Source organism: Arachis ipaensis, chromosome B7 (assembly GCF_059453495.1).
Source record: "Arachis ipaensis isolate K30076 ecotype BB chromosome B7, ASM5945349v1, whole genome shotgun sequence".
NCBI classification, from domain to species: Eukaryota; Viridiplantae; Streptophyta; class Magnoliopsida; order Fabales; family Fabaceae; genus Arachis; species Arachis ipaensis.
In genome coordinates this window covers 46,810,611-46,882,699 of record NC_142442.1, presented here as the reverse complement: position 1 = coordinate 46,882,699, position 72,089 = coordinate 46,810,611, and the positions used below count along the sequence as shown (strand labels likewise).

Below are 72,089 nucleotides of genomic sequence, written 5' to 3'. Positions count from 1 at the left end.
GGGCTCCCGGGGTGACGAATGTCAGAATAGATTCCAGGATCCCAAACTTTGCTGTTGAATTCGCCTTTGTCTTGATCTATATTCTTCAATCCGGGTGGTTTAGAAATTGTATTCTCACCAAGATGACCAAACGTCTTCCGAGATCCATTCAATTGAACTTGGTACCAATCCTTGCACTTCGAATTGAAGCGTGGGACCTTATTGAACCTTACGCACCAGCTCTGAGTACGAGCCATTTCCCTCTTACTCTTAAAGCCGCAGAGAGCTCTAAGCTGGCCATCTGTTTCAAGCAAACCATATTCAAGTGAAAAAGTAAAGATAAAGGTTAAGGATTGTACCCACTTGAAGCTTGTATTAGGTGGTAATGGCCTTGGGATAGGTGTTTCCAGTGGTTCTGTAAGTTCTACTCCCTCGGATTCTTCTGTGGATTCCTCCACTTCTTTGCAAAACTCTTCAACTGTAACTGCGTCCTGATCAGAGTCTTCTATGTCTTCCTCATCACTTAAGTCATACGTTGGAGGTTGAGAGAAATCTACCTCGACGTCATCTTCGTATTCACTTGGATAAGGTTCTTCAGGTTCAAGGAATTCAGTTGCGAATGTGAGTTCGTAACTAGGAGAGCTTGATTCAAGATCATTACTGCCCATGGAATCAACTTCTTGGTCTGTTCCGTCCAATTTTTCACAAGGCATATGTTGTGGAGGTTATGCACTGTCCTCCTTGGCATCAATTTCGGACTTCTCAGCGAAATCCTTTACGGTTCTTGATTCCCATGGAGGTTCAGCATCTCCTAAATCTTCAATCAGTACTTCTTCTTCTTGGATAATTTGAGCTTCCTCCAATTGTTCCAGAACAAAGTTATGCTCATTACTGCCTACTGGGGTTTCTAGTGTCTCCTTCATGCTACGTTTATCCTTAGATTCTCCACATAAAGCTATTGGAGTTCCTTGAGTGTCTAAACGTCTGGAAGATAATTGATGTATTGCTTGCTCCAGCTAATGAAGGGTTGTATGAAGTTGATCTACTGTTTCCTTGAGGCGAGCCTGTGATTCTTGAGGTGATGGATATGGACATGGTACATGGGGAAGTGGTGGTGTTAGGGAGTAATTGGATTGGAATTGGGGTAAATAAGGACTATTCGGTGGTGAGTGGTGAAAAGGAACTTGTGAGTGTGGTGGTTCAAAGCTACGTTGAGAGGATGGTCTATAGGCACAGGGTGGGGCTTGTTGGTGATTACAAAGGGGTCCACCATATCTATCAGCTTGGTATGCATTATAGAGTGGTCCTTACCCATGATATCTTGGAGGGTGTTGTTGCCTAAAGGGTTGATCAGATTCTCTTGGCTCCATCCATCTTTGATTGCTCAGACCTTGATGCATATTCCTATTATAACTTCCGTTCCCTTCAACAATATTAGAACTAAACTCAAAGCGAGAGGGGTGAGAATTCATAGTAGCTAATAAAAATAAAAAGGGAAAAACAAAAACAAATAAACAAATAAGAGAAAAATATTTACAATAACCAATAATAAGGCACACGTTTGCAGTTCCTCGGCAACGGCGCCATTTTGAAGAACGGATGATTGACGGTTTAGAATTCAGAATAAATTCCCGTTGCAAGTATAGTTTCTAAACCAAGCAATCATCCTTTCTTACAAACTTTTTTGGTTGTCACAAGTAACAAACCCCTTTGAAATTGAAAACCGAAGTATTTAACCTCGAGTCGTCTTCTCAAGGAATTGCAGGGAAGTGTTCTTATTATTGGTTATGAGTTTTGTAAATTGGGGGTTTTGAAAGTAAGGGACAAGTAATTTAAATGACAAGTAAAATAAATAAATAACTATAAAATAAACTCTTGGCAAGGTAAGAAAATTCGGAAGTCCTATCCTAGTTACTCCTATGAGAATGGAAGTTAATCCCACTTAGTTAACCCTCATGAAAGCAAGGGAAAGTCAAGTGAACTAATTAGTTAGATTCCCAAGTCCTAGCCAACTCCTAAGGAAAGACTAGAGTTAGTGGAATACCAGTCAATTTAGCCGACATAACAACCAATCACGAATAGTTGATAACTCAAGAGCTTCCAGTTAATCAATTAAAGCCAATAATATAAAAAGCAAAATAAGAATCAATGATTTGAAATACCTCAATTGCATTATTAAGAGAAAATCAATCTAAACATAAAGAATTCATAAGCCAATCTGGCAACATAAGTAATTAAAGGATAGCATTAAAGTATCTAAAAGCAAAAGAAAAATATAAAGTAAAAGGAATACTGAACCTGATGAAGAGTTGAAATTCTAAATCCTTAAGAGGAATCCTAATCCTAAAACCTAGGAGAGAAGAGAGAACCTCTCCCTCTAAAAACTACATCTAAACTATGAAAAGTAAAATAATTGAAGACATGATAATGAATTGATGCATTCCCCCACTTTATAACCTCTAATCTGTGCCTTCTGGACTTGGATCTGGGCCAAAAGGGTTTTAGAAATAGCTGGGAGTGTTTTCTGTAATTTCTGGTGCGTGGCGTCTGTCACGCGTCCGCGTGGGTCACGCGGTCGCGTCATCTGAAGTTTTTCTTATCACGTGTTCGCTTCTGTCACGCGTACGCGTCATCTATGTTCTGCTCATGGCGCCTGTTCGCGTTAGTTACGCGTTCGTGTCGCTGCCTTTTTGCGCTGGGCATGTGACCGCGTCGTCCATGCGTTCACGTCGCTGCCAGTTTCTTCAAAAACTCCATTTTGTGCTTTCCTTCCATTTTTGTATGTTTCCTTTTCATCCTTTAAGTCATTCCTGCCTTAGAAGATCTGAAACTTCTCAACACACAAATCACAGCATCGAATGGTAATAAAGGGTAATTAAAAAAATAAATAATTTCAAAGCATAGGAAACATGTATTTCACATATATCACATAATAAGGAAGGGAAAGTGAAACCATGCAATTTACATGAATAAGTGGGTGAAGGGTTGAATAAATCACTTAAATTGAGCACAATATATATCATAAAATATGGGTTTATCACTTTCCAACATCAAACTTAGAGTTTGAATGTGGGGGTTTTGTTTGACTCTGTATTGAGAGAAGCTTTTCATGCTTCCTCTCCATGGTTACAGAAGGAGATCCTTGAGCCTTAAACACAAGGTAGTCCCCATTCAATTGAAGGACCAATTCTCCTCTGTCAACATCAATCACAGCTTTTGCTGTAGCTAGGAAGGGTCTTCCAAGTTTCTTAGTAACTTCCTCTTTAGTGACATCTTCATCCTCTTCAGAGGAGGAATATTCATCAGAGCTCATGAATGGTAATAGGAAGTTCAAAGGAATCTCTATGGTTAAGGTATGAGCCTCAGATTCCTTTGGTTCCTCAAAGGGGAACTCCTTACTGGTCAGTGAACGTTCCCTAAGGTCTTCCTCACTGGGAATCACTGCCTTTTCACTCTCTCCAAGTTCGGCCACACCAAGTAAGGTTATGGCCTTGCACTCTCTTTTGGGATTCTCTTCTATATTACTTGGGAGAGTGCTAGGAGGAGTTTCAGTAATCTTCTTACTCAGCTAACCCACTTGTGCCTCCAAATTTCTAATGGAGGACCTTGTTTCATTCATGAAACTTAGTGTGGTCTTAGATAGATCAGAGACTATGGTTGCCAGGCCAGAATGGCTCTGTTCAGAATTCTGTCTGTTGCTGAGAAGATGATGGAAAAGGCTTGCTATTGCTAAACCTATTTCTTCCACCATTATTGTTGAAGCCTTGTTGAGGCTTCTGTTAGTCCTTCCATGAGAGATTAGGATGATTTCTCCATGAAAGATTATAGGTGTTTCCACAGGGTTCTCCCATGTAATTCACCTTTGCCATTGCAGGATTCTCAGGATCATAAGCTTCTTCTTCAGAAGATGCTTCTTTAGTACTGTTGGATGCAGCTTGCAATCCATTCAGACTCTGAGAAATCATATTGACTTGCTGAGTCAATATTTTGTTTTGAGCCAATATGGCATTCAGAGTATCAATTTCAAGAACTCCCTTCTTCTGAGGCGTCCCATTGTTCACATGATTCCTCTCAGAGGTGTACATGAACTGGTTATTTGCAACCATTTCAATGAGTTCCTGAGCTTCTGCAGGGGTTTTCAGATGAAGAGATCCTCCTGCAGAATGGTCCAATGACATTTTTGACAACTCAGATAGACCATCATAGAATATACATATGATGCTCCATTCTGGAAGTATGTCAGCAGGACACCTTTTGATCAATTGCTTATATCTTTCCCAAGCTTCATAGAGGGACTCACCTTCCTTCTGTCTAAAGGTTTGGATTTCCACTCTAAGCCTGCTCATCTTTTGAGGTGGAAAGAATTTGGCCAGAAAAGCACTGACCAGCTTTTCCCAAGAGTTCAGGCTTTCCTTAGGTTGTGAATCCAACCATGTTCTAGCTCTGTCTCTCACAGCAAAAGGGAAAAGCATAAGCCTGTAGACCTCGGGATCAACTCCATTGGTCTTGACAGTATCATAGATTTGCAAGAATTCAGATAAGAACTGATGGGGATCTTCCAATGGAAGTCTATGAAACTTGCAATTCTGTTGCATTAGAGAAACTAATTGAGGCTTAAGCTCAAAGTTGTTTTCTCCAATGGCATGAATTGAGATGCTTCTTCCATAGAAATTGGAAGTTGGTGTAGTGAAATCACCAAGCACCTTCCTTGCATTGTTGTTGTTGGGTTCGGCCATAGTTGTTTTGTCTGTTTCGAAAATTTCAGTTAGGTCCTCTTCAGAGTATTGTGCTTTAGCTTCTCTTAGTTTCCTCTTAAGAGTCCTTTCAGGTTCAGGATCAGCTTCAACAAGAATGCCTTTGTCCTTGTTCCTGCTCATATGAAGGAGAAGAGAACAAGAAAGTATGGAATCCTCTATGTCACAGTATAGAGATTCCTTCATGTGAGTAGAAGAAGAGGAGAATAGAAGAAGGAGAAGAGAAAAATTCAAAAATTAATAAAAATATTTTTTTTAATATTAATTAGAATTCAAAAAAGAAAAATTAAATTAAATTAAAATTTAAAACAATTAGTTAATTAAAAAGAATTTTGAAAAAGGGGGAAGGAGTTTCCGAAAATTAGAGAGAGAAAATTAGTTAGGTGGTTTTGAAAAAGATATAATTGAAATAGAAAATTTTTAAAATCAAATAGAAAGTCAGGTAGTTAATTGCAAAAAAAGATTTGAAAATCAAATTTGAAAAGATAGGAAGTTAGAAAATATTTTGAAAATTGATTTTTGAAAAAGATATGATTGAAATGATTGAAATTATTTTGAAAAAGATTTGAAAAGGAAATTAAAAATATTTGATTTTGAAAATTAAAGTTGATTACGTGACTAATAAGAAACTAAAAGATATGATTTTAAAATTTAAAGGTTGAACCTTTCTTAATAGGCAAGTAAAAACATGAAAAATTTTTGAATCAAAACATTAAATGCTAGTAGTAATTTCGAAAATTATGAAGCAAAATAAGGAAAAGATTTTGAAAATTAAATTTTTTTTTTAAAATTTTCGAAAAGCATTAAAGGAAGAATGAAAAAGATTTTGAAAAATTTTAAGCAAGAATTCGAAAATATAAAAAGAAAATTGAAAAAGATTTGATTTTGAAAAAGATTTGAAAAGATAGAATTTTTAAATTGAAATTTATGAGTAAAATAAGGAAAGATATATTTTTTATTTTTGACTTTTTAATGAGGAGAGAGAAAAACAACTAAATGATACAAAACATAAAAATTTAAGATCAAAACTAATAATGCATGCAAGAACACTTAGTATGTCAAGATGAACACGAAGAACACTTTGAATGTCAAGATGAACACCGAGAACTTATTTTTGAAAATTTTTTGAGAAAAGAAAAACATGCAAGACACCAACTTAGAAATTTTCAATGTTTAGACTCTAATAAATCTAAAATGCATATGAAAAATAAGAAAAGACACCAAACAATAAAAATTAAAGATCAAACATATAAAATCAGCAAGAACAACTTGAAGATCATGAAGAACACATGCATGAATTTTCAAAATTTTTTAAGAAAAGTTAAAAAGATGCAATTGACACCAAACTTAAAAATTGACACAAGACTCAAACAGAAAACACAATATTTTTGGTTTTAAGATTTTATTGAATTTTTTTTTGAAATTTTTCGAAAATAAAAAGAAAGAAGCTTAAACATAAAATAAAATTACCTAATCTGAGCAACAAGATGAACCGTCAGTTGTCCAAACTTGAACAATCCCCGGCAACTGCACCAAAAACTTGGTGCATAAAATTGTGATCATCAATGGCGCCAACAACTTGGTACGCACAATTGTAATCTCAACTCTTTATCACAACTCCGCACAACTAACCAGCAAGTGCACTGGGTCGTCCAAGTAATAAACCTTACGTGAGTAAGGGTCGATCCCACGGAGATTGTCAGCTTGAAGCAAGCTATGGTCATCTTGTAAATCTCAGTCAGGCAGATTCAAATGGTTATGGAGAATTGATAATTAAAAGATGAATAAAATATAAAATAAAGATAGAGATACTTATGTAATTCATTGGTGAGAATTTTAGATAAGCGTATGAAGATGCTTTGTTCCTTCTGAACCTCAACTTTCCTATTGCCTTCTTCCAATCATTCATACTCCTTTCCATGGCAAGCTTATGTTGGGTTTCACCGTTGTCAATGGCTACCTCCCGTCCTCTCAGTGAAAATGGTACAAATGCGCTGTCACCGCACGGCTAATCAGCTGTTGGTTCTCGATCATGTTGGAATAGGATCCATTGATCCTTTTGCGTCTGTCACTACGCCCAACACTCGCGAGTTTGAAGCTCGTCACAGTCTTCCCTTCCCAGATCCTACTCGGAATACCACAGACAAGGTTTAGACTTTTCGGATCTCAGGAATGCTGCCAATTGATTCTAGCCTATACCACGAAGGTTCCAATCTTAGATTAGAAACCCAAGAGAATATACTCCAGCTGTCGTCCAATGACTGCGTTGAACATCATGTAGATCGCTTTGTGGTTGTCAGGCACGCGACCTTGGCTAAGCGAGTAACGAAGATTGGGTGATTGTCACGGGTCATCCCTTCATTCTGACTTAACTGAATTAAGAACGAGAGTATATCTTGGAGAAGAAGTAGGCGTGAATTGAATAGAAAACAGTAGTAATTGCATTAATTCATGAAGAACAGTAGAGCTCCACACCTTGATCTATGGTGTGTAGAAACTCCACCGTTGAAAATACATAAGAACAAAAGGTCTAGGCATGGCCGAATGGCCAGCCTCCCAAAGAGGGTTCAATCATCAAAACATGATTAAAAGATAGATTGAAAGATGAAAATACAATAGCAAAAGGTCCTATTTATAGAAAACTAGTAGCCTAGGGTTACAGAAATAAGTAATTAATGCAGAAATCTTCTTCTGGGCCCACTTGGTGTGTTCTTGGGCTGAGCATTGAAGCTTTCACATGTAAAGACTTTTCTTGGAGTTAAACGCCAGCTTTTGTGCCAGTTTGGGCGTTTAACTCCAGCTTTTATGCCAGTTTTGGCGTTTTGACGCCAGAATTTTTATGCTGAATTAGAACGCCGGTTTGGGCCATCAAATCTCGGGCAAAGTATGGACTATTATATATTGCTGGAAAGCCCAGGATATCTACTTTCCAACGCAATTGAGAGCGCACCAATGGGGTCTCTGTAGCTCCAGAAAATCCACTTTGAGTGCAGGGAGGTCAGAATCCAAGAGCATCTGCAGTCCTTTTTCAGCCTCTGAATCAGATTTTTGCTCAGGTCCCTCAATTTCAGCCAGAAAATACCTGAAATCACAGAAAAATACACAAACTTATAGTAAAGTCCAGAAATGTGATTTTTATTTAAAAACTAATAAAAATATAATAAAAACAAACTAAAACATACTAAAAACTACCTAAAAATAATGCCAAAAAGCGTATAAATTATCCGCTCATCACAACACCAAACTTAAATTGTTGCTTGTCCCCAAGCAACTAAAAATCAAATAGGATAAAAAGAAGAGAATATACAATGAATTCCAAAAACATCTATGAAGATCAGTCTTAATTAGATGAGCGGGGCTATTAGCTTTTTGCTTCTGAACAGTTTTGGCATCTCACTTTATCCTTTGAAGTTTAGAATGATTGGCATCTATAGGAACTCAAAATTTAGATATTGTTATTGATTATCCTAGTTCAGTATGTTGATTCTTGAACACAGCTACTTTATGAGTCTTGGCCGTGATCCTAAGCATGTTGTTTTGCAGTATTACCACCGGATACATAAATGCCACAGACACATAACTGGGTGAACCTTTTCAGATTGTGACTCAGCTTTGCTAGAGTCCCCAATTAGAGGTGTCCAGAGATCTTAAGCACACTCTTTTTGCTTTGGACCACGACTTTAACCGCTCAGTCTCAAGCTTTTCACTTGACACCTTCACGCCACAAGCACATGGTTAGGGACAGCTTGGTTTAGCCGCTTAGGCCAGGATTTTATTCCTGTGGGCCTTCCTATCCACTAATGCTCAAAGCCTTGGATCCTTTTTATTTTACCATTGCCTTTTGGTTTAAAGGGCTATTGGCTTTTTCTGCTTGCTTTTTCTTTTTTCTTTTTTCCTTTTATTTTTGCCCCCCCCTTTTTTTCGCATATATTTTTTCTGCAAGCTTTTCACTGCTTTTTCTTGCTTCAAGAATCAATTTTATGATTTTTTAGATTATCAATAGCATTTCTCCTTTTTCATCATTCTTTCAAGAGCCAACAATTTTAACATTCATGAGCAACAATTCAAAAATATGCAATGTTCAAGCATTCATTCAGAAAAACAAAAAGTATTGCCACCACATCTAAATAATTAAACTAATTTCAAGGATGAATTCGAAATCATGTACTTCTTGTTCTTTTATTTTTAGATCATTTTTCATTTAAGAAAGGTGATGGATTCATAGGACATTCATAGCTTTAAGGCCTAGACACTTAGACACTAATGATCATGTAGTAAAGACACAAACATAGATAGAACATAAAGCATAGGAAATGAAAAACAGAAAAATAAGGACAAGGAAATTAAAGAACGGGTCCACCTTAGTGATGGCGGCTTGTTCTTCCTCTTGAAGATCTTATGAAGTCCTTGAGCTCCTCTATATCTCTTCCTTGCCTTTGTTGCTCCTCCCTCATGGCTCTTTGGTCTTCTCTAATTTCATGGAGGAGGATGGAATACTCTTGGTGCTCCACCCTTAGTTGTCCCATATTGGAACTTAATTCTCCTAGGGAGGTGTTGATTTACTCCCAATAGTTTTGTGGAGGAAAATGCATCCCTTGAGGCATCTCAGGGATTTCATGATGAGGAATTTCCTCATGCTCTTGTCCATGAGTGGGATCTCTTGTTTGCTCCATCCTTTTCTTAGTGATGGGCTTGTCCTCATCAATGAGGATGTCTTCCTTTATGTCAATTCCAGCTGAATTGCAGAGGTGACAAATGAGATGAGGGAAGGCTAACCTTGCCAAAGTAGAGGACTTGTCCGCCACCTTGTAGAGTTCTAGGGATATAACCTCATGAACTTCTACTTCCTCTCTAATCATGATGCTATGGATCATGATAGCCCGGTCTATAGTAACTTCAGACCGGTTGCTAGTAGGAATGATCGAGCATTGGATAAACTCCAACCATCCCCTAGCCACGGGCTTGAGGTCATGCCTTCTTAGTTGTACCGGCTTCCCTCTTGAATCTCTCTTCCATTGAGCGCCCTCTTCACAAATGTCTATGAGGACTTGGTCCAACCTTTGATCAAAGTTGACCCTTCTAGTGTAGGGGCGTGCATCTCCTTGCATCATGGGCAAGTTGAATGCCAACCTTACATTTTCCAAACTGAAATCTAAGTATTTCCCCCAGACCATTGTAAGCCAATTCTTTGGGACCAGGTTCACACTTTGATCATGGTTCTTGGTTATCCATGCATTGGCATAAAACTCCTGAACCATTAAGATTCTGACTTGTTGAATGGGATTGGTGAGAACTTCCCAACCTCTTCTTCGAATCTCATGTCGGATCTCCAGATATTCACCCTTTTTGAGTTTGAAAGGGACCTCGGGGATCACCTTCTTCTTGGCCACAACTTCATAGAAGTGGTCTTGATGGATCTTTGAGATGAATCTCTCCATCTCCCATGACTCGGAGGCGGAAGCTTTTGCCTTCCCTTTCCTCTTTCTAGAGGTTTCTCCGGCCTTAGATGCCATAAATGGTTATGGAAAAACAAAAAGCAACACTTTTACCACACCAAACTTAGAAGGTTTGCTCGTCCTCGAGCAAAAAAAGAAAGAAAAGAGTAGAAGAAGAAAATGGAGGAGATGGAGGGGGTTTTGTGGTTCGGCCAAGGGGGAGGAGTAGTATGTATAATTTATGAAAACGAATGAGTTAAGATGGGTTTATATAGGAGTGGAGAGAGGGGTAGGGTTCGCCATGTATGGGTGGGTTTGGGAGGGAAAGTGGTTTGAATTTGAATGGTGAGGTAGGTGGGGTTTTATGATGGATGGATGTGGATTGGTGGAGAGATTATGGAGAAGAGGGTACGGTTTGATAGGTGAGGGGTTTTTGGGGAAGAGGTATTGAGGTGATTGGTGAATGGTATTTGAGGAAGGGTGTTATGGGAAGGTGTGAAGAAGAGAGAGAGAGATGAGGTAGGTGGGGATCCTGTGGGGTCCACAGATTTTGAGGTGTCAAGGATTTCTCATCCCTGCACCATGTTGGCACGTAAACGCCCCTTCCGGTGCCAATCCTGGCGTTAAACGCCAGGTTGCTGCCCATTTCTGGCGTTTAACGCCAGCTTTTCTCCCCTTTTTGGCGTTTAACGCCAGCTCTGTGCCCCTTTCTGGCGTTAAACGCCAATCTGGTGCCCTTACTGGCGTTTAAACGCCAGTAAGCTTCTCCTCTAGGGTGTGATGTTTTTAATACTATTTTTCATTCTGTTTTTGCTTTTTCAGTTGTTTTTGTGACTTCACATGATCATCAACCTACATAAAAACATAAAATAACAATAGAAAATAAATAGATATAATAAAATAAAATTGGGTTGCCTCCTAACAAGCGCTTCTTTAATGTCAATAGCTTGACAGTGGGCTCTCATGGAGCCTCACAGATACTCAGAGCATGATGTTGGCCTCCCAACACCAAACTTAGAGTTTGAATGTGGGGGCTCTATTTAACTCTGCATTGAGAGAAGCTTTTCATGCTTCCTCTCCATAGTTACAGAGGGAGATCCTTGAGCTTTAAACACAAGGGAGTCCTCTTTCACTTGAAGGACCAATTCTCCTCTGTCAACATCAATCACAGCTTTTGCTGTGGCTAGGAAGGGTCTGCCAAGGATGATGGATTCATCCATACACTTTCCAGTGTCTAGGATTATGAAATCAGCAGGGATGTAGTGGCCTTCAACCTTTACCAAGACATCCTCTATAAGTCCATAAGCCTGTTTCCTTGAATTGTCTGTCATTTCTAGTGAGATTCTTGCAGCTTGTACCTTAAGGATCCCTAGCTTCTCCATCACAGAGAGTGGCATGAGGTTTATACTTGACCCTAGGTCACACAGAGCCTTCTCAAAGGTCATGGTGCCTATGGTACAAGGTATTGAGAACTTTCCAGGATCATGTCTCTTCTGAGGTAATCTCTGCCTAGTCAAGTCATCAAGTTCTTTGGTGAGCAAAAGGAGTTCATCCTCCGAAGTCTCATTACCAAATAACTTGGCATTTAGCATCATGATTGCTCCAAGGTACTTAGTAACTTGCTCTTCAGTAACATCTTCATCCTCTTCAGAGGAAGAATACTCATCAGAGCTCATGAATGACAGAAGTAAATTTAATGGAATATCTATGGTTTCTGTATGAGCCTCAGATTCCCATGGTTCCTCATTAGGGAACTCCTTGGAGGCTAGTGGATGTCCATTGAGGTCTTCCTCAGTGGAAATCACTGCCTTTCCCTCCTCTATACATTCGGCCACGTGGGACATGTTTATGGCCTTGTATTCTCTCTTTGGGTTCTCTTCTGTATTGCTTGGAAGAGTACTAGGAGGGAGTTCAGTAACTTTCTTGCTCAGCTGACCCACTTGTGCCTCCAAATTTCTAATGGAGGACCTTGTTTCAGTCATGAAATTTTGAGTGGTTTTAATTAGATCAGAGACTATGGTTACTAAGTCAGAGTGGCTCTGCTTAGAATTCTCTGTCTGTTGTTGAAAAGATGATGGAAAAGGCTTGCTATTGCTAAACCTATTTCTTCCATCATTACTGTTGTTGAAGCCTTGTTGAGGCCTCTGTTGGTCCTTCCATGAGAGATTTGGATGATTTCTCCATGAAGGATTATAGGTGTTTCCATAGGGTTTTCCCATGTAATTTACCTCTTCCATTGCTGGGTTCTCAGGATCATAAGCTTCTCCTTCAGATGAAGCTTCTTTGGTACTGCCTGTTGCTGCTTGCATGCCAGACAGACTCTGAGAAATCATATTGACTTGCTGAGTCAATATTTTGTTCTGAGCCAATATGGCATTCAGAGTATCAATCTCAAGAACTCCTTTCTTCTGATTTGTCCCATTATTCACAGGGTTCCTTTCAGAAGTGTACATGAATTGGTTATTTGCAACCATCTCAATGAGTTCCTGAGCTTCTGCAGGCATCTTCTTCAGATGAAGAGATCCTCCAGCAGAGCTGTCCAATGACATCTTGGACAGTTCAGACAGACCATCATAGAAGATACCTATGATGCTCCATTCAGAAAGCATGTCAGAAGGACACCTTCTGATCAATTGCTTGTATCTTTCCCAAGCTTTATAGAGGGATTCACCTTCCTTCTGTCTGAAGGTTTGGACTTCCACTCTGAGCTTGCTCAATTTTTGAGGTGGAGAGAACTTTGCCAAGAAGGCCTTGACTAGCTTTTCCCAAGAGTTCAGGCTTTCTTTAGGTTGTGAATCCAACCATGTCCTAGCTCTGTCTCTTACAGCAAAGGGGAAAAGCATAAGTCTGAAGACCTCAGGATCAACCCCATTGGTCTTGACAGTGTCACAGATTTGCAAGAATTCAGCCAAGAACTAATGAGGATCTTCTAATGGAAGTCCATGAAACTTGCAATTCTGTTGCATCAGAGAAACTAATTGAGGCTTAAGCTCAAACTTGTTTGCTCCAATGGTAGGGATAGAGATGCTTCTCCCATAGAAGTCTGGAGTAGTTGCAATAAAGTCACCAAGCACCTTCCTTGCATTATCGGCATTGTTGTTGCTTTCGGCTGCCATGGCTTCTTTTTATTTGAAAATTTCTGTTAGGTCCTCTCCAGAGAGTTGTGCTTTAGCTTCTCTTAGCTTTCTCTTTAAGGTCCTTTCAGGTTCAGGATCAGCTTCAACAAGAATGCCTTTGTCCTTGCTCCTGCTCATATGAAAGAGAAGAGAACAAGAAAGTATGGAATCCTCTATGTCACAGTATAGAGATTCCTTGAGGTGTCAGAGGAAGAGAAGAATGGAAGGAGGAGGTAGAGAAGAGAGAATTCGAACTTATAGAGAGAGTCCGAATTGCTGATAGTGGAGGAGTGTTAGTCCTTAAATAGTAGGATGTGAGAAGAGGGGGAGAATTTTCGAAATTAAATTTGAAAAGATTTTGAAATAATTAAAAGAAATTTTGAAAAAAATTGATTGATGATTTTCGAAAATTAAAATTGAGAAAGTAGTTAAGTGATTTTGAAAAAAGATTTTGAAATCAGAAATAAAAAAGATATAATTGAAAATCAATTTTGAAAAAGATGTGATTGAGAAGATATGATTGAGAAAATATGGTTTTAAAAAGATATGATTGACAAACAATTAAAAAGATTTGATTTTTAAAATTATTGCCTTGGCTAACAAGTAATTTGAAAGATATGATTTTAACATTTAATTATTGAACCTTTCTTAATAAGGAAGAAATTTTTGAATCATATCTCTAATTGTTAGCAAGGATTTTTGAAAATAGTAAAAAAAATAAAAAAATGGAAAGAAATTGATTTTGAAAAGATATGATTGAAAAGATATGATTTGAAAAAGATTTGATTTTGAAAAAGTATGAAAATTTGAAAAAGATTTGAATTAAAAACAAAATCTTCCCTCTTATGCCATCCTGGCGTTAAACGCTCAGAATGGTATCCATTCTGGCATTTAACGCCCAAAATTCTACCCTTTTGGGCGTTTAACGCCCAGCCAGGTACCCTGGCTGGCATTTAAACGCCAGTTTTCCTTCCTCACTGGGCGTTTTGAACGCCCAGCTTTTTCTGTGTAATTCCTCTGCTGAATGTTCTGAATCTTCAATTCTCTGTATTATTGACTTGAAAAGACATAGTTTTGAAAAAAAAATTTTTGAATTTGAAGAGAATAATAACAAAATGAAACTAAATCATGAAGAACTAAGATCAAATAAACAATGCATGCAAGACACCAAACTTAGAAATTTTCATATTAGAGATACTAACAAATTTAGAATTCATATGAGAAACAACAAAACATACAAAACAAGAGAATTTAAAGATCAGAGCAAGGAAATCATCAAGAACAACTTGAAGATTAATGAAGAACATAATGCATACATTCGAAAAATGCAAGAAGAATAAAGACATGCAATTGACATCAAACTTAAAAATTGACACTAGACTCAAACAAGAAACGCAAAATATTTTTGGTTTTAAGATTTTATAATATGTTTTTGTATTTTTTTTCGAAAATTAATTTGGCAAAAGAAAATAAGGAATTCAAAATTGTTAATGAGAATTCCAGGAATCATGCAATGTTAGACTAAAACTCCGGTCCAGGAATTAGACATGGCTTACTAGCTAGCCAAGCTTTCAATGAAAGCTTCGGTCCAAAACACTAGACATGGCCAATGGCCAGCCAAGCTTTAGCAGTTCATTACATTCAACAGCAAAATTGATAGAAATCAACAAGCTCTTGTGATGATAAGTTGAAACCTCGGTCCAAAAGATTAGACATGGCTTTACAGCCAGCCAGACTTCAACAAATCATCATGAAACTCTAGAATTCATCCTTAAAAACTCTGAAGAACAACATAGAAAAAAAAATTTTTTGAAAATAAAAAGTAAATTCCTCATAAATTGTTAATTACTTAGATTTAACAGGATACGTGACATATAATCCTTTTTTATTTGGGTAATTAGGGTTTTTGTGGCCATAAACTAGAGTTGAACTTAAACCTCTAATCGAAATTAAGTGACCAAGACATTGGCAGTTAACTAGATTAGAGGAGACAAAATCACTAAGACATTAGGATTTAGTCACTGACAGTTTGCCATGAAATGAATCTTGCATGATTAAATTAGTTGGTAAGAAAACTTAATTTGGAATAATATACATCTCCGATACCTTAACTACCTTCTCACATTTATTTCACACAAATCCATTGTTTGCTTTCATATTCTCTAAAGTATTCTTTAATGCTTTTTGAACCCCAAAACATCACTTTCTGCTTGCCTAACTAAGTGAATCTTTCGACTATTGTTGCTCAGTGCATCAATCCTCATGGGATCGACCCTCACTCACCTGAGGTATTACTTGATACGACCCGGTGCACTTGCGGGTTAGATTGTGGATCTAGAAATTCTGCACCAATTATACTTTTTCTTTGTTTAATTTTTTTATTTGATTTTTACATTCTATTTTTCTTTTTCCTTTTTTAAATTTTTTGTTTTTTTATATTAAAAAAATTTATTTCCCTTCCATTCTTTCCTTTTTATCACATAGTACATTTAACTCTGTTTGGTGTTTTGTGCTAAGAAAAATAATGGAGAGAGATCACATGGGTTACTATTCACACCTAAGGAGTAATTCATATTATTATGGATGGAGGAACTACCCAGATTTTGGTTGGCAAAGTCAAGATCAAGAAAATTCCTGTGCTCCATATCCCATCTATCAAGAACCATCATCTTTTTTTTATTCATATCAAGAGCCACCATCTTCCTATTCATATCAAGCACCATCTTCTTTTTACTCTTATCAAGAACCATCATCTTCTTTTTATTCATATCAAGAGCCACCATCTTGCAATTCATATCAAGGACCATCATCAGAATCATAATCTCCTTATTCATATCAAGAACCATCAACTCTTGAGCTTGCCATGAAAGAATTAGAGAACACTGCTCAAAGTTGCATATGTGATGTAAAAATGAGTGTAAAAAATATAGAGAAATATGTGGAGTTGATTACCAAGAACCTTATAGAGAAACACGCAAATTCTCTTCCAAGAGATACAATGCAAGATCCTACAGAAGAAAGAGAAGAAAATAATCAAAGGAGTTCATAATCCAGTGAAATAGAGAACTCTCCACACTCACACATGGAAGAAGACGAAGATGCACAAAAAAAGGAGGAAGGTACACAAATAAAGGAGGAATCCATGCACACTCCATGCTTGCACATTCTAATAATTAGGAGAAAGCCATACAAGTCTGGTGCACGAAATTTTGATCATCAATGGCGCCAAAAACTTGGTACGCACAATTGTAATCTCAACTCTTTATCACAACTCCGCACAACTAACCAGCAAGTGCACTGGGTCGTCCAAGTAATAAACCTTACGTGAGTAAGGGTCGATCCCACGGAGATTGTCGGCTTGAAGCAAGCTATGGTCATCTTGTAAATCTCAGTCAGGCAGATTCAAAAGGTTATAGAGAATTGATAATTAAAAGATTAATAAAACAGAAAATAAGATAGAGATACTTATGTAGTTCATTGGTGAGAATTTCAGATAAGCGTATGAAGACGCTTTGTTCCTCCTGAACTTCGGCTTTCCTATTGTCTTCATCCAACCATTCATACTCCTTTCCATGGCAAGCTTTATGTTGGGCATCACCGTTGTCAATGGCTACTTCCCGTCCTCTCAGTGAAAATGGTTCAAATGTGCTGTCACCGCACGGCTAATCATCTGTCGGTTCTCGATCATGTTGGAATAGGATCCATTGATCCTTTTGCGTCTGTCACTACGCCCAACACTCGCGAGTTTGAAGCTCGTCATAGTCATCCCTTCCCAGATCCTACTCGGAATACCACAGACAAGGTTTAGACTTTTCGGATCTCAGGAATGGCTGCCAATAGTTCTAGCCTATACCACGAAGGTTCCAATCTTAGATTAGAAACCCAAGAGAATATACTCCAGCTGTCGTCCAATGACTACGTTGAACATCATGTAGATCGCTTTGTGATTGTCAGGCACGTGACCTTGGCTAAGCAAGTAACGAAGATTGGGTGATTGTCACGGGTCACCCCTTCATTCTGACTTAACTGAATTAAGAACGAGAGTATATCTTGGAGAAGAAGTAGGCATGAATTGAATAGAAAACAGTAGTAATTGCATTAATTCATGAAGAACAGCAGAGCTCCACACCTTGATTTATGGTGTATAAAAACTCCACCGTTGAAAATACATAAGAACAAAAGGTTTAGGCATGGCCGAATGGAAAGCCTCCCAAAGAGGGTTCAATCATCAAAACATGATTAAAAGATAGATTGAAAGATGAAAATACAATAGCAAAAGGTCCTATTTATAGAAAACTAGTAGCCTAGGGTTACAGAAATAAGTAATTAATGCAGAAATCTTCTTCCGGGCCCACTTGGTGTGTGCTTGGACTGAGCATTGAAGCTTTCACATGTAGAGACTTTTCTTGGAGTTAAACGCCAGCTTTTGTGCCAGTTTGGGCATTTAACTCCAACTTTTATGCCAGTTCTGGCATTTTGATGCCAGAATTTTTATGCTGACTTGGAACGCCGGTTTGGGCCATCAAATCTCGGGCAAAGTATGGACTATTATATATTGCTGAAAAGCCCAGGATGTCTACTATTGGGCTTCTGTATCTCCAGAAAATCCACTTCGAGTGTTGGGAGGTCAGAATCCAGCAGCATCTGCAGTCCTTTTTCAGCCTCTGAATCAGATTTTTGCTCAGGTCCCTCAATTTCAGCCAGAAAATACCTGAAATCATAGAAAAATACACAAACTCATAGTAAAGTCCAGAAATGTGATTTTTATTTAAAAACTAATAAAAATATAATAAAAACTAACTAAAACATACTAAAAACTACCTAAAAACAATGCCAAAAAGCGTATAAATTATCCGCTCATCAAAGTCCCTTTACAACTATGCATGCAAGCTTTCGGGAGGAAAAATCTAAATGCACAACCCACATTTGTATTGAAGTCTTCTCCCTCAACACTTGAATATACTTTCTCTAGTCCTAGTAAATCAGAGAGTTGTATGGGAGTTTCTTTTCGGTGGGTATCCTTTTTCTCCTCATGTCCGCTAAAGTAATTTCTCTTAATCGACTAGAAGAAGAGAAAGAAAATTTCAGAACCAACCGCCAAGCTAGTGACATTAAAGAAACGCTTGTTAGGAGGCAATCCAATGTTAGGACAAGCAATCATTCTAAGTTTGGTGTTGGAGGATATGCTCTACATAGCCTAAAAGAATGATGATAAGGAAGATGGTGTAGATGACGGCAATGAGAACTAAGGTTCTTGACTTCTAATTGCTTCCTTCTTTTTTTTAATTATATGCATATATTATCTCGTTCTGTCTTATATAATACATTTAGGAGTCTTGTTAGTCAAGTGCATATCATTACTTGTCCATCACAACCCACAATTATAATTGTGCTTACTCCTAAATGTGGGCAAAGATCATGTGCCAAGAAAGAACAAAAAGAAAAAGGGATTGATCATAAAGGGATTGAGTTTGGAAGGCCAAAATAACTAAGAATGTTCAACACAAACTGAGCCAAATTACTTAAGGCCTTAGTCTAGAGGACTATTAAGGGATCTTCACACTTGAAAGAGAACCACTGACTAAGGATCCAAGTCAAGTGCTTGTGGTGCTTTTGTATCAAGAAAAAGCTTAAAAGCAAAGTATTTAGAGTCACGGCTAGGCTCAAGGTACAAAGTACCCCCTCTAAAAGAGGAGAAAGGTAAAGGCTTTGAGCACCAATGATGGGGAATGTTAAAGGACATGGTAAGCTCAAATTGCTCCCCAATCACGTGCTTGTGGTGTTGACGTTAAGGATTTTTGCCAGTAAAGAAGTTCATAAAAACAGTCGCGTTGTAGATATAGTCCCTAAACCGACAGAAATCCCTTCGTACAAATGTTTTGGGTGTCACAAGTAACAAATCCCTTTAAAAATTGTTAACCGAGTATTTAAACCTCGGGTCGTCTTCTCAAGGAACTGCGATGAAGTATGTTCTTATTATTGGCTATAAAGGTTATAATCGGGGTTTAGAAGGTGAGAAGCTAGTGATTTAAATGACAAGTAAAGTAAACGGCAATTAAAATAAAACTGTAAAGCAAACTTTTGGCAAGGCAAGAGAAATTGGAAGTCCAACTTAATTATCTCTCTCAACAATAATGAAAGTTGAATCTAAATTCCACTTAGTTAACCTTTAAAGTGAAGGTAAATCAAGGGACTAATTAATTTGACCTTTGAATCCTATTTATTTCCTAAGAAAAAGTTGGGATTACTGAAGTTAAGTTCAATTAGCAAGATAACGATTATCAATTATGTTGAGTTTGATAACTGTTGAGCTACTGATTTCTTAACCAGGACCAAAAGGGGAAAAAGTAAATTGCTGGAATAAAAATATCCTTAGATGGAAGCCAATAGTAACATGAATTAAAAAGAACAATCATAAACTGAAAATACCTCAAATATCAATAATTCAAATAATAATGTGTAACATGGAATAATTCATAAATTCAATTATAAAAGTAAATAATCAACTCAAGTGATGGAATAAATAAAAGTGAAAGGGAAGCTAAAACAAAGAAACATAAAACCTGGATCGAGAGTCACTCTTACAAACTAAGAGAAGTCCTAAATCCTAAGAGAGAGAGGAGAGAACCTCTCTCAAGACTAAATCTAAATCATGGGAAGTAACAAAAATGCGAGCTCTCCCTTGAATGGATGCATTCCTACACTTTATAGCCTCTAATCTGTGTGTTCTGTACTTGGATTTGGGCCAAAAGGGCTTCAGAAATTGATGGGGGCGTATTCTGTGAATTCTGATACGTGGCCTCTGTCACGCGTCCGTGTGGGTCACGCGGTCGCGTCATTCGGAGCATTTCGTTGCCACGCGGTCGCGTCAGTCACGCGTCTGCGTCGTATGCGTTCTACTTAAGGCGCGCGGTCGCGTCAGTCATGCGGCCGCGTCGCTGCTTCTTCGCTTCTGGCACGCGATCGCGTCGTCCATGCGATCGCGTGGATACCAGTTTCTGCAAAACTCTGTTTCGCACTTTCCTTCCATTTTTGTACGTTTCCTTTTCCATCCTTTAAGTCATTCTGCCTTAGAAAATCTGAAACTACTCAACACACTAATCACGGCATCGAATGGAAATAAAGGTAATTAAAATAATTAATTTTAAAGCTTAGGAAACATGTTTTTCACATACATCACATAATAAGGAAGGGAAAGTAAAACCATGCAATTAATATGAATAAGTGGGTGAAGGATTGAATAAATCACTCAAACTAAGCACAAAATAACTCATGAAATATGGGTTTATCAACCTCCCCACACTTAAACAATAGCATGTCCTCATGCTAAATCCAACGTAAAGAATAAGGTAACGTTAAAGTGGTGGAATGTTATGCAATGCAACCTATTCTAAATGCATCTACCTAAATGAGTCATGCAATTCCAATTTATCCACTCATATATAAAGCTTACACATAGTCAAATTAATTCACATTCTCAAGGAGTCATATATATATATAGCCAACCCTTAAATAATAAAGCACTTCTGCAAATGAGATGGGAAAGAAAAATATTGTACAAACTTGCAAAACAATTAGTAATTTAAGCACAGATATATGTTGATGAGCTATTGAACCCTCACTGGAATTTGTGTTTACCCTCTAGTCACTCAGTGTTTATTGGGTTTATTCACTCTACTTTTCTTTTTATTCTTACTTTCTATAACTTTGTTCTTCATCTAACTAATCAACAATTATAGAGTACAGTCATACCAAAAGTCATGAGGTCTTTAATTAAGGTTGTAATGGGGCCAAGGTAAAGGTAAGGATATATGTATAAGGCTAAGTGAGCTAATAAGTGAATCCTTAATTAGACTAAGATCTCACCTAACATACATATTTAGTAGAACAAAACTTCTTTACCAATTTTCCCATATTATCCCACTTGTTGTTACATGCTCATGTTTCAATTTTATTTTTATCCCATGTGCATTGCTTTTATTTTGCATTGAGGAATTCTTTTGTATCCCCTTTTATTGAATGCTGAAAAATAACCTTTTTTTTTAATGCACATGGTAATTGAATCACTTTGATTTCTCATGAGCATGCTTCCCAAATTTTATTTTATTTCTTTTAACTTTTCTACCTTTTGTTTCTATCATCCATGTTCCCAATAGGTTTCCCACATTTTAATCTATTCATAATTTTCTATCTTAAGCTAACCAAGGATTCAACTTGGGATTTTATTTTGTTTTTCTGCTTAAGGCTAGTAGTGTGGCTAAATAGAATAAAAGGTATTTTAAAGGCTCAAGGGGGCTAACAAGGGTGATGTGAAAGGTAGGTTATTTTGGGGTAAGTGAGCTAAAATCAAATGATGGCCTCAATCATTCTTTTGGTATGTATCTATATTCTATATTCTATAATTGGACATATAGATTAAAGCAAAGTAAAGAACATCAGAATAAAAAGAAGCAAAACACACAGGAATGAAATTATGGTTTGAATGCAACCATACAATTAAGCTCAAGACTCACAGGCTATGTGTTCTCTAACTCAAGCATCATATATCATTCATATATGTTATGCAGGTTTAGTTAAAAATTCCCATTATTCTCATAAAAAAATTATTTAGGGTAGCCTTTAAAGTTTTAATGTTCCTCCTTGATGAAATGTTGTCAACTTAACTATATGATGTAATGCTATATATACAAGGTTTATGGATTTAAATCTGTTATGTTCAATTTCCTAGCTTACTTCCTTTTTATATTTTCCAATTTAACTATGCTATCTTATGCTAAAAAGGGTAAACTATACTAATTAATCCTCTAATAAGCCAGAATTGCAAACTAAACTAAATAACTAAAAATATGAACTAAAAATGAAAAATGCAGAAATAGAGTAAAAATACATAAAAGCAGCAATGTATAAGTACTCAGAAAATAACAGTAAAAAAATACAGAAAAATATCCAAAATAAAAGAAAAAAGAGATGTAGCGGTTCACCAAAATAAAATGCTAGAGATGGCGACCTCCCCATACTTAAAATGAAGCATCGTCCCTGATGCTCAGTCAAGCCGGGTGTGAAGGAGTGTCATCACTGGTAGGGATGGTAGTTGGAGGCTCTGTGGTGGTGGTGGGCTGGGCGTCTGGCTGTTGTAGAGGCGGTGCTGAATGGATCGGGATCTCCGGATCTGCAGCCTCGATCTGATGCGTAACCTCCTGATGTGGTGCAGCCTGCTCTGTGCCTGCCTGCTGATGGGTCTCCTCCTGGGGCTCATCCTCCTCCTCCTCTGAAGGCTCTGATAGTGTGCCAGGATCGGAGGGGATGTCACCACCCTGTCGGATCATCAGCTTCAGATGCGAATAGCGTCGCTGGCTGCGACACTCCAATCTCTCATACCGGTGTCGGTTACGGCGCTCTATCTGATCAAGCTGTCGGAATAGGCAGTGCACGAGGTGGTATACGGGCTCAGAGGCAGGTGGAGGTGCAGTGGTGGCAGCAGGGGCAGCCGTGGATGAAGAGGGTTCAGCAGACGGTGGGACTGTCTCATCAGTAGCAGTGAAGGGTGGTGGTCTATAGCCCAAAGCTAGGAAGTTCTTGCTGTGAGGAATGATCTTCCTGCAGTCCGCCGCTGGTGGTCTCTCATCGGCATCCTCCCATGGCACGTCAACTCGACGGCCTAGTTGTGTAACCAGATACGGAAAAGGGAGGGTGCCTCGGACGTGGACCCGGGCCATATAATGCCGGATAAAGCGTGGCAGATAAAGGTCCTTACCCTCCATCACACACCATAGGAGGGTGATCATAGCAGCTGGGATCTCCGTCTCATGAGTACTCGGCATCACACAGCTGCTCAAGATCTGGTGCCATAACCGAGCCTCATCATTTAAGTACGCCCTCTTGATCCCTCTAGGCATGGTGGTGTCCTGACCTATCTCCCAAGGAACCGTTGGGTCGAGAGCTATCCGTGCCTTCACAGCATCCCAATCAAACTGCATCAGGCGCATGTCCTCTTCAGCCTTTGTATAACCATCAGGCTGATCAGACTTTGCTGGGAGCCGGAGAATGTCCTCTATGGCCTCCTCAGTGACCAGAATCTGCTTTCCTCTCAGGTTCACTGCATCGAGGGTGGTGATGTAGTAGTTGCAGTAGAATTCCCTGACCCAAGATGCATTGACCTCTGTCAGTGCTCTCTCCAGAAAGAACCAGCCTCTTTGCTTGATTTGCTCAGTGGTGTACTGCTGGAGTGCTTCTGGAATCTTCAGAGTTCTCTCCAGGTATAGATTCCTGGAGTTTGCAAATGCCGGATACTTCAGCTCACAGTATCGGTTTGTAAATTTTATTGAATCATTTGCAGGGAGCAGCTGGTCAGCTTTTTCCTGCTGTGTAAAGTTCTTCTCCCGCCATGAGGAATCATGCATTAGGTCAATGATGGACTGGGAAGAATCTCCTCTCATGCGCTTGCCAGTAGCCTTGCCTTTTCCTTTCCTCTGTGAGGCAGACATCCTGAAAAATGGGAAACCAGAATATGGATAAAAATAGGGAAGCAAATAGGCAATTAAACAAAGAAAACTCAAAGCGGCAAAGGAGAATTAGAATGAGGTAAATGAGTCAAGTAAATGTGCATTAAGGATTGTTTAGTAGTTTAAAATTTGGAAAGGAAGAATTTACATTCCAAAATGTATCAGAATTCAAGTTAAATAGAAAAATTGTCATTATGCCATGGTTAGAAAGTTAGAGGAAAGTGAAAAAAAATCAGAAAAGAGATTTTTGAAAAGGTTAGTTTGGTTAGAATTTGAAAGAGGAGTTAGTAAATTAAAATTAGTGAAGCAGTAAAATGTGGGTTAAAGTAAGTGGCATAAAGAAAATATTCCACGTAACAAGGATTCACAATTATGACTAGAAATAACTCATTGCCGAACAAGGAAAACAGGGTGATGTTGATTCAAAGAGATATAAAGAAAGCAAGAATTGGAATCAGAATATCACAGATGCAGTTTATAAACCAGGAAATCAAAGAGGATAAGAAAGTTTGCCATAGCATTCATGAAACAGTTTGGTTAAAGCAGAGGACAACAGAGTTCAGATTGCCAAAGCAAAACATGAATGAAAACAATTCACAAAAAATTTGGGCAGCATTCCGGCTAAAATTGGATTGTCCCAGAAAATAAACAGCAAACAAGGCAGTTCATATGAATTAAAAAGTCAAGCTGCAGGTACATATATATAATATAAACATGAAAATTCAATGTAAAGAGTAGCAATATACAAGAAATACAGCATATGAACAAGATTACAGCAACAACAGATTTGCAAATATGATAAAATAGAAGCAAAAACAGTGCAAATAAACAGACCTAGAGCCACTAACCACAGCCTAATCTACCTAACAACCTAAAATCCACTACAACATGCAAGACTATCTATCCTAATTATGAACAGAAACGGAAAAAAATAAGAAGAACTACGAACGGATAAAAGGGTTTGCGTGTTGCGGAACCTGGAAGGCGGAAGAAGGAGAGTAGGCAGGAAGGTGGTTGGGTGGTGGTGATGGTGGCGTCCGGTGGTTGGCATGGCGGGCACGGCGGTTGCTGCTGTTAGGGGGTAGGGGCTTTGGGAAGGGTAATGGGTGAAATAGGGGAGGGGTTGGATAGGGGAGAGGGGGGGTGGCTGATAAACCACTATTTTATGGTTTATATTGTGTTTAATTATGTGGTTTTATCATGATCCTTACCCACTTATTCATTAAATTAGCATGCATATTAGATTTCTTTCCGGAATTTATTACATGTTTGAAAACTGCTTCCTAGAGACTTTAATTATTAAATTTTAATTCTCCTTTATTCCATTCGATGCCGTGATCTGTGTGTTAAGTGTTTCAGATTTTATAGGGCATGAATGAGTTGGAGTTGGGAAGGAAGCTAGCAAAAAATGGAAGAAACACAAGAATTTGAGGAGATAACCAGCAAGAAGTGACGCGGTCGCATGGCTCACGCGACCGCGCGAAGGAGAGCAAATCGCAGCGACGTGGCCGCATGGCTCACGCGGCCACGCGGATTGGAAAGCCCAAGCGACGCGGTAGCGTGGACGACGCGAATGCGTGGCGAGGAAAAGCGCAAGTGACGTGTCCGCATGGATGACGCGATCGCGTGACATGTGCGATCTGCATAATCTGCAGAATTCGCTGGGGGCAATTTTGGACCCTATTTCGACCCGGTTCTCAGCCCGGAACAGCAGACTAGAGTCAGAGAATATGCAGAAACAAAAAGACATTCATTCAGAAACAGTTTGAGATCTAGTTTTTACTCTCTTAGGTTTTTCTCTCTAGGTTTTAGAATTTTTAATTTCCAATTGATCTTAGCATTGAAACATTGAGAAGAGTTATTTCCTCATCAAGACTTCGTCATTCTAGTTCGTTTTCTCAACTTGGTTTTATTCTTCCATGTTTTTTGTTTTGTTCAATTTTGTCATTCAGATACTTTTATGATTATTTAATGCAAGGATTATTTCTTTTTAATTCAATTTCGATTCCAATAATCATGTCTTCTTTTAATTCCCTTTCATGTGCTATGGATTTATTATTTACAATGCGTGAGTAGTTTCTTTACTTGATGGGGAGTTGATTAAAAGGAACTCTTGAGTTGGAAGGATTGAAGGAAAAATTTGTAATTGGGTTAAATGTTGGATTGCTATCCTGTCACCAACACCAATCCCTTTGAACTAAGTGGGTTGCAACTTGTGAACAGATCTGGCATTTCAACTTGTTTGACTTTCCCTTACCTAGTAAAGGATAACCAAACAGAACAACCATTAATTATAAATTAATCTTACAATCACTCCATCAATAGTAGAAATTCTAACCAATCAACTCCCAGTCAAGGCTTTTACTCATATTAATTAAATTTCCTCAATTTAAATTCCAATTTACTTAACTCAACTTCTTTGAACATCTGATTAATAAGATAGCACACTTTTCTGCAACTCGTTGGGAGACGACCTGGGACTTAAAACTCCCAGTAATTTTTTAATTCAAACTCTCTGTGACATACTTCTAAATTGATAGGCAGATTTTCGGTGAGTTAAGAACTATACTTGCAACGTAACTATTTTAATAATTTTTAATTCACCAGCTTCTGCGTCTCATCAATTTTTGGCGCCGTTGCCGGGGAGTTGCAATAGAGTGCTAATTTTATTAATTAGAATTTATTTATTTGCATTTTATTTTATTTTGCTGCTATGAGCTGCATGTTTCTTCCGTCAAATGACGCGTTCACTTCCTGATCCACGCTTGCTAATATTCGATCCTGAAATTGAAAGGACAATTTCACGAATAAGGCGAGAACAGCGTCGGTTAGCCCGCTCTGAGGGCAGATCTGAAAGTGAATCTGAGGAAGAAACCAGCCCCCGTTCTACTGATTCGGTTGTTTTACGTGCAGAAAACATGGCAGCTAGGAGAGTTACCATCCAGGAGGAAGGAGCCCCTGATTTTACAATGCAACCGTTTCAAGTGCATCATCCAGCGGTAGCTACAGATTTTGAAATAAAGACGGCACTGCTAAATTTGATGCCCAAGTTTCATGTTCTACCTGCTCAAGAGCCTATCAAGCACTTGAGAGATTTCCAGGCAGCCTGTTCTACTGTCAGGCGTGATGGCACTGATAAAACTTCAATTTTGCTGAAAGCTTTCCCGTTTTCTCTTGAGGGAAAGGCAAGGGAGTGGTACTACACTCAACCTCTGGCCAATGTATCCAACTGGGATACACTCAGAAAGGAGTTTCTGGAGAAATTCTTTCCATCAGAAGTCACTGATAAACTGAGGAAGGATATTTCCACAATTGTTCAGGATGACAATGAAACTCTCTTTGAATACTGGGAGCGCTTCAATAATCTTCTGGAAGCATGCCCCCATCACATGATTGACAAGATCGTGCTACTCAGCTATATTACACAGGGTATGAGGCCCCAAGATAAGACCACACTGGAAAGTGCCAGCAATGGGTCTATGAAGAAGTACAAGACCACTGATGAAGCTTGGCAATTGATCAGTGATTTAGCTGAATCTACTAGGAACCACAGACAGAAGCAAGGCCGTTCAAAAGCCGTTGCAGAAGTATCTTCTAGCAGAGAGACTGCTGCTCTAACTCAGAGTATATGTGAGATGACCAACTTGCTGAAGCAAATGCAGTTGAATCAACAAGCTCAGCAAGCTCAACCTCCTCCACCGCAGCAAAACCAACAACTAGTCCCACAAAGAATTTGTGGAATCTGTGCTGATTATAGCCATTACACTGATGAATGCCCGCAGCTCCAACAAGAAGACAACATGGTGGCATCCACCCACAACTTCTATGACCGCCCCAACCAAGGGTACAATCAAAGTAGAAATAATAACCATGGATGGCAGGACAATTCAAACCAGAATTAGAGGGACAACAATAACAGCGGAGGCAGAGATAATCAGGGAAATCAGAGGTGGAACAATAATAACAACAGGCAGCAAAATCAACCTTACAGAGCACCTCACCTGAGGCAGAACCAAGGACCATAGAACAATCAGCAGCAGACCTCTCAATTTACTCATTCTTCGTTATCTTCTAATGAAGATCTACTACAATCTTTTGAGAAAAGATAACAGACCATGGAAAACAACATCATGAATAGTATTAATGCCAGTCTGAATGGTCTCACCTCTACTCTGCAAGCTTTTTTGACACAGTTTGGATCAGCACAAAATTCCAGTAACCAACCTTCAAGCACCACTGGAATTCCCTCTCAACCATTACCCAATCCAAAGGGAGGCATTAATGCCATCACCCTGAGGTCCGGAACCACACTGCAGGAGAGGAATCAGGAGGAACCAAGCTCACCAGAATACGCCTCAGCTGAAGAGGTGGTAGAAATCGAAGATGTTGAAGAGGAAGAGGATATACAGGACATAGCTGAAGAAAAGATAACTCAACCACAGAAGGAAGCACCAAAAGGCGCAGACACCACAGAAAACACTACTCCTATTCCATTTCCACAACTTGCAAGGAAGCCCAGGAAGCAGCTGGAACCCGATCCTAAAATGGTAGAGATATTCAAAAAGGTTGAGGTAACTGTTCCCCTTTTTGATGTTATTCAGCAGGTACCTAAATATGCAAAGTTTCTAAAAGACTTATGTATCCATAAAGACAAAATTAATGAATTAGAAACTATTCCTTTAGGTAGTTCTATATTTGCTTTAATGGGAGGATTACCTGAAAAATGTAGTGATCCAGGTCCTTGCATAGTTAGTTGTACTATTGGTGGTGTAGTAATTTATGATTGCATGTGTGATTTAGGAGCATGTGTCAGTATAATGCCTTTGTCTATATATGATGTTTTGAGGCTCCCTCCCTTAAAAAGGTCGGCAGCTCGTTTTGTGTTAGCAGATAAAAGCATTATTACAGTGGCTGGAGTTGCTGAAGATGTTTTGGTGAACATTAAAGGGCTCACATTTCCCACTAATTTTTATATCTTGGAGATGCCCCACAATGATTCAGATAAGCCATCATCAATCCTACTTGGAAGACCATTGCTGAAGACATCAAAATTCAAATTGGATGCTTTTTCAAGAACATACTCCTTTGAAATAGATGGCCGCATAGTAATCTTCAATATGAATGGAGTCATTGACAACCCCCCAGAAGATCGTTTTATCTTCCAGTGTGATGTCATAGACGAAAGTGTGGCTGAATTTCAAAAGGAAGAGTTTGAAGAGAGGCACACTGGACAAGGTCCAAGTGTGGGGACCCTCTTAACTGACAATGGGGGCACTTCGCCATTTTCACAAGCCCCAGATAATCCAGAGCCCACCCATGATCAAAAGTTAGAATTGAAACCTCTCCCTTCACATCTCAAATATGCTTATCTTGAGGATGAGCAGAAGCTTCCGGTTATTATTGCAAGGGAACTGACTTCTCAACAAGAAGAGCAGTTACTTGATATACTGAGGAAGCATAAGAAGGCAATTGGGTGGAGTTTGGCAGACATAGTGGGAATCAACCCTCAAGTATGCAAGCATAGAATATTTTTAGAAGAGGGAGCAAGACCTGTCCGTCAACCACAAAGAAGATTGAATCCCACCATCTTGGAAGTTGTCAAAAAGGAAGTAACCAGACTATTGGAAGCAGGTATCATATATCCCATTTCAGACAGTGAATGGGTAAGCCCAGTACAAGTGGTGCCCAAGAAATCTGGAGTCACTACAGTGAAGAGTGAGCATGGAGAGCTCATAGCAACTAGAGTTCAGAATGCTTGGAGAGTCTGCATTGATTACAGGCGTCTCAACCAAGCTACCCGTAAGGATCACTACCCACTTCCATTCATTGATCAAATGCTGGATCGCCTGTCAGGTAAATCACATTATTGCTTTTTAGATGGTTACACAGGTTATTTCCAGATTCATATAGCTCCTGAGGATCAGGAAAAGACTACTTTTACATGTCCTTTTGGGACTTATGCTTATAAGAGAATGCCCTTTGGCTTGTGCAATGCACCAGCTACCTTCCAAAGGTGCATGATGAGTCCTTTCTCTGATCTTATTGAGGACTGTATGGAAGTTTTTATGGACGATTTTAGCGCTTATGATGATTCTTTTAGCCTTTGCTTAGAGGGATTATCTAGAGTATTAGATAGATGTGTTAATACAAACCTTGTATTGAATTTCGAAAAATGCCACTTTATGGTAAAACAAGGGATTGTATTAGGACATGTGGTATCTAATAATGGCATTTCTGTAGACCCAGCAAAGTTGAATGTTATTTCTAGTTTACCTTACCCCTCTTCTGTGAGGGAAGTCCGTTCGTTCCTTGGCCATGCAGGTTTCTACAGGAGATTTATTAAGGACTTTAGTAAAGTGGCACTTCCCTTATCCAGATTACTGCAGAAGGATATTGAGTTCGAGTATAGTGAGGATTGCAAACAAGCGTTTGATAAGCTGAAGACTGCTCTAACTCAAGCCCCAATTGTGAGAGGACCAGACTGGAGCCAGCCGTTTGAAATCATGTGCGATGCTTCCAACCATGCAGTAGGAGCAGCGCTGGCTCAGCGTGAAGGTAAGGATCCTTTTGTTATTGCCTATGCATCTAAGACTTTAGACACTGCCCAGTCCAATTATACTACTACTGAGAAAGAGCTTCTTGCTATTGTTTTTGCTCTGGATAAATTCTGAGCTTATTTACTTGGTACTAGAGTAGTAGTGTATTCAGACCATGCAGCTCTAAAGTATCTATTAGCTAAAAAGGAATCCAAACCAAGACTTATACGTTGGATACTACTGTTACAAGAATTTGATTTAGAAATAAAGGATAGGAGTGGTAATCAGAATTTAGTAGCAGACCACTTGAGTCGCCTTGAACATATTAAGGATGATTCTACTCCTATAGATGATAATTTTCCTTTTGACAACCTGCAAGCAGTATCCGAGGTAGTCCCTTGGTATGCACCTGTCGCTAATTATTTAGTTAGCCGCACATTTCCTCCACATTTTTCTAAACATCAAAGAGACAAGCTGAAAAGCGAGTCTAAATATTATATATGGGATGACCCATATTTATGGAGATGTGGCACTGACCAGATAATTAGACGTTGTGTGTCTCAATCAGAATTCCAGTTCATTTTAGAGGTCTGTCACTCATCTGAGAGTGGAGGACATTTTGGCCCTCAAAGAACAGCTAGAAAGATCTTAGACTGCGGATTCTGGTGGCCTACTCTTTTTAGAGACGCTGCTGAGTTTTGTAAATCTTGCCCCCCATGCCAGAAATTTGGTAAAATATCCAGGAGGGATGAGATGCCTCAACAATATATGCTCTTTTGTGAAATTTTTATTGTTTGGGGCATTGACTTCATGGGTCCATTTCCAAATTCTAATGGATATTTTTATATATTGTTAGCTGTGGATTATGTTTCCAAATGGGTGGAAGCAATTCCTACCCGCACTGATGATGCTAACACTGTTGTTTCCTTTGTGAGAAACCATATTATATGTCGCTTTGGATCACCACGAGCGATCGTGAGCGATCAAGGCACCCATTTTTGTAACAGGAGACTAACAGGATTGATGAAGAAGCATGGGATAATCCATAAAGTTGCAACAGCTTACCATCCCCAAACTAATGGGCAAGCCAAGGTGTCAAATAGAGAAATTAAGCGTATCTTACAAAAGATAGTAAAGCCTCATAGAAAAGACTGGAGCACCAGGCTACAAGATGCACTGTTGGCATACAGAATAGCATACAAGACACCCATTGGGATGAGCCCCTTCCGCTTGGTTTACGGAAAAGCTTGTCATCTCCCAGTTGAAATAGAACACAGAGCCTTCTGGGCAGTTAAGGAGTGCAAGATGGGAATTGAGAATGCTGGAGTTGAAAGAAAGTTGCAACTGCAGGAACTGGAGAACCTTCGCCTAGAAGCTTATGAGAATTCCAGAATTTACAAGGAAAAGATGAAAGCTGTGCATGATCAAAACATCAAGAAGAAAGAGTTCCAACATGGAGATTTTGTCCTCCTTTACAAATCTCGACTAAAGCTCATGCCCAGTAAGTTGAGATTAAAATGGGAAGGTCCATACAGAGTAGAGAAGGCTGAACCGTACGGAGTTTATCACCTAAGCCATCCTTCAAGCTCTGAACTTATTAAGGTTAATGGACAACGCCTGAAGCTGTACCATGGTGAGAAGGTGCAGAAAAATAAGGAGCTTGAGATCTTCCGCTTGGAAGATCCCCACATCGCAGCAGATTGAGCTAGTGGAGCGTCCAACTTACGGACGTTAAAGCAAAGTGCTTGGTGGGAGACAACCCACCGCAGTATGATCATTCTTTTCATCACTTTTAGGTTTTCTTCTTTAATAACTCTTCTCTTTATTAGTGCTTTCGTGCTCTTTCATTTACATGTCTTTATATTTCCTTAAAAAAAAAAGGGTTTTTCGCCACACGACACGATCGCATCAGCGATGCGTCCGTGTCGCAAGGGCGGTGGAGAAAAAAAATAAATGAACAAAGAGTCCGGCTGGAGCGTGGCTGGAGGCGTGCCAATGGCACAAATCGACCCACGCGATTGTGTCCCTGACGCATTCGCGTCGCATGGGAATCATGGCCTCCCACGCGACCGTGTGCCCCACGCGGCCGCGTGCCCTGAGTTTTCGACATAAAAGGGTGCACAGTAACATTCTGTGCGAGAGTGATGCTGGATTGGTGCTGGAAGCACAATCCTTGTCATGCGACCGCATCGCCGACGCGGCCGCGTCACCCATTTTATAACGCACACTCACACGATCGCGTGACCCACGCGATCGCGTCACCCAATTTGGCAATTAAATTATTTTGAACAGAGAGTTGTGCTGGTGCGAGGCCGCACTCGCGCCAGACGCATAACATGGGTCACACGACCGCGTGACCGACGCGATCGCATCACTACACTGGAAACGCGCCCACGCGAACGCGTGCCCCATGCGGCCGCGTCGCATGCACCGCACAGCTCAACCTAAATTGCCAGATTATCTTATCTTTCTCTCTTCCAAATCCTAATTTTCCTTTTCTCTCCTTATTCCTTCTTTCCCCCTTCCCCTTTCTATCTCACCTTTCACTCTCTATCTCTCTCACCACCATTAACAAGGTTTTACTTTCTTCTTCCTTCTTCTCTTTCCCATCATTCTTATTATATTATATATATTATTATTTTTTTTCTTTTATTTTTCTTTTCATTTTTTTATATATATTTTTTTCTTCTTCTTTCCCTTTTTACATGGTGCTAGAAACTTTTTGGAGTCATCATCCCTCATTATATGCCTGTGGATTATTGCAAATTGTTTGATATTTATTTTTTTTCTCCTATTTAAGGGATTGCTTGCATATTCATCTTCATATTTTTTATACCCTATTCACCATGCATGCTATGTGTTTGTGAAAAAGCTCATATGGCATTATGCACTTCTCTATGCTATACTATTCAATGCTTGCTTTTCACAACTTTTCCTTACTATTATATTAATTGAATTTTATTGTCAATACAAACATTTTGGCTTGTTACAAAGTATTGCTTGGTCTATGCTACTCATGCCCTTTTCTGGCATGCCAATAAACGCCTTGCATCTAGTTGTCTTTGTATGCACCAGTTATTTTCCACTGTTGGCTTTTCATATGCACTCGAGAGCATGTGTTAATGTCATCTACATTTTGCTGTGCATCATTCACCCTATTTTCTATTTCCTTCCTTGCTGTATATCTCTTTAAATTTAATTTTCTTTCTCTTCCCTTCTTTCAGGATGGCCACCAAGAAAGGAAAGGAGAAAGCAACTTCCAAACCACCAGCAAGAAGAGGAACTAAAAGAGCATTAGTGGCAGAGCCTTCTTCAACTGCAGTCAAGCCCTCAACAAAACGAGTTAAGAGGATAATAAAGGTTGATGAAAAGGAGAAAGCCTTTCCAGCAAAGGACGCTGCGCGATTTTCCAATCGCTACTGTGAGCAGATGTTCCCTATCCTGGCAGAAAGGAACTATAACAATGAATACCTTCTTATCCTCCCGTCCAATATTGCCACCTTTGTTGAGCCGCAAATTGAGCGAAGACAATGGGGTTTCCTACGAAAACAGCCAAGGCAGGTCAATCTTTCTTGGGTAGTTGAATTCTACTCCAACTTCTACATGCCGACCCTGCAGTCTGTTTATGTCCGGCAGAAGCAAGTTTCCATCACAGAAGAGGCCATTCAGCAAGCTCTGAGTCTTCCCCCTATTCCAGCAGGAATGGACGCTTTTCAAGAAGCCGCCCTTCAGCACCAGAGATACCAATTTGACTGGGACTCCGTTCTCGGAATCATCGCAGCACCTGGCAGCCGTTGGATCTACGGATACCACCGTACCCGCCCTAAGGGAATCTTGGCTTCAGCACTTACCTTGGAAGCTCGCGTATGGGCACAGATCATGTCCTATTATGTCTTTCCGAGCACTTATGAGTCCTCTTTCACTGCGGACATGGCTGTTCTACTATGGTGCATCCTTACAGACCAACCTCTGAATCTCGCAAGACATATCCGGAATGCTATGGAACACGTACAAATTACGGACAACTTACCTTTCCCCGCCTTGGTCTCAGATCTTGTCTCAGTAGCCGGAGTCTCCTACAGAGCTGGGGACACCAAAGCCGTGCTTCCAAGGGATGATCAGTATGTCCCTAACGGGAAATACCTCAGACTCTCAGCAGCCACTACAAGCCTTCCTACTGCTCCAATTGAAGATAATCCTTCTTCAACACCACAAGCATCTACAACTGAGAAATTGCTCCAGCAGATAATCGAATGGTTGGATCGGCAAGAACAGAAAGCAAAGATGAGAGAGCGCCGTAATGAGCGCCGATTCAAACACCTCAAGGAGCTACTCAAGGCACACTTCAAGGACTCAGATACCCCAGATTCCACTTCCTTTACTAGCACAGAGAGCCATGACGGTCCCGATGATGGAGATACTGCTACCAGCCCACCCCTGTTCCTAACAGATGGCACCGAGGACGGTGCAAAGCCTTAAGTGTGGGGAGGTCGGTCAGTACCTGACTTCCGGAGGTAATTTCTCTTCTCTAGCACCAATAATTAGGATATTTTAGTTATATTTTCTTTCCTTTATAGAATAGAATAAATTGCATAGGTTAGGATAGTTGCATGCATGTTCTACTTGATTGAAAAGACAATAAGTTTCTTTTAAAAATCTATCTTTGGAACAAAAATTTCACTAATTTTTCAAAAATTTTTATGATAAATTTGCTTGAGCTGTATTTGGAACATAATATTTGAGCTAAAGAACACACAACCTGTGAAAGATTTGAGCCTTTATATATGGTTACATTATTTAACCATAATTATTTCATTCTTGTGTGTTTACTTCTCTATGATTGTAATCTATATTTTGTTTTATCTTATATGTCCAATATTTATTATATTCACATGCTTGCACATGATTGAGGCCATTATTTGTTATTAACTCACTTATCCCAAATAAGCCTACCTTTTACATCACCTTTGTTAGCCCCTTGAGCTTTTAACCCCCTCTTGTTCTATAACCACATTACTAGCCTTAAGCAGAAAAACAAATTAAAAATCCCAAGTGAATCTTTGGTTAGCTTAAGATAGAAATTGTGTATCAACTAAAGTGTGGGAACATTGGGTAATAAGGGAATGTATTTAATTTATTTGAATATTGGGAATTTGGAAACCTACTCATGAAAAGAAAAACCAAATTAGAAAATAATGAAGAATCTATGTGCATTGATACGTTATGTTTGCTTTTATGAATTAAAAAAAATAAAAAATATAAAAAAATAAAAATTATATATATATATATATATATATATATATATATATATATATATATATAAAATAAATAAGGGGACAAAAATTACCCCAATGTTAATGTTAATCAATGCACATGTGATAAAGTAAAAAGAAAATTTTGGTACATGAGTATGGGAATCATACAAAAGTGGGAATTATGGGTAGCTAGGTATGATTTTAAACTTGTATAAAGTATGTATATGTTAGGTGAGATCTTAGACTAATCAAAGATTCGCTTTGTTAGCTAACTTAGCCTTATATATATATATATATATATATATATATATATATATATATATATATACATCCTTACCTTTACCTTAGCCCCATTACAACCTTGAAAAGACCTCATGATGTTTGCATTGGTATATTAACTGTTGTTGATTGGTTAGGAGAAGAACAAAAGTTAGAAAGCATGATTAGAGAAGGATAGAGTGATCACCCTATACACTAGAGATTAGAGCGTACATACATTATCAGTGAGGGTTCAATACTTGAATTTTCATGTTCCCTGCTTTCATGAGCTATCTTCTTGCACTTTTATCCATTTTATTGTATAATGATAGAATTAGTGGAATTTGATTTGTAATTGTTTTGAAGAGCTTATTTACTTTTGATCGAGTGGGCAAGAACCATATAGTTGCATTTATATATATATATATATAGGTTTGCATTGCATTTCATAAGTTTCTACATGTTCATACTTATTTCCTTATCTCCTTCAATTAAGCATGAGAACATGCTAATGTTTAAGTGTGGGGAGGTTGATAAACCACTATTTATGGTTTATATTGTGTTTAATTATGTGGTTTTATCATGATCCTTACCCACTAATTCATTAAATTAGCATGCATATTAGATTTCTTTCCGGAATTTATTACATGTTTGAAAACTGCTTCCTAGAGACTTTAATTATTAAATTTTAATTCTCTTTTATTCCATTCGATGTCGTGATCTGTGTGTTAAGTGTTTCAGATTGTATAGGGCATGAATGAGTTGGAGATTGGGAAGGAAGCTAGCAAAAATGGAAGAAACACAAGAATTTGAGGAGATAACCAGCGAGAAGCGACGCGGTCGTATGGCTCACGCGACCGCGCGAAGGAGAGCAAATTGCAGCGACGCGGCCGCATGGCTCACGCGGCCGCGCGGATTGGAAAGCCCAAGCGACGCGGTAGCGTGGACGACGCGAACGCGTGGCGAGGAAAAGCGCAAGTGACGCGTCCGCATGGATGACGCGATCGCGTGACATGTGCAATCTGCATAATCTGCAAAATTCGCTGGGGGCAATTTTGGACCCTATTTTGACCCAGTTCTCGGCCCGGAACAGCAGACTAGAGTCAGAGAATATGCAGAAACAAAAAGACATTCATTCAGAAACAGTTTGAGATCTAGTTTTTACTCTCTTAGGTTTTTCTCTCTAGGTTTTAGAATTTTTAATTTCCAATTGATCTTAGCATTGGAACATTGAGAAGAGTTATTTCCTCATCAAGTCTTCGTCATTCTAGTTCGTTTTCTCAACTTGGTTTTATTCTTCCATGTTCTTTGTCTTGTTCAATTTTGTCATTCAGATACTTTTATGATTATTTAATGCAAGGATTATTTCTTTTTAATTCAATTTCGATTCCAATAATCATGTCTTCTTTTAATTCCCTTTCATGTGCTATGGATTTATTATTTACAATGCGTGAGTAGTTTCTTTACTTGATGGGGAGTTGATTAAAAGGAACTCTTGAGTTGGAAGGATTGAAGGAAAAATTTGTAATTGGGTTAAATGTTGGATTGCTATCCTGTCACCAATGTCAATCCTTTTGAACTAAGTGGGTTGCAACTTGTGAACAGATCTGGCATTCCAACTTGTTTGACTTTCCCTTACCTAGTAAAGAATAACCAAACAGAACAACCATTAATTATAAATTAATCTTACAATCACTCCATCAATAGTAGAAATTCCAACCAATCAACTCCCAGTCAAGGCTTTTACTCATATTAATTAAATTTCCTCAATTTAAATTCCAATTTACTTAACTCAACTTCATTGAACATCTGATTAATAAGATAGCACACTTTTCTGCAACTCGTTGGGAGACGACCTGGGACTTAAAACTCCCAGTAATTTTTAATTCAAACTCTCTGTAACATACTTCTAAATTGATAGGCAGATTTTTGGTGAGTTAAGAACTATACTTACAACGTAACCATTTTAATAATTTTTAATTCACCAGCTTCTGCATCTCATCAGTGGCGCGGCTGGGATGGCCGGCGGTGGTGGGTGGTGGTTCACGGAGGTCAGTGGCGGGAAGGGGGTAGAGCAGTAAGAAAGAAGAAGAAAGAAGGGGAGGGGAAGGAAGGGTGTAGGTGGTGGTGGCGTCTGGGGGCGGTGGTGTCAGGCGGTGGTCGGGGCGGCGGCAATGTTGGCTGGGTGGTGGTTGAGAGTAGAAGAAAAAAAGAGGGAGAAGAGGGTTGGGGGCTACGCGACTGATAGGGTTCGCGTGGCTAGGGGGTTATATTTTCAAATCCACCGATCGCGTGGGGGACGCGGTCGCGTGGTGGGGGTGATAATGGGGTGACGCGATCGCGTGTGTCGCGCGATCACATGAAAGGGGTGGAAGAGGGGATGACGCGATCGCGTGGGTCACGCGATCGCGTCACTGGAAATTGTGCTAAACGCACGACTCCAGCACCATTTCAGCGTAACTCTCTGTCTCCTTCTGGGGTGATGTGCAATCCATGCGACGCGATCGCGTCGCTCACGCGGTCGCGTGGGATTGGTATTGTGCAAGTGACGCGATCGCGTGGGGCATGCGATCGCGTGGGCCAATTTATGCAAAATGCACAAGGGCCGCACGATTCCAGCCTAACTTTCTGGACGTTGGATATTTACGCCGATCTCCAGGTCACGCGATCGCGTAGATGACGCGGTCGCGTGGAAAGTGTAGTTCGCCATTTGACGCGATCGCATGGATGATGCGGTCGCATCGCGCATCCCTTTTTTTTTTTAATATGTATGATAAATGCAGAATGCAATGATTAACATGAATGCTATGCATGATTCCAGGTTCAATGAAGTAAAATGAAAAGGAAATAAAAATGAAAGCAATTAACAAGAAATAAATTGAAAAAGGAGCGACCATACCATGGTGGGTTGTCTCCCACCTAGCACTTTTAGTTAAAGTCCTTAAGTTGGACATTGGAGGAGCTTTCTGCTAGGGCGGCTTATGTTTAAATTCGTCCAAAAATCTCCATCAGTGCTTGGAACGCCAATAGCCTCCGGGGTCCCAAACTAGGCATGTAAAGCTTCTGAGCAGCTTCAAACAGATTGTTAGGCTCCCGGGGTGACAAACGTCAGAATAAACTCCAGGATCCCAAGCCTTGCTTTTAAATCCGCCTCCGTCTTGATCTACATGTCTCCATCCGGGCGGTTTAAAGAGTAGAATCTCACCATGGTGACTAAACGTTCTCTGTGATCCATGCAATTGAGCATGATACCAATCCGTGTACTTCGAGGTGAAGCGTGGAACCTTATTGAACCTTGTGCACCAACTCTGAGTACGAGCCATTTTCCTCTTACTCTTAAAGCCGCAAAGAGCTCTAAGCTGGCCATCTGTTTCAAGCAAACCATATTCAAGTGAATAAGTAAAGTTATAGGTTAAGGATTGTACCCACTTGAAGCTTGTATTAGGTGGTAATGGCCTTGGGATAGGTGTTTTCGGTGGTTCTGTAAGTTCTACTCCCTTGTGCTCTTCTGTGAATTCCTTCACTTCCTTGCAAGGTTCTACAATTGTATCTGTGTCCTGGTCAAAGTCTTCTATGTCTTCCTCATCACTTGAGTCATAGATTGGAGGTTGAGAGAAATCTACCTCCGCATCGTCTTTGTATTCACTTGGGGAAGATTCTTCGACCTCAGAGAATTCACTTGCGGATGCCAGTTCATTACTAAGAGAATTTTACTTGTGACTATCATCATCAAGGGAATTTGTGTCCTGGGTTATTCCGTCTGATTCTTCATAAACAACTTGCCTTGGAGATTGTACAATATCCTCCTTAGCATCAACTGTAGCATCATTGACGGAGTTCTCCTCAGTTCTGGATTCCCATGGAGGTTCAGCATCTCCTAGATCTTCAACCAACTCTTCTTCTTGAACAATGACAGCTTCTTCTACTTGTTCTAATACAAATTTGTGCTCTGTCTTGTCCACTGGAGTTTTCAATATCTCCTTCATGCTACGCTCTTCATTAGATTGTTCACATAGGGCTGTGGCTGATCCTTGTGTATTTGAGCGCCTAGAAACCCATTGAATTATTGCTTGCTCCAGTTGTCGAATGGTTGTTTGAAGTTTATTTACTGTTTCCTTTAGGCGAACCTCTGCTTCTCGGGTTGCCGGATTTGGACATGATACATAGGAAAGTGGTGGTGATTGGGAGTGATTGGATTGGTACTGGGGTAAGGAAGGATCATACGGTGGCGAATGGTGAAGAGAAGCTTGTGAATGTGGTGGTTCGAGGTTATGTTGAAAGGATGGTCTATAGGCACGGGGTGGGGCTTGTTGGTAGTTACAAGGTTGTCCACCATATCTTTCAGCTGGGTATGCATGGTAGAATGGTCCTTGTCCATGATATCTCGGAGGGTGTTGTTGCCTAAAGGGTTGATTAGATCCTCTTGGCTCCATCCATCCTTGATTGGTCTGACCTTGATGCATATTCCTGCTATAACTTCTATTTCCTTCAACAAAGTTAGAACCAAACTCAAAGCGAGAGGGGTGAGAATTCATGGTAGCAAATGAAAAATAAAAAGGAAAAACAGAAATAAGTAAAAGAAAAATATTAACAATAACCAATAATAAGGCACACGTTAGCAGTTCCCCGGCAACGGCGCCATTTTGACGTTAAGGATTTTTGCCAGTAAAGAAGTTCATAAAAACAGTCGCGTTGTAGATATAGTCTCTAAACCGACAGAAATCCCTTCGTACAAACGTTTTGGGTGTCACAAGTAACAAACCCCTTTAAAAATTGTTAACCGAGTATTTAAACCTCGGGTCGTCTTCTCAAGGAATTGCGAGGAAGTATGTTCTTATTATTGGCTATAAAGGTTATAATCGGGGTTTAGAAGGTGAGAAGCTAGTGATTTAAATGACAAGTAAAGTAAACGGCAATTAAAATAAAACTGTAAAGCAAACTTTTGGCAAGGCAAGAGAAATTGGAAGTCCAACTTAATTATCTCTCTTAACAATAATGAAAGTTGAATCTAAATTCCACTTAGTTAACCTTTAAAGTGAAGGTAAATCAAGGGACTAATTAATTTGACCTTTGAATCCTATTTATTTCCTAAGAAAAAGTTGGGATTACTGAAGTTCAGTTCAATTAGCAAGATAACGATTATCAATTATGTTGAGTTTGATAACTGTTGAGTTACTAATTTCTTAACCAGGACCAAAAGGGGAAAAAGTAAATTGCTGGAATAAAAATATCCTTAGATGGAAGCCAATAGTAACATGAATTAAAAAGAACAATCATAAAATGAAAATACCTCAAATATCATTAATTCAAATAATAATCTGTAACATGGAATAATTCATAAATTCAATTATAAAAGTAAATAATCAACTCAAGTGCTGGAATAAATAAAAGTGAAAGGGAAGCTAAAACAAAGAAACATAAAACCTGGATTGAGAGTCACTCTTACAAACTAAGAGAACTCCTAAATCCTAAGAGAGAGAGGAGAGAACCTCTCTCAAGACTAAATCTAAATCATGGGAAGTAACAAAAATGCAAGCTCTCCCTTGAATGGATGCATTCCTACACTTTATAGCCTCTAATCTGTGTGTTCTGTACTTGGATCTGGGCCAAAAGGGCTTCAAAAATCGCTGGGGGCATATTCTGTGAATTCTAATACGTGGCCTCTGTCACACGTCAACGTGGGTCACGCGGTCGCGTCATTCGGAGCATTTCCTTGCCACGCGGTCGCGTCAGTCACGCGTCCGCGTCGTATGCGTTCTACTTAAGGCGCGCGGTCGCGTCAGTCATGCGGCCACGTCGCTGCTTCTTCGCTTCTGGCACGCGATCGCGTCGTCCATACGATCGCGTGGATACCAGTTTTTGCAAAACTCCATTTCGCACTTTCCTTCCATTTTTGTACGTTTCCTTTTCCATCCTTTAAGTCATTCTGCCTTAGAAAATCTGAAACTACTCAACACACTAATCACGGCATCGAATAGAAATAAAGGTAATTAAAATAATTAATTTTAAAGCTTAGGAAACATGTTTTTCACATACATCACATAATAAGGAAGGGAAAGTAAAACCATGCAATTAATATGAATAAGTGGGTGAAGGATTGAATAAATCACTCAAACTAAGCACAAAATAACTCATGAAATATGGGTTTATCAGGTGTTTTTGTGTCGAGAAAAACCTGAGACAAAACATTTAGAGTCACGGCTAGGTGGTGCGCGGAATTACACTTCGCACAACTGAACTAGCAAGTGCACTGGGTCGTCCAAGTAATACCTGAGTGAGTCAGGACCGATCCCATCAGGATTGTTAGCTTGAATCAAGCTGTAGTTATTTTGTGGATCTTCGTCAGGAGGATAGAAAAGTTGTTTGTTTGTTTAAAGCGCATAAAAGTAAAATAAAGATAACGTTACTCAATTGAAGGTGAATGTAATGATTAGAAGATAGTTAAAGCTTTAGAGATGCTTTATTCTTCTGGATTAATTCGGTCCCACTGTCTACGCCAACTGTGAATAATTTCTTCTATGGCAGGCTGTATGTGATCAATGCCATTCTTGAGAGGTCACTGATTCTCCTCTAGGCTGAACACCAGGGTTAGTGTGCATCCAATCTGAAACAGGGTGAAGCTCCTACATTCTATTCCCCTTGATAATCCTATTCAAAACGCCACAGACAAGGTCAAATCTTCCAGATCAAAGAATGTTGTGCCTTTGGTTCTAGCCTTTACTACAAAGACCCTAATCTCCCCATACCTCGGCTGAACTGGTGTCGCGACAAGTCCCCAACGAAGTCGTGGATTAGCCGTCTAAGAGATGTATAATCAAGCTAGTGGTTCATTGATATCTGATGAAAGACGCTCGCTGAACCCATGTAGAATAGAGATAACCTTGTGCTGGTTCAACTCGTTCATAAGTTTTAAGAACGAAGATACATCTTAGAATAGAGAATCAAACACGAATTGAGATAGAACAATAATACTTTTATTAATCCATGAAACTCATTAGAGCTCCTCCCCTTAACCTAGGAGGTTTAGTGGCTCATACTGTACATAGAACAATGTAAAAATATGTAAAGTCGTGGAAGAAGATCCTAAACAAGGGTGATCTTCTCTTATATATACTAACCTAATGACTAAGGATTATAGAAATATGATAAACTAGTCTATTGGTGCAAAAATCTACTTCTAAGGCTCACTTGGTGAGTGTTTGGGCTGAGCAAGAGAATAAGCCACTTGCTAGGACTTCCTAGAGGCGTTGAACGCTGGCTAGGGCCCCTCTTTTGAGCATTGGACGCTGGTCACCTCCTTGTGGGCGTTGGACGCCAGGACTGAGGTAGATGGCTGGCGTTGAATGCCAGTTTTGGACCTTCCATTCTGAAGTAAAGTATGTACTATTATATATTTCTGGAAAGCCCTAGATGTTATATTTCAATACCATTAAGAGCGTGCCATTTGGACTTGTGTAGCTCCGGAAAAGCTCTTTCAAGTGCACAGAGGTCAGATCCTAACAGCATCTGCAGTGCTTTCTCTACCTTTGAATCAGACTTTTGCTCCAGCTCCTCAATTTCAGCCAGAAAATACCTAAAATTTCATAAAAACACAAAAACTCAAATTAGAATCCAAAATTATGAATTTTGCACTAAAACCTATGAAAACTTGATAAAACTTAAATAAAACATAATAAAAACTATATGAAAATGATGTCAAAAAGCGTATAAAATATCCGCTCATCACAACATCAAACTTTAACTGTTACTTGTCCCCCAAGCAACTAAAAATAAAGTTGGATAAAAAGAAGAGTAGGAAACAATAAATCTCAGAGTTTTCAATGAAGCTCAGTTTCAATTAGATGAGCGGGATTTAGTAGCTTTTTGCTTCTGAATAGTTTTGGCATCTCGCTATCCATTGAAGTTCAGAAATGTTGGCATCCTTAGGAACTTAAAATCTAGATGATATTATTGACTCTCCTAGTTTAGTTCTTTTTTTATTCTTGAACACAGCTTTTAGAGTCTTGGCCGTAGCCTTAAGCACTTTGTTTTCCAGTATTACCACCGGATACATAAATGCCACAGACACTTAACTGGGTGAACCCTTTCGGATTGTGATTCAGCTTTGCTAGAATCCCCAGATAGAGGTGTCCAGAGTTCTTAAGCACACTTTTTTTGCTTTGGATCACGACTTTAACTGCTCAGTCTCAAGCTTTTTACTTGACACCTTCACACCACAAGCATATAGTTAGGGACACTGTTCCTTTGGAGTGCTCAGGCCATGATTTTGTTTTTTTTTAAGCCATCTTAACCATTAATGCTCAAAGCCTTGGACCCATGCTCTTGCCTTTTGGTTTAAAGAGCTATTGGCTTTTTGCTCTTGCCTTTTGGTTTAAAGAGCTATTGGCTTTTTCTATTGCTTCTTTCTTTTTCTATATATTTTTTTCGCATGCAATTGATTTTTTTCTTTTTATTGCATCTTGATTTTTTTTCTGCTTTTTCTTACTTCAAGAATTAATTTCTTTTGATTTTTCAGATTACCAATAATACTTCTCCTTTTTCATCATTCTTTCAAGAGCCAACATTCTTAATTCCAATTTCAAATATGCACTGTTCAGTCATACATTCAAAGAATAAAATCAATGCCACCACATCAAGATAATTGAACTATTCCTAATATAAAACTCAAAATCCATACATCTTACTTTTCTTTTTCAATTAAAATTTTTCTTTTAAGTAAGGTGAGAGATGCATGGGATAATTCATAGCTTTAAGACATAAAGATGATCATGCACTAGAAACAGACAATAAAACAAAATACATGGAAAAAAATAACGTAGGCAACAAAGGATTAAAGGAACGAATTCACCTTAATAATGGCGGCTACTACTCATTCTGGAAGATCCAATGGAGTGCTTGATTTCTTCTATATCACGCCCCTGCCTCTGTTGTTCTTCCCTCATGGCTCTTTGATCTTCTCTTATGTCATGGAGGATGGTGGAGTGCTTTTGATGTCCCATCCTCAGTTGGTCCATGTTGGAGCTTAACCCTCCTAGAGAGGTATGCCATTGGTCCCAAAAAATTTTTGGGGAGGAAAATACATCCTTGAAGCATCTCAGGGATTTTTTTTTGTTGAGGTGGCTCCACATGCTCTTGCTGTGGTCCATGTGCCAGCTCTCTAACATGCTCCATCCTTCTTTTAGTGATGGACTTTTCCTCCTTAATGGAGATGTCTCTTTCTATGACAATTCCGGCTAAATTGCATAGGTTACATATGAGGTAAGGGAAGCGGAGGCAAGTGTCTTTCCCTTCCTCTTTCTTAAGGTTCAACAAGTCTTTGGTGCCATACTTAGGAGTGGTAGAAGTCAAAAAGCAAAGCTTTTACAACACCAAACTTAAGAGTTTTGCTTGTCGTCGAGCAAATATGAACAATTGGGAATGAGAGAGTTAGGTGGGATATGTGGAGTTTCTGTGGGACCCACTGGTCTTGGGAGGCTAAGGAATTCAAATTCCTTGCCCCTTGTGGGCGTTAAACGCCCAGCTCTTGCTTCTGGCTGGCATTCAATGCCAGCTTGATGTTCTTTATAGGGCATTGAATGCCCATTGGGGTGCTCCTTCCTGGCGTTCAACACCAGGTCTCTGCCCCATGGCTAGCGTTCAACGCCAGCTTTGCTGCTGCTCATGGGCGTTGAATGCCCACTCTGGCCCCCTTGTCTGGTGTTCAACGCTAGCAAGGTCTTTGCTCCAGGGTGTTCTATTTCCAGCTCTGACTATTTCTATTTCTGTTCTAACTACTGCACATAATCACAAACATTAAAAAACAAGGAAAAACTATAAAAATAAAGTAAAAAAAACTCAAATGAAAATAAACAAAAGAAATAAGAACAGAAATACTCTATTCATGGTTGGGTTTTCTCCCAATAAGCGCTTCTTTAATGTCATTAGCTTGACACTTGATTGTTGACTTTCTTTCTCTTCTTCCAGTTGGTTAACAGAAATGACTCCATGGGAGAAGAGGAGGAGATTAGTGCCCACAGATTTGAATTTCTCCTAACAAGCTTTCTTTTAGTGTGATGAGCTTGATTCTCCTTACTTGTTAGGGTAGGGGTGGTATTGTTTCTCCATCCCCTATGCATCTTCCTCTTGGGACCTTCCTCCTTGGTGGGTGATGACTGCCCAACACCAAACTTAAGTTTGATGTCTAGGGAAACTGTATGAGTTTTCACCAAGGGAGAATGCTTTAATATTGTACTCTGCATGGCAGTACCTTCTTTGTCAGGGGGTAGTGGAGGTTGAAGGACCTTGATAATCATGTAATCCTTCTATAACCTCATCACTAATTCACCTCTCTCAGCATCAGAGAGGTTTCTTCCAATAGATAGAGACCATTACTCCAAAACCTTAGCAAAAGGAATATTGAGCTGCAGCTTTTCATAGCCTTCCAACGATTGTGAGCAGTGCTCATCCTTGGTCTCCTTTTGGGGCATCTAAGGGTGTGGTACTTCAGGCTTTCTTCCCATAAGAAGGGCGCGCAACAATGTGCTTCCAGCCTCTTCTTGAGTCTCTTCTTTATTTAGTTCCTCAATAGTGTGTACCATTTTAGGCTCAGCCTCCTTGGTACTAATGAGGGCCAGACACTCTTCTCTTATCTGTTCAGATAAGTGCTGTCTAGTTTGACTTAACTGTGCCTCTATAGTTTTGTTAGAGGCTCGGGCTTCTTGCAGCATCTCTTGAAATTTCAACATTTGTTGTGCAAGGGAGTGTAGTTTCTGGGTTAATGACTCACTTTGCTCAGGAGGGTCTGACTTAGTGGACACTGTCTTAATCTCTCCTTTCATTGGAGTCTCATTAGATGAGTACAGATGCTGATTGCTGGCAACTGTCTCAATGATCTCGTGAGCTTCCTCAATTGTCTTTTTCATGTGGATTGAACCACCAGCAGAATGGTCTAAGGACATCTTAGTCATATCTGTGAGTCCATCATAGAAGATGTCTAACTTTATCCATTCTGAAAATATTTCAGTAGGGCATTTTCACAGCATCATCTTGTATCTCACCCAAGCATCATAAAGGGATTCATTATCTTCTTGTTTGAAGCCTTGAATGTCCAGTCTTAACTGGGTTAGTTTCTTTGGTGGAAAGTATTGATTCAAAAACTTATCTACCAGCTGACTCCATGTTTTCAAGCTTGATTTAGGTTGATTATCCAACCATCTCTTTGCTTGACCTTTCACAGCAAATGGAAAGAGCAATAACCTGTAGACATCTTGGTCTACTCCATCAGTGTACACTGTGTCAGCATATTGCAAGAATTCAGCAAAGAATTTTGTGGGCTCTTCTTGGGGAAGTCCCTAAAATTGGTAGTTTTGCTGCACTAGAGTGATTAACTGTGGGGTTGAGGTCAAAATGAGCTACTCCAATAGGAGGAATACTAATGCTACTTCCGTAGAAGTCAGGAGTGGGGGCTGTATAAGACCCCAAAGTTCTTCTGAACTGTTCATCCCCATTCGGGTTTATGGTGAACTCTTCCTGTTCCTGTACACTCAGTCAAGAAACAAGGAAATGGGAAGGTGTGTGTCTCTATATCAGAGTATAGAGCACTTCCAGTAAGATATCTTGAGAAGACAAGAAAAATGAAGGTAGAGGGAGAGAGATGGAATTCAAATTTTTTGAAATTTAAAAGAAAAGGAAATTAAATTGTTAATTTTGAAAAGAAGAAAGAAAAATAAAAGAAAATTTAAGACAGCTAATGGTGCACGAAATTGTGATCTCTGGTAATGGCTCCAAAGGCTTGGTGCTCTAATCTCAATTCATAATTTGTCACAACTTCGATACAACTAACCAGCAAGTGCACTGGGTCGTCCAAGTAATAAACCTTACGTGAGTAAGGGTCGATCCCACGGAGATTGTTGGTATGAAGCAAGCTATGGTCACCTTGTAAATCTCAGTCAAGCGGATATAAAATAGTTATGAAGTTTTCGAAAATAGATAATATAATAAGGATAGAAATACTTATGTAAATCATTGGTGAGAATTTCAGATAAGTGCATAGAGATGCTTTCGTTCCTCTGAACCTCTGCTTTCCTGCTGTCTACATCCAATCAGTCTTACTCCTTTCTATGGCTGGCTTTTTATAAGGATGTCACCGGCGCCAATGGCTACTTTCAATCCTCTCGGAGAAATGGTCCAAATGCTCTGTCACAGCACGGCTAATCGTCTGGAGGCATCACCCTTGTCGATGGCTGCATCCTATTCCTCTCTGTGAAAATGGTCCGATGCGCTGTCACTACATGGCTAATCATCTTGGAGGTTCTCGATCATACTGGAATAGAATTTACTATCCTTTTGTGTCTGTCACTACGCCCAGCACGTGCGAGTTTGAAGTTCGTCACAGTCATTCAATCCCAGAGTCCTACTCGGAATACCACGGACAAGGTTTAGACTTTCCGGACTCTCATGAATGCCGCCATCAATCTAGCTTATACCACGAAGATTCTGATTAAGAGATCTAAGAGATACTCATTCAGTCGAAGGTAGAACGGAAGTGGTTGTCAGGCACGCATTCATAGGGAATGATGATGATTGTCACGTTCATCACATTCAGGTTGAAGAGCAAATGAATATCTTAGAAGCGGAATAAGTTGAATTGAATAGAAAAACAGTAGTACTTTGCATTAATCTTTGAGGAACAGCAGAGCTCCACACCTTAATCTATGGGGTGTAGAAACTCTACCGTTGAAAATACATAAGTGATAATGGAGTTCATTGGTCTCGGCCACAGAGGGGAACCGGAGTAACCAAGACTACGAATACAATGATAAAAAGTTCTATTTATAATAAACTAGTCACTAGGGTTTACAGAAGTAAGTAATTGATGCATAAATCCACTTCCGGGGCCCACTTGGTGTGTGCTTGGGCTGAGCTTGAAGTCTACACGTGGAGAGGTCATTCTTGGAGTTGAACGCCAGCTTTTGTGCCATTTTGAGCGTTGAACTCCACTTTGCAACTTGTCTCTGGCGCTGGACGCTAGAATTGGGCAGAGAGCTGGTGTTGAACGCCAGTTTGCATCATCTAAACTCGGGCAAAGTATGGACTATTATATATTTCTGGAAAGCCCTGGATGTCTACTTTCCAACGCAATTGGAAGCGCGCCATTTTGAGTTCTGTAGCTCCAGAAAATCCATTTTGAGTGCAGGGAGGTCAGAATCCAACAACATCAGCAGTCCTTCTTCAACCTCTGAATCTGATTTTTGCTCAAGTCCCTCAATTTCAGCCAGAAATACCTGATATCACAGAAAAACACACAAAGTCATAGTAAAGTCCAGAAATGTGAATTTAACATAAAAACTAATGAAAACATCCCTAAAAGTAACTAGATTCTACTAAAAACATACTAAAAACAATGCCAAAAAGCGTATAAATTATCCGCTCATCACAACACCAAACTTAAATTGTTGCTTGTCCCCAAGCAACTGAAAATCAAATAGGATAAAAAGAAGAGAATATACTGTAAATTCCAAAATATCAATGAAACATAGCTCCAATTAGATGAGCGGGACTTGTAGCTTTTTGCCTCTTGAATAGTTTTGGCATCTCACTTTATCCATTGAAGTTCAGAATGATTGGCTTCTATAGGAACTCAGTGTTCAGATAGTGTTATTGATTCTCCTAGTTCAGTATGATGATTCTTGAACACAGCTTCTGTATGAGTCTTAGCCGTGGCCCTAAGCACTTTGTTTTCCAGTATTACCACTGGATACATAAATGCCACAGACACATAATTGGGTGAACCTTTTCAGATTGTGACTCAGCTTTGCTAAAGTCCCCAATTAGAGGTGTCCAGGGTTCTTAAGCACACTCTTTTTTTTTTTGCTTTGGACCTTGACTTTAACCGCTCAGTCTCAAGTTTTCACCTGACACCTACACGCCACAAGCACATGGTTAGGGACAGCTTGGTTTAGCCGCTTAGGCCAGGATTGTATTCCTTTAGGCCCTCCTATCCACTGATGCTCAAACCCTTGGGATCCTTTTTATTTACCCTTGCCTTTTGGTTTTAAGGGTTACTGGCTTTTTGCTCTTGCCTCTTGGTTTTAAGAGCTTTTGGCTTTTTCTGCTTGCTTTTTCTTTCTATTTTTTTCTCCTATTTTTTTCTTTTTTTTTCTGCAAGTTTTGTTCTTTGCTGCTTTTTCTTGCTTCAAGAATCATTTTTATGATTTTTCAGATCATCAAATAACATGTCTCCTTGTCATCATTCTTTCAAGAGCCAACATATTTAACATTCTTAAACAACAACTTCAAAAGACATATGCACTGTTCAAGCATTCATTCAGAAAACAAGAAGCATTGTCACCACATCAATATAATTAAAATAAGCTCAAGGATAAATTCGAAACTCATGTACTTCTTGTTCTTTTGAATTAAAACATTTTTCATTTATGAGAGGTGATGGATTCATAGGACATTCATAACTTTAAGACAAAGTTACTAACTACTAATGATCATGTAATGAAGACACAAACATGGATAAGCACTTAACATAGAAAACGAAAAACAGAGAAAGTAAGAACAAGGAATGAATCCACCTTAGTGATGGTGGCGTTTCCTTCTTGAGGAACCAATGATGTCCTTGAGCTCTTCTATGTCTCTTCCTTGTCTTTGTTGCTCCTCCCTCATTGCTTTTTGATCTTCTCTGATTTCATGAAGGATGATGGAGTGCTCTTGATGTTCCACCCTTAGTTGTCCCATGTTGGAACTTAATTCTCCTAGGGAGGTGTTGATTTGCTCCCAATAGTTTTGTGGAGGAAAATGCATTTGAGGCATCTCTGGGATCTCATAGTGATGAGCTTCCTGCGCCTCTTGAGCTCCATGAATGGGCTCTCTTGATTGCTCCATCTTTTTCTTAGTGATGGGCTTCTCTTCCTCAATGGGAATGTCTCCTTCTATGAAAGCTCCAGCTGAGTAATATAGATGGCAAATAAGATGAGGAAAAGCTAGCCTTGCCCCAGGGGAAGGCTTTTCGGCTATTTTGTAGAGTTCAAGGGAGATGACTTCATGAACTTCTACTTCCTCTCCAATCATGATGCTATGGATCATGATGGCCCGATCCACAGTAACTTCAGATCGGTTGCTAGTGGGGATGATGGAGCGTTGGATGAACTCCAACCATCCTCTAGCCACAGGCTTGAGGTCCAATCTTCTTAGTTGAACCGGCTTGCCTTTGGAGTCAATCTTCCATTGAGCTCCTTCCACACATATGTCCATAAGGACTTGGTCCAACCTTTGATTAAAGTTGACCCTTCTAGTGTAGGGGCGTGCATCTCCTTGCATCATAGGCAAGTTAAACGCCAACCTCACATTTTCCGGACTAAAATCTAAGTATTTCCCCTGAACCATTGTAACATAATTCTTTGGATTCGGGTTCTTACTTTGATCATGGTTCCTAGTGATCCATGCATTGGCATAGAACTCTTGAACCATTAGGATGCCGACTTGTTGGATGGGGTTTGTTAGAACTTCCCAACCTCTTCTTTGGATTTCATGTCGGATCTCCGGATACTCATTTCTCTTGAGCTTGAAAGGGACCTCGGGGATCACCTTCTTCTTGGCCACAACATCATAGAAGTGGTCTTGATGGGCTTTGGAGATGAACCTTTCCATCTCCCATGACTCGGAGGTGGAAGCTTTTGTCTTTCCTTTCCCTTTTCTAGAGGATTCTCCGGTCTTAAGTGCCATCAATGGTAATGGAAAAACAAAAAGCTTATGCTTTCACCACACCAAACTTAGAATATTGCTCGCCCTCGAGCAAGAAAAGAAAGAATTAGATGAAGAAGAAGAAGAAAATATGGAGAAGAGGGGGATTAAGGTTCGGCCATATGGGTGGGTTTGGGTGGGAAATTGATTTTGAATTTTGAAGGTAGGTGGAGTTTATTGGGTAGGTTTATGGGGAAGAGTGGGTGGATGTGAGTGGTGAAGGGTTAATAGGGAAGAGGGATGGAGGTGATAGGTGAAGGGTTTTGGGGAAGAGTGTTTATTGGGAATAGAGGATGAGTGAGAAGAGAGAAGAGAGTGAGTGGAGGTAGGTGGGGATCCTGTGGGGCCCACAGATCCTGAGGTGTTCAAGGATTTACAACCTTGCACCAAATTAGGCATGTAAAATGCCCTTGCACACAACTCTGGGCGTTCAGCGCCAAGTTAGTGCCCATTTTGGGCGTTGAACGCCCATTTGTTGCCCATTTCTGGCGTTGAACGCCAGAACCATGCTTGTTCTGGGCGTTCAGCGCCATCTCTTCTCCAGGGTGCATTTCTGGCGTTCAAACGCCAGAACCATGCTCTGTTCTGGCGTTGAACGCCCAAAACATGCTTCTTACTGGCGTTTAAACGCCAGTAAGGTCTTCCTCCAGGGTGTGATTTTTCTTCTGCTATTTTTGATTCCGTTGCAAATATTTATATTTATTTTGTGACTCCACATGATCATGAATCTAATAAAACATGAAAAACAATGAAAATTAGATAAATAAACATTGGGTTGCCTCCCAACAAACGCTTCTTTAATGTCAATAGCTTGACAGTGGGCTCTCATGGAGCCTCACAGATGTGCAGAGCTTTGTCGAAACCTCCCAACACCAAACTTAGAGTTCGGATATGGGGGTTTGACACCAAACTTAGAGTTTGATTATGGGGGCTTTGGTTGACTCTGCTTTGAGAGAAGCTTTTTCTGCTTCCTCTCCATGGATGCAGAGAGAGATCCTTGAGTTGTAAACACAAGGTTGTCCTTATTTAATTGAAGGATCAATTCTCCTCTGTCCACATCAATCACAGCTCTTGCTGTGGCTAGGAAAGGCCTTCCTAGGACGATGGATTCATCCTCTTCCTTTCTAGTGTCTAGGACTATGAAATCAGTAGGGATGTAAAGGCCTTCAACCTTTACTAACACGTCCTCTACTTGTCCATAAGCCTGTTTTCTTGAATTGTCTGCTCTCTCTAATGAGATTTTAGCAGTTTGCACCCCAAAGATTCCTAGTTTCTCTATTACAGAGAGGGGCATGAGGTTTATCCCTGAACCAAGGTCACACAGAGCCTTTTCAAAGAGCATGGTGCCTATGGTACAAGGTATTATGAACTTTCCAGGATCCTGTTTCTTCTGAGGCAATGTCAGTTGATCCAGATCACTTAGTTCATTGGTGAACAAGGGAGGTTCATCTTCCCAAGTCTCAATACCAAATAATTTCGCATCCAGCTTCATGATTGTACCAAGGAACTTGGTAGCTTGCTCTTCAGTGACATCCTCATTCTCTTCAGAAGAGGAATACTCATCAGAGCTCATGAAGGGCATAAGGAGGTTCAATGGAATCTCTATGGTCTCTAGATGAGCCTCAGATTCCTTTGGTTCCTTAGAGGGAAACTCCTTATTGATCACTGGACGTCCCAGGAGGTCTTCCTCACTGGGATTCACGTCCTCCTCTCCCTCTTTGGGTTCGGCCATTTTGGTAATATCAATGGCCTTGCACTCTCTCTTTGGATTTTCTTTTGTATTACTTGGGAGAGTACTGGGAGGGATTTCAGTGATCTTCTTACTCAGCTGGCCCACTTGTGTCTCCAAATTTCTAATGGAGGACCTTGTTTCATTCATGAAACTCACAGTGGCCTTAGATAGATCAGAGACTAAGTTTGCTAAGCTAGATGGATTCTGCTCAGAATTCTCTGTCTGTTGCTGAGTGGATGATGGAAAAGGTTTACTATTGTTAAACCTATTTCTTCCACCATTATTAAAGCCTTGTTAAGGCTTTTGATCCTTCCATGAGAAATTTGGATGATTTCTCCATGATGAGTTATAGGTGTTTCCATAAGGTTCACCTAAGTAATTCACCTCTGCTATTGCAGGGTTCTCAGGATCATAAGCTTCTTCTTCAGAAGATGCCTCTTGAGTACTGTTGGATGCAGCTTGTATTCCATTCAGACTCTGAGAAATCATATTGACTTGCTGAGTCAATATTTTGTTCTGAGCCAATATGGCATTCAGAGTATCAATTTCAAGAACTCCCTTCTTCATAGGCGTCCCATTATTCACAGGATTCCTCTCAGAAGTGTACATGAACTGGTTATTAGCAACCATGTCAATGAGTTCTTGAGCTTCTACAGGCGTTTTCTTTAGGTGAATGGATCCACCTGCAGAAGTATCCAATGACATCTTTGATAGCTCAGCTAAACCATCATAGAATATATCCAGGATGGTCCATTCTGAAAGCATGTCAGAAGGACACTTTTTGGTCAGCTGCTTGTATCTTTCCCAAGCTTCATAGAGGGATTCACCTTCTTTCTGTCTGAAGGTTTGAACATCCACTCTAAGCTTGCTCAGCTTTTGAGGAGGAAAGAACTTGGCTAAGAAAGCCGTGACCAGCTTATCCCAAGAGTTCAGGCTATCTTTAGGTTGAGAGTCCAACCATACTCTAGCTCTGTCTCTTACAGCAAAAGGGAAAAGCATGAGCCTGTAGACTTCAGGATCTACTCCATTAGTCTTAACAGTATCACAGATCTGCAAGAATTCAGTTAAGAACTAAAAAGGATCTTCAGATGGAAGTCCATGAAACTTGCAGTTTTGTTGCATCAGAGAAACTAGCTGAGGTTTCAACTCAAAATTGTTTGCTCCAATGGTAGGGATGGATATGCTTCTTCCATGTAAATTGGAATTTGGTGCAGTAAAGTCACCAAGAATTCTCCTCGCATTATTGTTGTTGGGTTCGGCTGCCATCTCCTTTACTTGTTCGAAATTTTCAATAAGGTTGTCTCTGGATTGTTGTAATTTAGCTTCTCTTAGTTTCCTCTTCAGAGTCCTTTCAGGTTCTGGATCAGCTTCAACAAGAATGCCTTTTTCTTTGTTCCTGCTCATAAGAAAGAGAAGAGAACAAGAAAAGAAGAGGAATCCTCTATGTCACAGTAAAGAGGTTCCTTATTGTTAGTAGAAAAAGAAAAGGAATAGGGGTGAAGAAGAATGAAGAATCCAAACACAAGGGTAAGGATAGGAGCAGTGAATTGAGATGAGGAGATGTTAGTAGATAAATAAATAAATAGAATAAGATGGGAGAGGGAGAGTTTTCGAAAATAATTTTTTGAAAAAGAGTTAGTGATTTTCGAAAATAGTTTTTGAAAAAGGTTAGTAATTTTCGAAAATTAAAATCCAAAATTAAAATAATTAGTTAATTAAAAAGAAATTTTGAAAAAGAGGGAGATATTTTCGAACATTAGAGAGAGAGAGTTAGTTAGGTAGTTTTGAAAAAGGTAAGAAACAAACAAAAAGTTAGTTAGTTAGTTGAAACAAATTTTGAAAATCAATTTTGAAAAGATAAGAAGATAAGAAGTTAGAAAAGATATTTTGAAATCAACTTTTTGAAAAAGATATGATGAGAAGATATTTTTGAAAAGATATGATTGAAATTAGTTTTGAAAAAGATTTGATTTTTAAAATCACAATTAATAACTTGATTCACAAGAAATCACAAGATATGATTCTAGAACTTAAAGTTTGAATCTTTCTTAACAAGTAAGTAACAAACTTGCAATTTTTGAATCAAAACATTAATTGGTGATGTTATTTTCGAAAATTATGTGATAAAGATAAGAAAAAGATTTTTGAAAAACATTTTTATACTTTTCGAAAATAACTAAGAAAAATGAAAAAGATTTTATTTTTGAAAAAGATTTTGAAAAAGATGAGATTTTTAAATTGAAAATTTGATTTGACTCATAAAAACAACTAGATTTTTAAAAATTTTTGAAAAAGTCAAATCTAATTTTCGAAATTTTAAGAGAGAAAAAGGGAAAGATATTTTTTTGATTTTTGAATTTTTAATGATGGGGGAGAGAAACATGAAAATGATGCAATGCATGAGAATTTTAGATCAAAACATGTGATGCATGCAAGAATGCTATGAATGTCAAGATGAACACCAAGAACACTATGAAGATCATGATGAACATCAAGAACATACTTTTGAAATATTTAATGCAAAGAAAATATGCAAGACACCAAACTTAGAAATCTTTAATGCTTAGGCACTAAGAATTCAAGAATGCATATGAAAAACACCATACAACACAAAACAAGAAAGCATCAAGATCAAACAAGAAGACTTACCAAGAACAACTTGAAGATCATGAAGAACACCATGAATGCATGAATTTTCGAAAAATGCAAGATGAATATGCAATTGACACCAAGCTTATAACATGACACATGACTCAAACAAGAAACACAAAATTTTTTTTTTTATTTTTTATGATTTTCTAATTTTTTTGGATTTTTTCAAAAATTATTTTGAAAAAGGAAAATAAGGATTCCAAAATTTTTAATATGAATTCCAGGAATCTTATGCTCTTTAGTCTAAAGCTCCAATCAAAGGGTCAGGCATGGCTTAATAGCCAGCCAAGCTTTAGTATGTAATTACATGCATCAGCTAATTTGCTAAGAAAGACAAAGAAGCTCTTCTCTTGAGTATAAGTGAAACCTCAGTCCAAAAGAATTTAGACATGGCTTTACAGCCAGCCAGGCTTCGACATGCTTTATGAAACACTAGAATTCATTCTTAAAAACTCTGAAGAAAAATATATTTTTGAAAACATTTTTATTTTAAAAAATTTTTCGAAAACAAAGGAGAGATTTTTGAAAGATTTTTGAAAACTTTTTGAAAACAAAATAAGAAGAAAATTACCTAATCTGAGCAACAGGATGAACCGTCAATTGTCCAAACTCGAACAATCCCCAGCAACGGCGCCAAAAACTTGGTGCACGAAATTGTGATCTCTGGTAATGGCTCCAAAGGCTTGGTGCTCTAATCTCAATTCATAATTTGTCATAACTTCGATACAACTAACCAGCAAGTGCACTGGGTCGTCCAAGTAATAAACCTTATGTGAGTAAGGGTCGATCCAACGGAGATTGTTGGTATGAAGCAAGCTATGGTCACCTTGTAAATCTCAGTCAGGCGGATATAAAATAGTTATGAAGTTTTCGAAAATAGATAATATAATAAGGATAGAAATACTTATGTAAATCATTGGTAAGAATTTCAGATAAGTGCAAAGAGATGCTTTCGTTCCTCTGAACCTCTGTTTTCCTGCTGTCTACATCCAATCAGTCTTACTCCTTTCTATGGTTGGCTTTTTGTAAGGATGTCACCGGTGCTAATGGCTACTTTCAATCCTCTCGGGAAAATGGTCCAAATGCTCTGTCACAGCACGGCTAATCGTCTGGAGGCATCACCCTTGTCGATGGCTGCATCCTATTCCTCTCTGTGAAAATGGTCCGATGCGCTGTCACTGCATGGCTAATCATCTTAGAGGTTCTCGATCATACTGGAATAGAATTTACTATCCTTTTGCGTCTGTCACTATGCCCAGCACGTGCGAGTTTGAAGTTCGTCACAGTCATTCAATCCCAGAGTCCTACTCGGAATACCACGGACAAGGTTTAGACTTTCCGGACTCTCATGAATGCCGCCATCAATCTAGCTTATACCACGAAGATTCTGATTAAGAGATCTAAGAGATACTCATTCAGTCGAAGGTAGAACGGAAGTGGTTGTCAGGCACGCGTTCATAGGGAATGATGATGATTGTCACGTTCATCACATTCAGGTTGAAGAGCGAATGAATATCTTAGAAGCGGAATAAGTTGAATTGAATAGAAAAACAGTAGTACTTTGCATTAATCTTTGAGGAACAACAGAGCTCCACACCTTAATCTATGGGGTGTAGAAACTCTACCGTTGAAAATACATAAGTGATAATGGAGTTCATTGGTCTCGGCCCCAGAGGGGAACCGGTGTAACCAAGACTACGAATACAATGATAAAAAGTTCTATTTATAATAAACTAGTCACTAGGGTTTACAGAAGTAAGTAATTCATGCATAAATCCACTTCCGGGGCCCACTTGGTGTGTGCTTGGGATGAGCTTGAAGTCTACACGTGGAGAGGTCATTCTTGGAATTGAACGCCAGCTTTTGTGCCATTTTGGGTGTTGAACTCCACTTTGCAACTTGTTTCTGGCGCTAGACGCCAGAATTGGGCAGAGAGCTGGCATTGAACGCCAGTTTGCATCATCTAAACTCGAGCAAAGTATGGACTATTATATATTGCTGGAAAGCCCTGGATGTCTACTTTCCAACGCAATTGGAAGCGCGCCATTTTGAGTTCTGTAGCTCCAGAAAATCCATTTTGCGTGCAGGGAGGTCAGAATCCAACAGCATCAGCAGTCCTTCTTCAACATCTGAATCTGATTTTTGCTCAAGTTCCTCAATTTCAGCCAGAAAATACCTGAAATCACAGAAAAACACACAAACTCATAGTCAAGTCTAGAAATGTGAATTTAACATAAAAACTAATGAAAATATCCCTAAAAGTAACTAGATTCTACTAAAAACATACTAAAAATAATGCCAAAAAGCGTATAAATTAACCGCTCATCAGCTAATTAATTAAAAAGATTTGACCATTTTAAAGGTGGTTTTCGAAAAAGAGGAGAGAGAAAGAAGTAGATGATTTTCGAAAATAGAAGAGAGAGAGAAAGAGGTAAGAATATTCGAAAAGGAAGAGAGAGGAATTAGTTAGGAGGTTTTGAAAAAAAGGAAAGAGAAAGAAGAGTAGAAAAGAGAATAACATAAGTAAATAACTAATCAACAAGATTTGAAAGTAAAGCAAAAGATTTGATTTTGAAAATTTGAAGATTGAAATTTGAATTTAAAAAGAAAGTCAAACAAAGATTAAGATTTGAAAGAATAAGTCAACAAGATAAGATATGATTTGAAAAGATTTTGAAAAAGATTTTAAAAAGATATGACAAAGATTTGAAAAAGATTTGAAAAGATAAGATTTGAAATTTGAATTTTAAAAAAGATTTGATTTTAAAATTTGAAATTTGAAAATTTTGAAATTTGAAATTTAAAATTTGAATTTTGAATTTTGAAAACTTAAATTTTGAATTTTGAATTTTGAATTTTAAATTTTGAATTTTGAAAATTGAATTTGAATTAAGATAAGATAACAATTTGAAATTTAAATTTTGAAATTGAAGTAAGATAAGATAAAGATTTGATTTTTGAAAAGATTTGAAATTTAAAATTAAGATAAGATAAGATAATGATTTGAAATTAAATGGAAGATAACAAAAGATAAGATAAAGATTTGAAAAAGTTTTGAATTTTAAATTTTAAAAGAAAGATAAGATAAGATAGAATCAAATTAAAAGAAAGATATGATAAGATATATAAAGATAAGATTTGAAATTTGATTTTTGAAATTAAGATAAGATAAGATAATAATTTGAAATTAAAATTTGAAATTTTTGTTAAGATTTTTGAAAATATTTTGACATAAAGATAGAAAAGATATTTTTTTGATTTTTTGAATTAATGAAGAAAGAGAAAAATAACCAAGAGACACCAAATTTAAAAATTTTGAAATTAAAGGCTATAATTTTCGAAAATTTTGGAGAAAAAATACAAAAAGACACTAAACTTAAAAATTTTAAGATCAAACAAAGAAAAATACCAAGAACAATTCAACACAATGAAGAACACTCAAGAACACTTTTCGAAAAATTAAAGGAGAGAAAAATCAAGAAACACCAAAGAGACACCAAACTTAAAATTTTTAGGATCAAGGATTCAAATTTTTCGAAAAAAGCAAGAAAACACAAATAGACACCAAACTTAAATTTTTTGAAATCAAACAAGGAAAATGACCAAGAATAATTTGAATATGAAGAAAGGAAAATAAGAACACCTTCAAAAATTTAAAGAAGAGGATAAAAACAGATGGGACACCAAACTTAAAGATTGACACAAGAGTCAAACAAAAGACAAAGATTACTAAAGAAAAGAAAAGGTTTTGAAAAATTTTTGAAAAAGAAAACAAGAAATAGGTAAGACTCAAAGTAAAAAAAATTAAAAGAAAATACATAGCCAAAAACAGAAAAGGTTTTGAAAAAGTTTTTGAAAAGAAAACAAAAGACACAAACAAAAGAAAAGATAAAGATCAAAAAGAAAAGACAAGGTTTTGAAAATTTTTTGAAAAGAAAACAAAAGGACTAAAAAATCTTTGCTTTTCTGAAAAGTTTTTTTTTATTTTTTCGAAAAAGGGAAATAAAAGACTCAAACAAAATTAAAAAGTACCTAATCTAAGCAACAAAATAATCCATTAGTTTGTTCAAACTCAAACGATCCCCGGCAACAGCGCCAAAAACTTGATGCGCGGAATTACACTTCGCACAACTGAACCAGCAAGTTCACTGGGACGTCCAAGTAATACCTGAGTGAGTCAGGGTCAATCCCACGAGAATTGTTGGCTTGAATCAAGCTGTGGTTATTTTGTAGATCTTAGTCAGGCGGATAGAAAAGTTGTTTGTTTATTTAAAGCGCATAAAAGTAAAATAAAGATAACGTTACTCAATTAAAGGTGAATTCAATGATTAGAAGATGGTTAAAGCTTCAGAGGTGCTTTATTCTTCTGGATTAATTCGGTCCCACTGTCTACGCCAACTGTGAATGATTTCTTCTATGGCAGGCTGTATGTGATCAACTCCTTTCTTGAGAGGTCGTCGATTCTCCTCTAGGTTGAACACCAGGGTTAGTGCGGATCCAGTCTGAATGAGGATGAAGCTCTTGCAGTCCATTTCCCTTGATGATCCTACTCAAAATACCACAGACAAGGTCGAATCTTTTGGATGAGAGAATGTTGCGCCTTTGATTCTAGCCTTTACCACAAAGACCCTAATCTCCCCATACCTCGGCTGAACTGGTGTCTCGAGAAGTCCCCAACGAAGTCGTGGATTAGCCGTCTAAGAGATGTATAATCAAGCTAGTGGTTCATTGATATCCGATGAAAGACGCTCGCTGAACCCATGTAGAATAGAGATAACCTTGTGCCAGTTCAACTCATTCATAAGGTTTAGGAACGAAGATACATCTCAGAATAAAGAATCAAACACGAATTGAGATAGAACAGTAATACTTTTATTAATCCATGAAATTCAGTAGAGCTCCTCCCCTTAACCTAGGAGGTTTAGTGGTTTATACTGTACATAGAACAATGTAAAAACATGTAAAGTGGCGGAAGAAGATCCTAAAAAAGGGTGATCTTCTCCTATATATACTAACCTAATGACTAAGGATTACAGAAATATGATAAACTACTATATTGGTGTGAAAATTCACTTCTAGGGCTCACTTGGTAAGTGTTTGGGCTGAGCAAGAGAGTAAGCCACGTGCTAGGACTCCCTAGGGGCGTTAAACACTGGCTAGGGCCCCCCTTTTGGGCGTTGGACGCTGGTCACCTCCTTGTGGGCGTTGGACGCCAGGACTGGGGTAGATAGCTGGCATTGAACACAAGTTTTGAGTCTCCAATTCTGAAGCAAAAATATGGACTATTATATATTTTTGGAAAGCCCTGGATGTTAACTTTCCATAACCATTGATAGCACACCATTTGGACTTGTGTAGCTCCAGAAAAGCTCTTTTGAGTTCACAGAGGTCAGATCCTTACTACATCTATAGTGCTTTCTCTGCCTTTGAATCAGACTTTTGCTCCAGCTCCTCAATTTCAGCCAGAAAATACCTGAAATTGCATAAAATCACACAAACTCAAAGTAGAATCCAAAAATTTCAATTTTGCACTAAAACCTATGAAAACTTGATAAAACTTAAATAAAACATAACAAAAACTATATGAAAATAATGTCATAAAATGTATAAAATATCCTCTTATCACTAGGCTCAAGGTACAAAGCACCCAAAGAAAATAAGATATGGAAGGAAAGCAAATAAGCTTGCTTCATGGTGATGATTCAAGGAAGGATTCTATAATCTAATTCGGACAGAGGCCTTGAAAGATTATAACCAATGGTGTTGAATTATGCAAAAGTGAAACGACTAACCAAACTCATTTGAATTAAAACCATTCACCCTTCCATTTTAAGATTGAAAAGTTTGATGACTAAGCCATGATTCTTTACTTGCTTGAGGACAAGCAAGAGCTTAAGTTTGGTGTTGTGATGCATGAACATTTTAAGTACTTTTCTTAGGCAATTCTTATAGAAACGTTATGACTTTTGCTTGATAATTATTGGATTTTCAAGGATATTCTATTAGTAATTTAATTTCCTTGGTTTCTTGATTATTGTAGAAAATTTTAGAAAAAGATAAGCAAAAGCACAAGGGGAACCAAGAATTGAGGACAAGTGCAAGGAGAATTCGTGGATGTTGTCAACTCTGACCTCTTCACACTCCAACGAGCATAACTTAAGCTATAGAGTTATAAATGATACAGTTTTAGTGGCATTGGAAAGCCAACCTCTAGAGCTTTCCAACAATATATAATAGTTTATGCTTTCTCTCTAGCATCACAACGCTAAACGCCACGACTCGGAGTTTAACGCCAAGGACCTCGTAATTTGTGGGATGCATTCTGTTTAGTGACGCTGAATGCCATTGCTTGGCATTTAGCGCCAGGCCCTTGTTTTCAAGTGGAGAAGCTTTTTATTTGGTGGCGCTAAACGCCACTGCTTGACGTTTTTGCCAGGCTCGTGTCTAGCAACTCCTCGAATGGCTTATTTTAGTTTTTATTTAATTTTTAAATTTAGAAAATATATTATTAGGTTTTAGAATTTTAATTTTGTATCAATTAGGATTAGATATAAAAGGAGAAAAAATTCAGCCCTTCGGGCTCCATGTCTTCTTTTTCTTCTTCCTGATTCTGCACTTTTACACTTTTTACTCTAGGTTTTTCTGTGAGCCATGAGCAGCTAAACCTCCTTTGTTAAAGTTAGGAGCTCCATTTATTTTAATATCATTCTACTCTTAATTAATGCACTAATTTATATTCAAGGATTGATTTTGTTCTTCATCCTAGGGATTAGAGTATATTGGAAGATAACTCTTTTTCTATTTGAATTCCTTTTAAGTATTGGAAAAGTTATATTACTGGAATTATAGCTTGAAATCAATTCCTCATCATTCTCTAATTATCTGGATTTAACGCGATACGTGACATATAATCGTCTTATTTTTGGGTTCTTAGGATTTGTGTGGCTTAAAAACTAGAACTTGGACTTAAACTTCTAATTTAAATTAAGTGACAAAGGAATTGGCGGTTAATTTGGTTAGAGGAGATTAGATCACTAAGGAATTAGGATTTAATCACTTAAGGTTTTCCATGAGTCACAACTAGAAAATGAATTAATACAGACAGATTTACAGACATATTTAGTCTTTATTACAAACGGATTTTTGGTTACCGACGAATTTTGTCCCTCTATAAAAGCCTCATCGAAAATTATTTACCGACAGATTTTTTTCCGTTGGAAAATTACCGACGGATTTTTACCTGTTACCGAAGAATTTTCTCTCGGTAAACTCTCCATCCATTTTCCTAAAACGTCGAACTTTCCGATGAATTTTTTGTCGGTAATTACAGACGAATTTTCCGACGAATTTTTCGTCTGTAATTATAGACAGATTTTTCAACGGATTTTCCATCGGTAATTGGCAACAGATTTTTCGACAGATTTTTCGTCTGTAATTTGGACCTTGAAAAATCATCTCACACTCTGAATACAGACAGAAAATCCGTCTGTAAATCCCTCAGTAAGGTAAAATAGAATTTTTTTTTAGATTTTTCCAATTACAAAAGAAACTTATTTTCATACAAAATAAATATAAATTTAATACAAATTTGTATCTAATTTGTATTCAAATATTTATAATATTTCAAAAAATAAACAAATTCATCGTATTATCAAACTAAAAGAAAAGTACTATAATTCAAAGTGTATTGATCATCAACTATAATTCCTAGTATATTATTATTCAACCATGCTAAAACTATCAGCTATAGTCTTCAGTGTCATCTTCATCCTCATCATCATCATAGTCCTCATCCGAAGAGATTGAGGGTGGCGGCAGTAGCAGTGGTAGTGGAACTGTAGTAGAACTACTTGACGCTCTAACCTTCTCATAATAGCTAACATAAGCCACATGCAAACTTGTGAATCATTCATCATTTTGGATCATTAAACTGAGAAAAGAAAGAACCTACACAACTGGAAATAACTTTAGCATATAAGCATGTTAAACAAATTAAATGTCAAACTAATCAAACAAACTAACAATAAAGGAAGCGGAGAAAGAGCAGTTAACTCACTTTTCCGATCTGCTGTTGTCACGGTATCTCTAGCAGCTGTAACAGGGCCAGTTATCTGAGAAATTTGGCATCCTCCTTCTAATTTCTGTGGCAGCACTTTACTTGTGGGTAGTATGTTGTTGATACCAGTGCTCGCACTAATATACCAAAATCAATCTCATTTTAACAATGTTCAGTAAGATCTTATCCATGCATCTTCAATTCAAACAAGTACAAAATCAGATGATTTCAGTGAGGAAAAAACCAATTCATTTTGTGTTATAAATGAAACTCTCAGAATCACTGATTTGATATCACAAATTTACAATATGAGAATGCAAAGAAAAGAGTGAGGTGAAGGAGCCGATGAAGCAGCGGAATGAGCAAAGAGAGAAGGATGCTGCGGGAAAGAAGAGAGTCCCGGGAAGAGGGTGGGTTGGGGGGAAGAATCCAAGCCTGGGAGAGTAGGAGTGCCTGTTTACTGATAAGAGTGATGATGCGTGTAAAATAAACATGGAGAAGTTAATAGGATTTCTTGACCTGAGCAGCTTCACCCTGATGATTCTGGTTTAGTTTCTAGTTTCACTGATGAGATGTTAGGTTTAGCATACATGGTGAAGCAATTCATAATTTGTTTGAAACTTCTAAATCGATTTCAACTTCAAGAGTTTCATAGTTTATGTTGTTGGCTTTGGCAACAAGTGCTCGTTAAAGATGTTTATGCTTCCAATAATATTTAAGAAAGAAAAAACAAGAAGCAAGTTTCATCTTCTCAATGAAAACCACAATTTCTTAATACCTTAAGCAAGACGCTGATCAGATGAAGTCGTGTGTTATTCAGAACCTTTCTTTTTTGTCATGTAAAATCCTTGTAATTTTTAAAGGATCCTCTTGATCACATGGAATTCTAGTTTTCTATTCTCTGCATATTCACCGTTAAGCTTGGATGATGATGTGGTTATTTTTGTCAAAACATCCATAATAATAATATGCCGGTCCTTCCCAATATCTAAATTTGTTTAGGACTAATTTTCTGTAGACTCTCTATTCTTCCTTTTACATTATGTAAATCCTTATCTCCTGAGGGAGCCATTTAGAAATATAACATCTCTATGAACTTCAGAGTTACACATTCATATCTATGATCAAACTGAAAGAAACAACTATTTTAACTAAGTTCGTTCATGGCAAGAAGCATGTGAGCTGAAGCTCACAGAGATATAATATATGTAGATATATTTCAAAACACAATTATCACATTTTACTGGTACCATTAGTGGTCATAGGAAGTAAATATTACTTCAGAATCACATGATGACTTGATAAGAATGTGAACTCAAGTCCTCTTTCCTACTATATGGAATCCTTTGGGAGATAACATATAACTAAGTACTTTTACAAGCAATCATTGAACTTAGGGACATACCCTACTTTTAATAGACTGAACTGTGGCAAATCCACCTAAACTTTATTTACAAAAAAAATAAAAGTATAGCATGTCCATGGTGGTTGCAAATAAATCAACACAGAGAACTCTGAATCTTTTATGATATATAGATCTGTTTTATTACATACATTATTGATGAATCTAATGTGTTTTATTAGTAAGATAGAGAAGAGATAGAGAGAAACCTTTCTCAAATAAATAAAGGACAGACAAAGTGAACATGCTTTATATGTTTAGTAAAAACCGTTAAACGATGAACCCTACTCACTAGAACCTAGTTGTATTTCGTTCTGTTAATAGAAAAAGAAAAGTCGCCCACCAGAGAAGCCCAAAATGTTTAATGAAATTCTAACCATATAGGTCATTAAATTCGTGTCAAACATAAGCAATTTCATCCAAATATTGTAAATCTAAATACAATTCCATTTAAGTTTTAACTAAATTCTTAAAATAATCCGTGCCATTCAACTAAACATGACACATCCTATGTATTCCCACCCATAAAAACTGGATCTGATTCATCCTCAAAAGCCAAAGCCTATTGTATACCATACATTCCATTAAGCCATTTAAAGTTTCAGAAGATTGCAAAATTCCCTTCAACACAATTAAATTACCAATGTGACAATCTCTCCCTTTCCACTCCCGTTTCTGTATGCATTGTTCCCTACTTCCCTATAACACCAAAATTTTTTAATATATGGAGACATTCCAACAGGACACCTAATCAGTTGTCCATGGATCACTCTCAGCTATGACTTCAGAAGGTTCAAAAACTTCTGACTCTGACAGCATAGTCAATGTTTCTCCAGCATTAATTAATTGTTGATTATCAATTATCAACAAAAAAATAAAAAATAAAAAAGAGAAAATCAAATAACTTTCTCTTAGCAAATTTGCCAAACTTATCTGAAACTCATTCCTATCAAAACAATAATTTTAGTAAATTGATCAATAATATTCATGAGTCATGATGTGTGTGTGTTTTGGGGGCAGGAAGGTTATTTTTGTTTACCTTTTTGTTTTTAAGCTTCAATTAATGACCGTGGGGGACCTTGATGAGAGAAGGATCTTGAACTGTAGGTCTTATTTCACCAACCAGCAAAGCTGATAAATGCTCACCTCCTCCTACTTTTACCCTTTCAAATCATCTTCAATCTAAATCCAAAAATCATTTACTTCAGAAAAAAATAAATAAATAAATCTTATCCCAGTACTATTATAATTTTCTAAGTTCTTCCAAAAAAATTATTGCTTTGTTTAGTGTTTGACAAAAATTAAAGCTGTGAATTCATTCCTTTAACGGCAACTAATTGACCCTTCTATAATTCTGCAAGTGAGAAGTTGACGAGGAAGTCAATATTTAGCATCAAATAAATAATGACAAGAAACAGAAAATCAGCGATCTCAAGATAAAAGTGGAAGCCACGATGAAAGATACATGTACACAAATCAATTTAAATGTATAACTACCACTTTTTCAATACTCTAGTTCTTTCGTTGCACGTGTAACAAGAGAGGGAGAAACCTATATGTGGGTCTCTAATCAAATGGAGGATGGCTATAACTACTAACAATTATAGTGAACAAAATAAATGAAAGAGAAGAGATAAAGAGAGAGATAATCTAATCAAACTCTAGCTAGCTACCTACCTATATCCTCGTTCATTATTTGCAGCCATTTTTTACTACTCATCACCCTCTCACTTCTATTTCACTATATTTTACTTCCAATGTTGAAGCAAGACCATCAGTGAAACAAAATTCTTTGAAGCAAAACAGAACAAATATTTATGTTAGAAATAGAGAAATTCCTTTGAAGGAACCAACACTTTGATCCCAAATTAATTAAAGAGGAATGCAGAGAAATAAGGAATTAAAAGAGAAATTGCCCAAAGAATTGAAGAGAGTGAAAAGTGGAAAAAACAAATAAGGAACGAAATAAAAATAAAAAAGGGAAATAACAGATTGGGGTAGCCAAAATCAGGAGAAAGCGAAAATAGAGGGAATAAGAAAAAGAGAAAAAGGAATGAACCTCACCTGAAAGCTAATGGTTGCAAATGGTTGTGAGAGTAAGATTGATAATGTTGTTGCTAGGGTTTGTTGGTTTGTTTAGTGTGTAATGGTTTCGATTCCTTAAGCCATATCTGAGGTCAGTGATGAGATCGTGGACGGAGCGATGGAGAGAGCGGCGGCGGTGAAAGAAGCTCCTGCGATGGAGAGAGCGTGGACGGAGAGAGTAAGAAGCTCTTCACTTGTTTGGAGTGTGAATGGATCGAGAGGGTAGGATCTGAGTTAGGTTTAACTCAATATTTCCGATAAAAAATTTTAAATTACAGACAGATTTTTCGTCTGTAATAATTTAATAAAATACAGTGTTTTTGTCCATTTAATTATAGACGGATTTTTTGTCTGTAACTATTTCCCACGAAAAAAATTAATTTTTCTGACAGAATTTTTGAGGATTCTCTTTTCTGTCTGTAGTTTATGCTAATTCATTTTTTTTTGTTTTCTGACAAAAAAAGTCCCTCTGAAATTTCGTCTGAATTTTCGTGGGATAAAATCCGTCGGAAATATCTGTCTGTAATAACTAATTTTCTAGTAGTGAGTTGAATCTTTGCATGATTGAAATAGTTGATAAGAATTGTTAATCCAAAAATTTGAATATCTCTAACACCTTAATTATTTTTATCGTATTATTTTCTTAACCTATTTTAGTTTGCTCTTGCTTAATTCTCTATTTTTATGTTATTTGTTATTGAAATCCTTATTATTGATTGTCTGACTAGAATAATCAACTGACCATTGTTTGCTTAATCCGTTGATCCTCGTGGGATCGACACTCACTCACTTGAGTTTATTACTTAGTTTGACCCGGTACACTTGCCGGTAAGTTGTGGTATTTGAAAAATCCGTATCAAATAACTTTTAACAACTAAAGATGCTCATGCATCAGACAACGCCATCTTTCTCATCCCCAGCTTGCACCGAACTTGGGATCGCATTTCCAACCCAGCATTCCTGTCGTGTGCCACCTCCACCTTTGATTTGTCTTGTGCTTGATGAGCCTCCACCACTAGCTATCAATATAAGCAACACCACCATGAACAACTATGATCAACTACTTCATGGGCTGCTTCAGACAACCCAATTTAAATCTCATTAGGGCTAGCATTCGAAATGACATCATCTTTATCACCAGGGACCTTTTTGTCTTGCAAACTTTAGCCTCCTTCTAACAAGACATCGTAACGGATACCTGAACAATGTTACAACCACGTTCGCTTGTTTCGTTTGATTTGTGAGAGGCAAATAAACGGAAGGATGAAATTGTCTTCTGTTTGTAAAAGTCAGGGATCTTTTTGTATTTAAATTTTGTTAGGGATGTAGTCGTAAAAAATTTAAAAAGTCAGGAACCTATTTATCCTTTTTTCTTTTTATTATGCATCATCCAGATTGTGGTGGTTACAACTCCCACAAAGCAACATTTTTTTGAGAGATGAGTAATTTGCACCGTTTAAAAACCGTCATAAATTTGATCAAACCTCCGCACTTTATATGGGTATAAAACCATAATAATATTCAAAAGACTATTGCAAATTGCGAGAGAAAAAAAATCGCCACAACATTTTCCTCATCAAGTAATAGCAATTTTTTTAAAATCATCGCAATCTAATATCTAGATTCAAAACTGGGTTAGTTTTTTGAACCATTGTAACACATTTTGTAGGAATCAAAAACCATCGCAAATTAGAAAAAGTGAAACCTTGCAGAGTTAAACCAAGATTTTAAATATGGAAACAGGCAATATAATCTTTCATATAATATGATTTAGGCGCTGTCTAGTGATGGCAGGCAATGGTGGGTGCGATGTCCGCTAGTTTGGGAGCGACATGATGTGGATGAGAAATTGAGAATAAAAAATGTGAATAGAAAACCTCACCAAAAATAGTTAATAAAAAAGAAAATGCTAGATCTAATTCAAAATTTTGTATAGCAAAAATATAGTACTATAACTCTATCACATTGTGTTATTAGGTTCCGGGGGGAAGGGGGGGGGGGGGGTAATAACTTTAATATATACGATGACAATAGAATATAATAATATCCTATACTACGTTTAATATAGAATAATTAAAAACTAATTACTTGATACCATTAACTCTTATATGATTTACGAAAAGTGAAAACTCAGATCCAATCGACTTCACGTGAAGTTGATACCTGAGAGTCATTAGATGATTTGACTAATTTGACTAAATTTTCATCTAACAGCTCTGAGGTATCAACTTCACGTAAAGTCGACTTCACTTGAGTTTTGACCTTTACGAAATAGAATTAGAACAAAGTAAGCTTTGTTAACAATATATATATTGCTTTTTAGTGCTTTTGGTCTGATACATTTTGGCTTATTAGTTTGTTGATTATAGATTGACAGAAGAGTTTAGCTAGTAACAATTAATTAGCAATTTCCTTCCTTCTTAGGTATTGATTTTAAAGGAACAAAAATCACGTCAAGTTAATTACGCAAACATAGTGTTAGGGAAAAGTGGAGAAGTAAAGATCAAGACATACAATTATATTGTTGTTATCTCAAACGAACCTCATCGACGTCACCTATTTGAATTTGATTTGAGCTTTGTCGACGATTTCTAATTCACCAAACTTTAAGATGAGAGATGGTAATCGTGATAGGGACTTCATACCGATAACTTCTGGCCTGTGCTTATAAATTAATTAGCAGACCTTGGAAAGGAAAAATAAAAGCGTCCATGATTGTAGAGTATTTAATTGCAACGAAGTATAGCTATTTGTTTAATTTAGATATCGATTGTTGAGCCTATTATATAAATTCAGATAATGTCACAACAGCCCTTTTAATTTTATTTCATTTTTGGTAGTTGACATAATTTCTACATTGAAAAGGTTGATCTATATTATATAATATGTGTATGAATTAACGTTTGCAAATGGACATTGATACGAATATATTTTTACAAAATTAATTTTGATTACAATTAGACGAGTGCCAACGTAATTTGTATTTAGATATTTTTTGTCAACTATGTTTTCGAGAAAATGAATTATGTTTAAATTATATTGACCAAAATCACATTAAAATGTAAAATTACTAAACAAAAAATAATTTATTCCATTTTTTATATTACTTATGCAAAAGCTAAATATTATTAAATGTAATCTTTGAAAAGTGTAAATATTATTATATAAATATATATTAACCAAAATGTATTTAAATAATAAATATTATTAAATGATTTAAAAAACTAAAAATTTAAATATATGTAACGGTGAGAAAGTATAAAATAAATATGACATTATGTTATTACAAAAAATCTATAGTCACATTTTTCTAAAAAATGGTGGCCTAAAAAGATTTGTGGTCACGGTTTTGCAAGTGACCTAAAAGAGTCTATGGTCACGGTTTTTGGAAGTGACCTAACAGGGTCTATCGGTCACGGTTTTGGGGGTGACCTAAAAGGATCTATGGTCACGATTTTATGAAAAGGTGATATAAAAGGGGTCTATGGTCACGATTTTGATGGGTGACCTAAAAGGTCTATAGTCACGGTTTTGAAGAGTGACCTAAAAGAGTCTCACTACAAAAAAAAAGGGTTTAAAATGGCATTGATATTAAGGCGGTTTTAAAGAACCGCCATAATATCCAGCCATTATGGCAATTTTCGTTGCTGCTGGAATTGGCTTTGTATATTTTGGCGGTTCTAGTAATTATGGCGGTTTTGAACTGCCGTTTTCCCACGTATATAAAATAAAAGAACTCCAACCCCTCCTCATTCAACGAAACACATTCGACGCTCTCATCTCCCTTCTATCTATCCTTCTAGGGCTTCTCCTCTCTCCGCCGTGTAAAGAAGCTCTACGACAACGCCGTTCTTCCTTCTAGGGCTTTTCCTCTCTCCGCCGGTTACAATCCCTCCATGGTACCTCTCTCTCTCAAGTTAAGCTGAAACAGTTACTTCTCCTCTTCGACAAATGCTGTTTTATTTTGTTTTTTCTGTTAGTGCTGTGGAGACGAAGATTCCGGCGAGAGGCAAGGCTCTGGTGGCTAAACCTCAGTATTTTGATTCCAGAAGGCACCGATTTCTTCGTTTTTGTTTGGGTTAGGGTTTCAAAATTATTTTTGGTGCTGATTTATGGGGGTTTTTGTTTCTCTGCAGCTCCGCAATCGGGTCTTCCATTGAAGCATTGGATTGACGTTGGTGCGGGGGTGATTGACGCCGATTACAGAGGACCGGTTGGGGTGATACTGTTCAACCAGTCGACGATCTCAGGTCTTCTTTCGTAACTTTACCCCTTCCTCTCTCTCTCTCTCTCTCTCTCTCTCTCAACTCAGATCTTCTATTGCTTACTTCTATTAAGGTGTTTCTCTGATCTCCGATCTCAGATCTCAGAAAAAATCTGTCATAGCTTAGTTTCACAAAGCTTACATCCTTATTTGTGATTACTTATTAAGGTTTGGATTTTTCGTGTTTAACTTTCTATGCGTTGTTATCTTCTTAAAATTATTCTGGATTGTTTATATTTGCACTCTGTTTATCTGAGATGGCTAAATTTTCTTCTCTTTTTTTCCCTTGCAACTCTATAACTGACATAGTCGGCTGTTAGGAATTAATTAAAGT

General features: G+C 38.1%; 1 protein-coding gene and 4 non-coding genes across 18 annotated transcripts in view; 4 read left to right on the top strand and 1 right to left on the bottom strand.

The window, feature by feature from the left end:
- Positions 1–4,215: 4,215 nt before the first annotated feature.
- Positions 4,216–4,319, top strand: LOC148551039 (small nucleolar RNA R71). Its single transcript, XR_015893398.1, has one exon. It is a non-coding gene; the product is annotated as a small nucleolar RNA R71 (small nucleolar RNA).
- An 8,456-nt stretch (positions 4,320–12,775) lies between these two features.
- LOC148551038 (small nucleolar RNA R71) lies at positions 12,776–12,879 on the top strand. The gene has a single exon (XR_015893678.1). It is a non-coding gene; the product is annotated as a small nucleolar RNA R71 (small nucleolar RNA).
- Positions 12,880–27,073: 14,194 nt separating this feature from the next.
- LOC148551037 (small nucleolar RNA R71) lies at positions 27,074–27,181 on the bottom strand. Its single transcript, XR_015893131.1, has one exon. It is a non-coding gene; the product is annotated as a small nucleolar RNA R71 (small nucleolar RNA).
- Positions 27,182–54,055: 26,874 nt separating this feature from the next.
- Positions 54,056–54,163, top strand: LOC148551036 (small nucleolar RNA R71). The gene has a single exon (XR_015893691.1). It is a non-coding gene; the product is annotated as a small nucleolar RNA R71 (small nucleolar RNA).
- A 17,079-nt stretch (positions 54,164–71,242) lies between these two features.
- Positions 71,243–72,089, top strand: part of LOC110265170 (uncharacterized) — a 5,376-nt gene continuing 4,529 nt past the window's right edge. For 10 of the 14 annotated variants that reach the window (XR_002351469.2, XR_015892221.1, XR_015892220.1 and 7 more), the window contains exons 1-3: positions 71,243–71,390; positions 71,472–71,543; positions 71,628–71,741. The gene's annotated coding sequence lies outside the window, so the exon portion shown is untranslated. Of the gene's footprint in view, positions 71,408–71,471; positions 71,544–71,627; positions 71,742–72,089 lie in introns of all 14 variants that reach the window. The other 4 variants (XR_002351464.2, XM_088493638.1, XR_015892219.1 and 1 more) reach the window with 3 other exon arrangements.